The sequence below is a fragment of the Netta rufina genome, assembly GCF_964035555.1.
Source record: "Netta rufina genome assembly, chromosome: 18".
NCBI lineage: Eukaryota > Metazoa > Chordata > Aves > Anseriformes > Anatidae > Netta > Netta rufina.
Genome location: NC_140142.1, coordinates 9,621,990 through 9,693,213, shown reverse-complemented (window position 1 = coordinate 9,693,213; position 71,224 = coordinate 9,621,990). Strand labels below are relative to the sequence as shown.

The 71,224-nt window shown below is 49.3% G+C and overlaps 2 protein-coding genes across 2 annotated transcripts; both read left to right on the top strand.

The window, feature by feature from the left end:
• Positions 1 to 26,173: 26,173 nt before the first annotated feature.
• On the top strand, positions 26,174 to 27,106 carry LOC311216426 (olfactory receptor 14C36-like; the record flags this gene model as incomplete). Its single annotated transcript, XM_084297962.1, has 1 exon — positions 26,174 to 27,106. The coding sequence occupies one exon, from the start codon at positions 26,174 to 26,176 to the stop codon at positions 27,104 to 27,106; it is 933 nt and encodes a 310-aa protein (XP_084154088.1).
• A 1,792-nt stretch (positions 27,107 to 28,898) lies between these two features.
• On the top strand, positions 28,899 to 57,564 carry LOC311216425 (uncharacterized protein; the record flags this gene model as incomplete). Its single annotated transcript, XM_084297961.1, has 5 exons — positions 28,899 to 29,811; positions 41,486 to 41,953; positions 46,794 to 47,257; positions 47,484 to 47,539; positions 56,628 to 57,564. The coding sequence occupies 5 exons, from the start codon at positions 28,899 to 28,901 to the stop codon at positions 57,562 to 57,564; spliced, it is 2,838 nt and encodes a 945-aa protein (XP_084154087.1).
• Between the last annotated feature and the right edge of the window lie 13,660 nt (positions 57,565 to 71,224).

The following is a 71,224-nucleotide window of genomic DNA, read 5'->3' as shown; positions in this document are numbered from 1 at the left end:
ACAGCTTCTCCCCATAACACCCTGGGCAGCTCCCTGAGCAGGCTGAGTGCTGAGCCTGGCAGGTGGCAGAGGCCCTGCCCCGGCACACAGCCCCGGGGGCATGGCAGAAACCCTGCTCTGTACCACAGTCCTGGCCATCCCTGCCTGCACCCTGGCTGCACAGCCTGCAGCTGGCCCTTAAAGAAAGAACCCTCATGTCCTGTCCCTCTGACAGTTTGGGCAAGCAATCCCTGCTCTAGAACTTGTCATACTCCTCTGCAGTATAGAAACTCTGAGAGTGCTCCTGAAAAAATCCATAGGCTGTGGGATTTGCCAGCAAATCTGGACATGGAATCAGGAACAAGAGCTGCATGGCCCTGTAGCCACACACTTACCCTGTTCAGGGCTGTGAAGATTTCTCCTGCAGTGAGCTCTCAGCATCCCCCCTCCACACTGCCTTTAACATCTCCCTCCCTTCTCTCACTGCCCTTGTCCCCTGCAGGCAGTGCCCCCAGCCCTGCTGTGCTGTGCAGAGGAACTGCTCCTGGGCAGAGCTGTCTCTCTGCAGCGCTGCCCGCTTTCCAGGAACTCCCCTTGGGCCCATGAGCCCGGCCCAGCTCATCAGCATAGGGAGTGCTTGATAAGTTCCTGGGCCTCCAGGGGAATCAACTTTGAAAAACACTAAAGTAATCATTTATGTTCCTTCCTTCCATTATAGAGGGAGCACTCTCCTTTTTCATTTCAGAATAGGTATGATGTCCAAGGATCACCTTTCCATGTCCTGGTTTTGGGCAAAACACCCACCCAAGGGTCTCCCTCCCCCTGCTCAGGGAAGGGTTTCAACTGAGTCAAACCAACCATCTCATACTTTTTTTTATCTCTTTTAGCAGTTCAGAGGCTAGAAGGCGGCTTATCTTCCTCTCCCATGCCTCACAGAATCCCACTGTAGTCGGGATTCCTCTTGCCTTGGTTCAGGTGGGCACAAACCAGGCAGCATGTAAGCTGCTTGTCTCAGCTCCCAGCACTTTGAATAGAGAAAGAGACCAAGAGGAAGCTCTTCAGAGGCAGACACCAGGTGATATTGGAGATGGCAGAGTGACATCTGAGTGACATTTGAAGTGCCTAATTCCTCTGGGCCATAAACAGAAATTTTATTATTGCATGTACAATATAATATAACTGTAGCCATTGCTCAATAGCAAAGAAATAAAAGAAATACAAGAATTAAAAGGCATGCTGTGACCTGGTTGCCATCACTGGAACATGGTGGGACCAATCCTATGACTGGAGTGCTGCAATGACTGGTTATGGGCTCTTCAGAAGAGACAGACAGAACAGAAGGGGGGGTGGTGTGGCTCTCTATATTAGGGAGTGTTTTGATGTTGCAGAAATTCAATCTGAGAATGATATTGTTGAATCCCTGTGGGTCACGGTCAGAGGGAAAGCCAACAAGGCAGGCATCCTGGTGGGGATATCTTATTGACCACCAAACCAGGATGAGGAGACAGATGAGGCATTCTACAAGCAGATTTCGAGCTATTCAGGACACTGGTTGGCAGAGTCTCTTGGGAGGAAGTTCTGAAGGGCAGAGGAGTCCAGAAAGACTGGACTCTCTTCAAGAAGGAAATCTTCAAGGCTCAGGAGCAGACTGTCCATCCCCACGTGCCCAAAGTCCAGCCAGTATGGAAGAACAGAGAGCAGAACAGAGAGTTGTGGCTAGAGCTTAGGAAGAAAAAGAGGATTTATGACCTTTGGAAAAGAGGGCAGGCCACTCAGGAGGACTATAAGGATCTTAAGAGGATGTGCAGAAACAAAATTAGAAAGGCCAAAGCTCATCTGGAGCTCACTCTGGCTACTGCTGTTAAAGATAACAGAAAATGTTTTTATAAATACATAAACAGAAAAAAGAGGACTAAGGAGAATCTCCATCCTTTACTGGATGTGGGGGGAAACTTAGTGACAAGAGATGAGGAAAAGACTGAGGTGCTTAATGCCTTCTTTGCCTCAGTCTTTAGCAGCAAGACCAGTTGTTCTCTGGGTACCCATCCCCCTGATCTGGTGGAAGGGGGATGATCTGGTGGAACTAGCTGCTGTGCATCAGAGAGGCTGGGAGTCCAGCAGCAGTGCCATGGGCTGGAAGGATCACAACGAGCTCACTTCCACCTGGGCAGATTCTGGCCCAAGAAGGGAGTGTTTTATAAGTATGGTATTACGAGGGCAGTGGTGCCTCAGAAATTTCAGTAAGTTCACAGTGTCCAGTAGGAAGCAAATGGCTGTTAAACAGCCTGGGAGTTGACTTCTTTCTGAAGTAGCTGACAGGTCATCCCTTGACTCCTGGCTGGGATCTGTGCCTTTAGGCTCATATTTGCTGGTCTCCATGATAGGCCAGCAGATGCACCTGCTTTACAAATAGTCTGTGAGATCCTCTCTTCCTAAGTACCTAATAGGCCCCATAGAGGAAGAGGTCTTGAAGAGGTGTTGTCATGTCAGAGGTTTTGGCTTTTGACTCATTCATCCTTCAGGGCTGATTTCAAATTTCTACACAGAGGAGACCACTGCCTCTCAGATGTCTGGGGGAACACAAAGCCTTCATGAGGGCAGGGAAAAAGTTACCCTGGGTCCATAGGAACCATTCTGGAACCAAAACATGTAGGAAGGAAGCGCACTTTTGTGGTGTTGCAGAGCTGCTGGACACATTGCACGGGGTGCTCCGACAGCCTTTGTGTCCTTCTCCATGCTTTCTTAGGAGCTGCTTCTTTCTCAGGAACAGAGTAGCCAAGAGAGGTAAGACAGATACTCTGAGTTCATGAAAGCCATCAGAAAGCTGCCCCTAAGAAGATGACTGATATGGGGAAGGCAGGAGGAGCCTGGCCAGGAGAGATGTGGGATTTGGGAGAGGAAAGAAGAGCTTGGATAGCAGAAGATAACGATTTTGGAGAGGTAAGACTATTCAGGTAATGTTGATCCCACCATAAAGCTGACTTAAAGCAGTCATGTGAGGCCCTTACCCTTTTTTAACCTTTTACATTAATACCTAAATCTAAATGCCACTCTACACGCTGACAGGAATCCACTGCTCTAATTTTGACCACAATATCCCTTGAATCCAAAATTAGTCCATAACCCCTTTCCATTACCTTTCCTCTCTTGCTCACCCTGATTCCTTCCCTTAACACAAACCATGTTCCACACTAGCACTGTGTTGAACTTCAAGTTGGTGATGGCAAAGTTGAGAGCCTTTGAGTAAGGATTAAGGGATGAACAAATAAAGGGATGTCGTTGTGGGAGTCCAGCTGGAGGAATGTGACTGTGGAAGTGACTGTGAGGTCACTTCTGTCTCTGCAGTTGATAGGAGAGCAGCAGAAACATGTCACGGAAAGGGACTGTGAGGTCACTTCTGTCTGAAGCAGCTGACAGGTCACACTTCTACCTGGGATCTGTACTTTTCAGCTGACATCTGCCAGTGGTCCTGGAAGGCCAACAGAAGGCACTTGGTTGGCATGCTGACTGTGGGATCCCCTCTGCCCACAAACCCAGAAGGATCCAGGCAGAAAGAAGGCCCACATATGGGTTGTCCTGTCCCTTCTACTTGAGTCCATGACTGGACAGCAGCAGGCACAAGGCTTGGCTGTGTCTACAGAAAAAGCTGTAAGGTCAGCAGCTGGACCATGGCTTAGAAGATGCTGGTGAGGTGACTGCTGTCTGGTTAGTTGACAGGCCACAAGAAGGCCGATGGGTTGGGATGCCAACTTTAGGAGTGGTTTCCACCCTGCTGGAGCTTTCTTTGGTAGTAGGAAAGAGCAGGAGAGAAAAACCTGCCAGAAAATGCACCTTGGAAGGTTAGCACTGGCCATGAAGAGGAAGAAATGTCCCTCAAAGAGTTGTGCTGTGGTGCTAGAGGTCACCCAAAGAGTATCTTTGATCAGCCCATGGCTTTGTGTTTGAAGGAACAGCTGGTGAGGATTGACGAGACATCGGTGAAACCAGAGAAATGCCAGGATGTGAGCAAGGTGGTGAACAGAGATGGGTCTGCAGCCATCAGGGAAATAGGACAAATTGTGGGGCAGCACAGGGAAGTCTGGAGGCAACAAGGAGGTGGGTGCTGGCAAGAAGAGAAGGCCCCAGCAGCCCTGACATTTTTGTCCCCTTGGATAGAGCTTCTGAGGTGATGAGATATAGTCATTGCAAGGGGGCTCATTGCTTTCTGAGACCCTGTGCAGAGGCAGGGAGGTGTCATACCATTGTTCTTCTTGAGGCATCACACTGCCCACCACACCCCACAGACCCCAAGCAGGAGCCCAGAGCCAGACATGGGAGTGCAGGACATTCCCTTCCAGTGGCTGGAGTCAGGACCTGGCCCTTTTACTGCAGCACAATAAACCCAGACTTTTCTCAGCACAGTGCTTTGCCTATCTGTAATCACGGCCTCCAATTATCTGCCCTAACAAGTCCCTGAGGAGAATCTCCTGGTAACGGCCCTCAGTGGGGCCCATTAATACTCCAAGTCACTTCAACTTTTCCTTCTGACTTTACTTGCCCAAGCAATTGCATCATTCTCCTCTCATTACCTCAGGTTCATAGACTAAGCACCAAAATCCACCATGGAACTCATTACAATGCAGAAACAACTAAAGAACTATGTCTTCCATTGTTTTATTCAAGTCTTCAAGATTAGGACAACTAATTGGAGAGCTTTCATAGTGTAGTTAAGGAGAAAGATTTCAAAAAGCACCTAATACAAGTCTTTTCTCATTTTAAAGGATGATTTTTGTTGCATTTCAGTTTTGAGCATCTTTCTTCAATTGATATTAATCCAAGGCTTCTCCTATGGAGACGTCCATAGGGAGGAAAAACAGACTCTTGAGGTCTGACAGTGCATGGGCAACCTTGCTCCTCACCACCCCAACCCTGACACTTCTCTCATTGGCCACCTGGTGCTTGCATCACTTTTCCTTACTCCACACTTCTGCACTGAAGTCTGCAGCTGGATGTTACAGCCCCTTTGCACCAGCTCCCACCTCCTTTCCTTAGAGACCTGGCTGAACACAGAAGGGTTTTTCCTTATTATAAAACAGGCAGGAATAAACATGCAGCAATTTCCCAAACAGCAAAACAAGTTCTTCATCTTGTCTTCAGTCAGGTTTACCTTCCCAAAAGCATGACTGTAAATTAAGTATTTTCTACTGACTGATAGGAAATTCTAGGTTTTAAGATTACTATTATTCCGTATGATCTTAATTCAATGATAAATGATGAGGAGCTTGCTACAGAAACAATTAAGCAGACTGCTAATTGATGGTCAAGGTTGAACTCAATGAAGCTCAAAGCAGAACCTGGGTCAGTGAAAGTGGTCTGATTGATCAAAGAGTAAGGGGAGGACGAAGCAGGAGAACCATGGGAAGTGCATAGGTCCAGACAGGCAGCTAGAAAGGGGACATTCAATATGGATAGTTTATTCAAGAGGGGTGAAAGTGCCTGGAAGATGAGGGAGTACACCATGATGGAGAAAGCAATGAAATGCAAGTGCTGGTGACCATCAGTATTTCTTCTCCTGTAATGAATAGAGATCCTGAAAATTCACCTGTAGAAGGATGTAGATCACTGGTGAAGGAAGTGTCTTTTTATGCCATCACCAATGCAGATTACAAAATACTTCCACACGCCATGGTAATATGTCCCACCCAATTCTTGTCATCCTGTGGGGCAGGGCAGAGGGAGCTGACAGTCAAGGGAAACATTTGGGTGACAAAGAGGGTCCCAGCAGAGACAAGGAGTCCAGGCAGTGGAGTGGGGGAGGCCAGCAGAAGCAGCCCAAGGGGTGGTGCTGCTTGTGAGGACACGTTTGTGGCAGCAGCCTGAGTGGGCAGCAGCTCTGTGGAGGTGAGGGGAGTCCAGGGAGCACATGCCAAGAGCCCTCCTGCCAGCAGAGACAAGGCCGGGGCTGAGGCCAAGGGGAGAGGCAGGCCCAGGGCAGGGGGCTGCAAGGGCCATGCTGAGCTCCCTGCCCCTACAGCAGCCACACTGGCCCTCAGCAAATGTGCTGGCTGGCACGCACAGGGAGGTCCTGGCATGCATCAGAGAGCATCAAGGAAGGTGCTGAAGAGGGCTGGGGTGAGGCAGGTGGCAGAGTCCCATGCAGGGACTGTCTTGGGGTCCCCTCTGCTGCAGCCACCACATGGAGCATGGCAGGAGGAGGGCACGCAGGGCTTGTGGCCACAGAGCAGAGCCTGGCCCTGGACACTCCATGACCACCTTGCAGGTCCTGGCAGGCTGCAGTGAGGGGACGAATGCCCTGGGCCCCCTTCCTGCTCTGCCCAGGCCAGCAAGGGCCCAGAGCGGCCTCCTCTCCCCTGCCCCTGCAGCTCTGGGCTCCCTTTGCGCAGCCCTGGCTCTGCAGCACCGAGCCCTGCTGGGAGCCCTCCCCTAAATGCTGCCACCACTCCCTGATGCTGCTGTTGCCCTGTACCAGGCACTGCCCAGCCCCTGCACACCTCTCCCCACTTCTATGCCCTCTCCCCAGTCCAGTCCAGCTTAGCCCAACAGCCCAGGCTGGGCTGGCCCCAGGGCAGTGCCCACCACAGGCTGCTGCAGGGCTCTGGGCATGGCCACCACAGCTGCAGCCTCTCGCAAGGCACCACAGCTGCTGGGACAAAGGTGGCTCTGGGCCTCCCCAGCAACCCCAGGGCTGGGGGCAGCCATGGCTCGCGAAATGGAGGTCCGTGAAGCTGTAGGAGTCCTGGTCTCTTGCCTGGGAGATCCCCAGCACAGACTGCCTGTGTCCTGCAGAGCCAGCCCAACTCCGCAGGCCAGCACAAGGCACAGGGCAGCTCCAGATTCCCCTCCAGGATGACATTTGCCATCAGTCCCAGCACCTTTGGGACATTCCCAGGCCAGTACAAGGACAGCTACTATTTGCTGGCACCGCAGCTGCTGGGACAAATGCAACTCTGGGCTTCCTCAGCAGCCCCCACGCTGGGGCCAGCCATGGCTCAGGAAATGGACGGACATTAGGCTGCATTCTTCTTCACCAATGTTTTAAGTTGCCCCCTTAATTAATTTTCAGAAAGCATTGTATTAATCCTAGAAAGGAATTTATTGAGTAATCAAACAGCAAGCAAAACAGCGCTGGGCGGCCAGGGAGTCTCCGCTCCTCCAACGGCATGCACATCACCCCCGCCAGGGTCCCTTTTTATATCTTGGTAATTCTGGGATTACACAGCACATCCTGGTATGTTCTGCGACTGCGTGCACTGTTGCTAGGGGGTCATCTCTGTCCCTCTGGTGGTCGTGAAGATGAAGGCCGTAGTCTTCCTCAGCATTGTGGTTCAACTTGTTTTTTTTTTTTTTTTTAATTTGGTCATGTTGGCCCAGCCTGAGACAGGAAGGCAGGATGTTGATACACTAGTTTAACAACTTATCAGGAGGTGGTTACATGAGCTTTGCAACAGTGTCTTTGAACAAAAGAGGCAACTGAGATGCAGAACCAGAGAAGGGAAGGGGGTTCTCTTTTTTTGTTACATTAAGCAAAGGAATTTTCATAGTGTCTAGCCAAGCATTATACTGCTCCTTACTTCAGCAGGGAGCTTTCGCAACTCCCGCTCCTCAAACAGAACTCCTCGTTTTTTGTAATACAAAAGACAGTGAACAAACATTTATGGCTTGTTCATAAACCCTCTTCCTCTCTGCTCAAGTGTATCTCGTGACTCACTTAGGCTGTCCGTGTCCCGTCGTCCTCATGGAACGGTCACTCCCGTCTTAGCCTGATTATGTCACCTTCCTGCTTACTGTGGACAGTGGTGGGGGTGGGTTGGGGCAATCTTACCTGTCATAGAGAGCATTGGCAGCTCTTATTCCAGCTGACTTCTCAACAGGAGATCGGCCAGGATTGTACCGTGGTCTGGTCCAATTGCCGTGTGATTCTGGCTGAAAGAGAAGAAGCACCAAAAGGAGCAGCATCCCTCTGTCAACACGGGCAGCCCCTGCCTCTGTGCCCGAGGGTCTCCAGTGACTCACCAAGGCCGTCCTTGTCCCATCGTCCTCGTGGAGCGGTCACTGCCCTCCTGGCCCGATCTAGTCACCATCCTGCTTGCTGTTAGAGCCTGGTGGGTGTGGGTTGGGGCGATCTTACATGTACATGCCCTGGAGAGCATTGGCAGCTCTACTGTTGAGCTAAGTGCAAGAGGGCAGTGAGGCCAGAATTGTGCTGTTTCTGGCTGAAAGAGGAAAAGCAACAAATGGAGCAGCACCTCCCTGCGACCATGGGCAGCCCCTGCCTCTCTGCTCAAGAGTATCTAGCGACTCACTGAGTCTGTCCGTGTGCTGTTTTCTTGATGCAGCATTCACTGCCTTCCTGCCCCCATTCTGTCAGCTTCCTGCTTGCTGTGGACCATCGGCGGTGTAGGTTGGAGGGATCTTACCTGTCCTGGACTGCGTTGGGAGCTCTTCCTTCGAGATGATTTCTCAAGGGGAGAGTGGCCAAGAGTGTGCTGTAATTTGGTCCCATCGCTGTGTAAATCTGGCTGCAAACGGAAAAGCACGAAACAGAGCAACATCCCCCTGAGACCACAGGCTGCCCCTGCTTCTGTGCCTGAGGGTCTCTAGCGAATCACTGAGGTTCTCCCAGCCTCACACCAAGGCTGTCCATCTCGCATTTTCCTGATGCCCAGGAGATGTTTCTTGTAGCTTAAATGTGTCATATTCCCACTTAGCGTGGTGACACCGTGGCGGGGAATGGCTTGGGGCTGTCTTATCTGTCCTGGAGAGCGTTGGCATCTTTTCTGGCTGAGTTCTCAAAGCGAGAGAGGCCAGCGGTGTGCCATGGTCCAGTCTCATCACTAGCTATGTTTTTGTCTGAAAGAGGAAAAGCACCAAATGGAGCAGCATCTCCCTGTAACCATGGGCAGTGCTTCCCTGAGTGCCCAAGGGTCTTCTCACCGAGGCTGTCCGTGTCCCGTCATCCTCATGCAGTGGTCACTGCCATCCTGACCTGATCCTGTTACCATCCTGCTTGCAGTTAGAGCCTGCTGGGTGTGGGCTGGGGTGATCTTACCTGTCCTGGAGAGCATTGGGAGCTCTTCCTTACACCTGACTTCTCAAGGGGAGAGTATCCAGGATTATACCGTTGTCGCCTTCCATGCTGTGCATTTCTGGCTGAAAGAGAAGCACCATGAGACAGAGCAGCATCCCTCTGTGAACATAGGCAGCCCCTACTTCTGTGCCCGATGGTCTCTAGCGACTCACTGTGGCCATTCCTGTTCCATCATCCTCATGGAGCGGTCACTGCCCTCCTGGCCCGATCATGTCACCGTCCTGCTTGCTGTTAGTGGCTGGTGGCTGTGGGCTGGGGCGATCTTACCTTTCCTGGAGAGAGTTGGCAGCTCTTCCTTCCAGCTGAGTGCTCGAGGACAGAGTGGCCAGGATTGTGCTGTTTCTGGCTGAAAGTAGGAAAGCACCAAACGGAGCAGCAGCCCCCTGCACCCATGGCAGCCCCTGCCTCTGTGCTCAAGGGTATCTAGAGACTCACCGAGGCTATCCGTGTCCCGTTGTCCTCATGGAGCGGTCACTGCCCTCCTGGCCTGAGCGTGTCACCATACTGCTTGCTTTTACAGCCTGCTGGGCGTAGGTTGATGAGGTCTTACCTGTGCTGGAGAGTGCTGGAAGTTCCTTCAAGCTGACTTCTCAAGGGGAGAGAGGCCAGGACTGTGCCATGGTCTCGTTCCATCGCTGTATGTGTCTGACTTTAATAAAAGACAAAACAAACGGAGGAGCACCCCCATGTGATCACAGGCAGCCCCTGCCTCTCTGCCCGAGTCTCTACCACGACTCACCAAGGCTGTCCGTGTTCCGTCAGCCTGATCCAGCAGTCACTCCCATTCTACCCCAAACATGTCACCGTCCTGCTTGCAGTTAGAGCCTGGTGGGTGTGGGTTCGGCGATCCTACGTGTTCTGGAGAGTGTTGGCAGCTCTTCCTTCCAGCTGATTTCTCAAGGGGAGAGCGGCCAGGATTGTGCCATTCTCTGGTTCCATTGCTGTACATTACTGGCTAAAAGAGAAGCACCACAAGACAGAGCAGCATCCCTCTGTGAACACAAGCAGCTCCTGCCTCTGTGCTCAAGGGTCTCTAGTAACTAACCGAGGCCTTCCGTGTTCCGTCGTTTCCATGGAGCGGTCACTGCCATCCTAGCCTGATGGTGTCACATTCCAGCTTTCTGTGAGCAGTGGTGGATGCGAGTTGGGGAGATGTGTGTGTGTCTGGCTTTAAAAGAGAAGGAAAAAGAGGAGCAACATCCCTCCATGACTACGGGCAGCCCCTGTCTGTCTGCCCGAGGCTCTACCGCGACTCACCGAGGCTGTCCGTGTTCCATCATCCTGATCCAGGGGTCACTGCCCATCCTACCCCGATCGTTTCACTGTCCTGCTTACTGTTAGAGCCTGGTGGGTGTGGGTTGGGGAAATCTTACCTGTCCTGGAGAGCGTTGGCAGATTTTCCTTCCAGTTGAGCGGTCGAGGGCAGAGAGGCCAGAAGTTTGCCGTGGCCTGGTCTTGTCGCTGTGTGTGTCTGGATGAAAGAGATGAAACACAAAACAAAGCAGCACCTCCCTGTGACCATGGGCAGCCCCTGCCTCTCTGCCCGAGGGTCTCCAGCGAGTCACCAAGGCCATCTGTGTCTCGTTGTCCTGATGGAGCAGTGTCGTGGTTCCGCTCGAGTGGGCAGCCGAGCTCCACCACAGCCGCTCTCTCACTCCCCCTCCTCAAAGAGGAATGGGGAGAAAATATGTGAAAAGGGCTCAAGGATTGAGATAAGGACGAGAAAATCACGCAATAATTATTGTAACGGGCAAAACAGACTCGGCATAAGGAGATAGTAAGATTTATTGCCTACAACTAACAAGCGAGAGAAGTGAGAAAACAAAGAAAAAAAAACCAAAAGCACCTTCCCCCCCCATCCACCCTCTTCCACCTCCTCCCCCCGAGCGGCGCAGGGGAACGGGGAATGGGGGTTATGGTCAGTCTACAGCACTTCTTCTCTGCCGCTCCTTCTCGGTCACTCTCATCCCCTGTGCTGTGGGGTCCCACCCACGGGATGCAGTCCTTGATGAACTGATCCGGCGTGGGCTTCCCACAGGCAGCAGCTCTTCCAGAACTGCTCCAGATATGGGTCCGTACCATGGGGTCCATCCCTCAGGAGAAAACTGCTCCAACCTGGCTCCCCTACGGGCAGCAGCTCCTGCCGGGTCACCTGCTCCTGCGTGGGCTCCTCTCCACGGGCTACAGGTCCGGCCCGGAATCTGCTCCGGCAGGGGTCTTCCACAGGCGGCAGCCTCCGTCGGTGCAGGGCCACCTGCTCCACCGTGGTCTCCTCCACAGGCTGCAGCGTGGAACCCTGCTCCACCGTGGTACTCCATGGGCTGCAGGGGGACATCCTGCTTCACCATGGTCCTCACCACAGGCCGCAGGGGACTTCTGCTCCGGCGCCTGGAGCACCTCTCCCCCTCCCTCTACACTGACCTTGGTGCAAGGCTGTTCTCTCACTCCCTTGAGTCTCCCGGCTGCTGTGTGGCGCAGCGTTTTTCCCTGTCTTAAATCTGCTCTCACAGAGGCGCAAAACAACATCGCTTATTGGCTCGGATCTGGAAAACAATGGGGCCCTTCCCAAACATGGGGCAGCTTCTAGATCTTTCTCACAGAAACCACCCCTATGGCTCCCTGCTACCAAAACCTTGCCACGTAAACCCACTACAAGCAGTCACTCCCGTACTAGCCTGATCGTGTCACCGTCCTGCTTGCTAATAGAACCCGGCGGGTGTGGGTTGGGGCAATCTTACCTGTCATAGAGAGCATTGTCAGCTCTTATTCCAGCTGACTGCTCAACGGGAGATCGGCCAGGATTGTACCGTGGTCTGGTCCAATCGCCGTGTGATTCTGGCTGAAAGAGAAGAAGCACCAAACAGAGCAGCATCCCTCTGTGACCCCTGCCACCCCTGCCTCTGTGCCCGAGGGTCTCAAGTGACCCACTGAGGCCGTCCCTGTCCCATCATCCTCATGGAGCGGTCACTGCACTCCTGGCTCGAGCATGTCACCTTCCTGCTTACTGTTATGGGTGGTGGGTGTGGGTTAGGGCGATCTTACCTGTCCTGGAGAGTGCTGGATGTTCCTTCCAGATGTCTTCTCAAAGGGACAGTCGCCACGATTGTGCCGTCGTCTGCTTCCCATCGCTGTGTGTGTCTGGCTTTAATAAGTGAAAGAAAAAATGCAGCAGCATCCCTGTGTGACCAGGGGCTGACCCTGCCTCTGTGCCCGACGGACTCGAGCGTCTCACCACGTCAATCAGTCTCACGTCATCCTGATGCAGTGGTCACTCTCGTCCTGGCCCAAGCGTGTCACTGTCCTGCTTGCTATGAGACCATGCTGCGGTGTAGGTTGGGGAAATCTTACCTGTCCTGGAGAGCGTTGGCAGCTCTTATTCCAGCAGACTTCTTAACGGGAGAGCAGCCAGGATTGTGCCTTGGTCTGGTCCACACTCCGTGTGATTTTGGCTGAAAGAGAAGAAGCACCAAACAGAGCAGCATCCCTCTGTGAACACAGGCAGCCCCTGCCTCTGTGCCCGAGGGTCTCCAGCAACTCACCGAGGCTGTCATTGTTCTGTCATCCTGATACAGCGGCCACTCCCGTCCTACCCTGATAATGTCACCATCCTCCTTGGTGTTAGAACATGGTGGGTGTGGGTTGGGGCAATCTTACCTGTCCTAGAGAGCATTGGCAGCTCTTCCTCAAAGATGACTTCTCAAGGGGAGAGTAGTCAAGATTGTACCGTGGTCTGGTCCAACTGCCATGTGATTCTGGCTGAAAGAGAAGAAGCACCAAACGGAGCAGCATCCCTCTGTGAACACGGGCAGCCCCTGCCTCTGTGCCTGAGGGTCTCCAGTTACTCACCGACGCTGTCCGTGTCCCGTTATCCTCGTGCAGCAGTCACTGCCCTCCTGACCCAAGCGTGTAACTGTCCTGCTTGATATTAGATGCTGGTGGATGTGGGTTGGGGCGATCTTACCTGTCCTGGAGAGCGTTGGCAGCTCTTCCTCCCAGATGAGTGGTCAAGGGCAGAGAGGCCAGAAGTTTGCCGTGCTCGTCTTGTCACTGTGTGTGTCTGGCTGAAAGAGAAGAAGCACCAAACGGAGCAGCAACCCCCTGTGGCCATGGGCAGCCCCTGCCTCTCTGCTCAAGTGTATCTAGTGACTCACCAATGCTGTGTTCCGTCATCCTCATGGAGCGGTCACTCCTGTCCTGACCCGATCGTGTCACCGTCCTGCTTTCAGTTAGAGCCTGGTGCGTGTGGGTTTGGGCGATCTTACCTGTCCTGGAGAGCGCTGGAAGATCCTTCCAGCTGACTTCTCAAGGGGAGAGTGGCCAGGATTGTGCCTTGGTCTGGTCCAATTGCCGTGTGTGTCTGGCTTTAATAACAGACAGAACAAACGGAGCAGCATCCCCTTGTGACCGGGCGCTGACCCTGCCTTTGTGCCCCACAACCTCGAGTGTCTCACCACGTCAATCTGTCTCCCGTCATCCTCATGGAGCAGTCACTCCCGTCCTGGCCCAAGCGTGTCACTGTCCTGCTTCCAAAGAGACCATGCTGGGGTATGGGTTGGGGAAATCTTACCTTTCCTGGAGATTGTTGACACCTTTTCCAGCTGACTTCTCAATGCGAGAGAGTCCAGGAGTGTGCTATGGCTTCATTCCAGCACTGTCAGTGTCTCCAGCTCTAATAGAGGAGGTGACAAACCGAGCAGCCACCCCCTCTCAGCACTGGAAGCCATTCCTTCCTCCTTGCAGGAGGTTCTCCCAGCCTCACACCAAGGCTGTCCATCTCCCATCTTCCTGATGTCCAGGAGATGTTCCTTGTAGCTTAAATGTGCCATATTCCCACTTAGCATGGTGACACCGTGGCGGGGAATGGCTTGGGGCTGTCTTATCTGTCCTGGAGAGCGTTGGCATCTTTTCTGGCTAAGTTCCCAAAGCGAGAGAGGCCAGCAGTGTGCCATGGTCCGGTCTCATCGCTAGGGATGTTTCTGTCTGAAAGAGGAAAAGCACCAAACGGAGCAGCATTTCCCTCTAACCATGGGCATCCCCTGCCTGAGTGTCCAAGGGTCTCCAGCGACTCACCGAGGCCGTCCCTGTCCCCTCATCCTCATGCAGCGGTCACTCCCATCCTGACCCGATCGTGTCACCGTCCTGCTTGAAGAGAGAGGAGAAAGAAGCTGACTCCCTCTGGTTGAGGTTGTGTCTGGAGCGGACACTTGAGCAGGAGGAGCAGGCAGCCGAGCAGCCTCCCCGTCAGCACGGGCAGCCGGTACAGGCCTGCCCAACCGCCCAACCGCCCTTGGGGCCAGCATTCCGCAGCCATGGCCGTCCCCAACGCTTTGTGTTGTGCCAGCCTGGGCTTTGCTCTGCCCTTGCCCCTCAGGGTGCAGCAGCCTGTGGGTTGCCATGTTCTTCAGCTTTTGGAAATAAAAGCATTTTTTCTGGAAATTTCTGGAAATTTCTGCAATTTCTCTCTGGAAAAAGACATGTGTGGCTAGAAGCATGCCTGCTGTTGTATTCCAGTTACATCTAACTGGAGCTAAAGCCAGTTGGAGGCCGGTCACTAGTGGAGTCCCCCAGGGCTCAGGACTAGGGCCAGTCCTCTTTAATATCTTTATCGATGATCTGAATGAGGGGATCGAGTGTACCCTCAGTAAGTTTGCAGATGACACCAAGTTAGGTGCGTGTGTCGATCTGCTCGAGGGTAGGAAGGCTCTGCAGAAGGATCTGGATAGGCTGCACCAATGGGCTGAGGACAACTGCATGAAGTTCAACAAGGCCAAGTGCCGGGTCCTGCACCTGGGGCACAACAACCCCAAGCAGAGCTACAGGCTGGGAGATGAGTGGTTGGAAAGCTGCCAGGCGGAGAAGGACCTGGGAGTATTGGTTGATAGTCGGCTGAATATGAGCCAGCAGTGTGCTCAGGTGGCCAAGAAGGCCAACAGCATCCTGGCTGGTATCAGAAGCAGTGTGGCCAGCAGGGCTAGGGAAGTGACTGTCCCCCTGTACTCGGCTCTCGAGATTCTTTTCTGAAGGGGAAGCCACAGTATCTCTTTTCAAGTGTTCAGAAATTGCACTGATACAGAACGGATCATTTCCATATCACAGAATCACAGAATTACAGAATCACAGAATTTCTAGGTTGGAAGAGACCTCAAGGTCATCGAGTCCAACCTCCAACCTAATGCTAACAGCCCTCCACTAAACCATATCCCTAAGCTCTACATCTAAACGTCTTTTGAAGACTTCCAGGGATGGTGACTCCACCACTTCCCTGGGCAGCCTGTTCCAATGTCTAACAACCCTTTCTGTGAAGAAGTTCTTCCTAACATCTAACCTAAAACTCCCCTGGCTCAACTTAAGCCCATTCCCCCTCGTCCTGTCACCAGGCACGTGGGAGAACAGGCCAACCCCCACCTCGCTACAGCCTCCCTTGAGGTACCTAAAAAGAGCGATAAGGTCACCCCTGAGCCTCCTCTTCTCCAGGCTGAACAAGCCCAGCTCCCTCAGCCGCTCCTCGTAGGACTTATTCTCCAGGCCCCTCACCAGCTTCGTCGCCCTTCTCTGCACCCGCTCAAGCACCTCGATGTCCTTCTTGTAGCGAGGGGCCCAAAACTGAACACAGTAGTCGAGGTGCGGCCTCACCAGAGCTGAGTACAGGGGGACGATCACCTCCCTAGCCCTGCTGGTCACGCTGTTCCTTATACAAGCCAGGATGCCGTTGGCCTTCTTGGCTACCTGAGCACACTGCTGGCTCATATTCAGCCGACTATCCACCATCACTCCCAGGTCCTTCTCTGCCTGGCAGCTCTCCAACCATTCCTCTCCCAGCCTGTAAAAAAAAATATTTAAATGCCGACTATATTTCAAGTCGTCATGGCGGGGTATTGGGAAAAGTTTTCAATTAGCAATAATCGCGCCTCGGATTAACCTCATTGGCTACGATACTGCCACTGCGCAAATATCAACTCTTAGAAATACGAAAAATCATGCAAATAAGCAATTGACATGATTATGCTTTCAGTGCTGCACAAGCTAACAGTAGTCAAGTAATCTTTGGCACTGATGCCATGGTATTTTGCAAGTGAAAGTCCTAAGTTAGGTAAATGTATGTTTTCAAACACAGTTTTCTTGGTCTAATCATGTTTTCACTCTCTACTACTTATCTTTTATGTCTATATTCTTAATCTATTTCTACAATCGTGGTGTGTAATTTTGTTTAGTTTCTTCTCCTACATGCATTCACTTGCATTCTGAATTACCTTTTTCCTCTCTTATGCTGTCATACACTTTTTCCTCTCTTGGACTTTTTCTTCATTGCTCTGCTGATCTAGACATAGTTCTTTCTATATCTCCATTTGTTCTTATCTCAGCCCACAAATAATTAGATTCCATTTAGTTGTGAGCAAGATATATCTCACTGCAGAAAGAAAGGAGTTCTCCAAGTAGCAAACAGATTGCACAAGAGCTAGCAAGGTCCACCCTATCTATCAGTCACTTCTGAACTAACTAGTGATGCACTGCTTCCCATGCTCTCTATCCCATGATACAGCAAAATAGAACCACTTCCACTCATCAAAGGCTCATCTCCTACTAACAGGGATCAGTGTTATTTATGGTTCATGTGTTCAGTCATGTGTCGAACACAAACACCTAGATTCCAAGATCTGTGTCCACGCTGATGGGTTCACACGGCACTCTCAGTCTTACCATCTGTTCCATAAATCCTTAGAGCTCTTTGAAGTATGAGGCCCTCACCCTCAGACTTCGAAGTATATTCCAATCTGGATAAACACATATTGCCTAAATCAATCTCCCTGCACTGTGTAGTTTTACTGTAATATAATATGGTGGATTTATTTTATTATTTTTTTTTTCTTAATGGAAGGCTTAGAAGCAGGTGTTTTACTGACAGGAAGAATTAAAAGACATTCCAGTTTTTCATTCCCTCTACAGCAGGTCAATCTTCATCAGCTGGCAGAATCATAAGAGCTCATGCAGCTCACAGAACTGCAGTGAAATATGTCTCCGGTTAGCTAGACAAGAGAAGGTTGGTGTGCAGATGTAGACATGGGTTGTAGGTAAATATATCAGAAGAAGTGGGAAGCAATAGCTCTACAATAAGGCAACAGAAGAGGAACAGCTGACAATAGGACATGGTGAAAGTGAGAAAGGAGGAAAGGAAGCTATAAATCTGAGTTATGGAAGAATCACTTTTTCTTCAGGCTTTATTCAACTAAGAAACACATAGTTTTGAACTGCGCTTTTCACAGATTAGGAAAAGTGGTAAATCTACAATTTAATCTGCCATTTGGATAGTTAAGGTGCTGCCCTGTGTTTAGGAAGAAGCAGCTGGAGTGAAGATTAGACTGGTTTAAAACAGAACAGGGTGGAGTTATTTCTGCCCTCTGAGCCCAGATTTCTACTTTCCATGGGCAGCTGCAAGATAGCTAGAGAGCAGCTCTCTGCCATTTACAGATAGATAAGTGATTGTTTCCCATTCCAAAATTAGATTTATTTTTGATTAATAAGCATCCAAATTCTTCTGTATCACCCTATCTCTGTCAGAAAAGGAGAACAATGAAGAAAATAAAGGGGGGGAACGACGACATGTGGTATAAGCAACCCAGACAAGTAAATCAATATTCTAATTCTCAACCAGAAAAAAGTTCAAAATACTGAAAGGGTGTCAGAAAGCTTCCAGGAAGTTTAGTCCACACTGAAGGTATTGGCACCCAGAGAGGACTGACAGCATGAGTGTCTGCTTGACAAAGAAAGAACTAATCACGTGGGTCTACCATTTAAGTAACTTTCAAAGGGCAATCTGAATAAAGGAGGCAAAGGATTGATCTTATAGGCTAACTACAGATATACTGGTTCAAAATCCTATGTGAAGAGAAGTTTGAGGTCTCTTACCTAAAGAGAAGGCTTAACAACCCTTCAAAATCATAAGAGATTGACTTTGCAGAAACACTTTCAGACTGAGATGAGAAAAGTAATTTAAAGAGTCTTAATTTTCTTGTATTACTCAGAAGCCAGAGTTCACATAGACAAAAAAGATAAGGACTTTAACGCATGCTTCAGTCCTCCAGCTCAAGCTTAGCCACCATGCCAATAATGTCAGGGACATGGAGGCTCCACAGAAAGCTGCAAAGGGAAGCTCTGTTCCAGCTTAATAAAATAGCGGGATTGTCCTGGAAAATAGACAGGCTGAGTGGCTCCCTGGGAGTGAGTGGGGATTAGGTGTTTATAACTAAACATAAGTAAATTGAGGGAGGTTGAAACCCACCCCAGAGGCTGTACATCCTCCTTCAAGTCTTGAAGAGCTTTCCAGTTAGAGAAACAGACAGCATCTCCCCTGTGAGAAAGACAATTTCAGAGAATTTTGCCTAACCCCCTTTAGAATCTGAAAACACTTATCACTGTGCCCTACCAATTCCATGTAAGCCCAATACAACCTCCCACCTGCAAGGTAAAAGCAGAGCCCGGACAAGCACCAGCAGACCCATGAGCCGGCAATGGCAAGACACTGCTGCTGCTTTGGGGCTGCTAGCAGATGAAAACCCTGGGAAAATTGCTCAGAGCTTTTTTTTTTTTTGCTCTTCCCTCCATGGATGAGATAAAACAAGGAGGGTTTTGGCAGGGGGTGAGCTATTCCACACTTGTGCTTAGGTGGGAGATTAGAAACAAGCCTAGGTGTTTGCACCTAACCCAACACACACACACATCGCAGAGCAACAGGAAACACACTATCATGGCCCAGCTCTGCACAGCCATGGACCTCCTGCTGCCTCCTGAGAGCCTGAGGCAGAGCTGACCTCAGCAGAACATCCCCACCCATCTCCTCTTTGAGTCCTGTGACCTGACCATATCCATGTCACCTCACCTGCCTCCTCCAAGGCCAAGTGATTGCTGCAGGACCTTTCATGCCCTGCTCAGCTTCATGAGGCCAAACTGCTTCAGTTAGGTGACTAGACCACAGGAACGCAGGATTTGGGGCTTAGGTGTTCAGGTTAGGGTTTAGGGATTAGATCTTGCCTTCCAGGGTTAGTAGTTGGGCAGAGTATTAGAGGGAGGCCTGTGTTTCCTGCGTTGGCTTCTAGTCTGTGTCTAGTGTGGAGATGATGTTATCTGTTGGGATTTTCTTCAGGGCTCTGTTGAGGAATCATGTTAAGGCTGGAATTCAATGCTAGGGATGAAAGGCTGAGGAATAGGGTGAGAATTGAGCTAAGAGTGTATGGTAATGCCTTATGGATTTGGGACTTGGCTAACCCACGCCAGGTGAGATTTGGGGTTAGGAGTAAGAGTAGTGGATTCCTTGCAGAGAGAGGGATAGCATTTAGATGTAGGGGTAGGGCTTACAGTTACTGCTTAGAAATATTGCCAGGGCTTGACATGGATGTTTTCCTAGTAAGTGTTGCAGCAGCACAGCCTTGCCTGAACCCCTCTCACCTCTTCCAGATCTTTCCTTTCTGTTAGCCAAGTCCCTCTTCTCTCCCCCAAATTTCCCACCTTTATTCACCCAGATTTCCCCTGGCCTTCCCAAAGGAGTCACCCTGTTGGGGGCAGCTTCCTGAAAGCCTTTGTGATCTCAGAGGCTCTGCCTCCCTGCTGTTGTCCAGACAGGTGCTGAGACAGAAGTGACCTCACAGCCAGCATCCACAAGGGTCACAAGGAGGTGTTGTGCTCAGGAAGCCTCTTTCTAGCCCCCCCAGGAGTACCAGATGCATGCCCTTCACAGTCCCTCGGGTACTCTGCCTGCCAACCAGCTCATGCTTCAGAAGGTCTTCTACATTTCCAGGCTCACGTTTCCTCATGCAGCCTTTAGCAACTCCATTGCATCCTAAAGGAAATGCCCACCCATGTGTGGAAAAGTGATTCAAGAACTTTATATATACTTTGGGAAAACATATATTTTAGGCAAATTCTGCAGAGAAGGAGTTGATGTGACAGTTATGATGGCTAGGATTGCTTTATTCAGATGGTATTTAATATCTTCATCGATGATCTGGACGAGGGCATTGAGTGCACCCTCAGTAAGTTTGCAGATGACACCAAGTTAGGTGCGTGTGTTGATCTGCTTGAGGGTAGGAAAGCTCTGCAGGAGGATCTGGATAGGCTGCACCGATGGGCTGAGGTCAACTGTGTTATAAATGGCTCAGGATTCAAATTAGGATTAAATAAAAAAATAGGATTTATTGAAAGAATATAAAGGAATAGAGGTAAGCAAACAGCACTGGGTGCACCAGCAGTCTCCGCTCCACCAGGACACACATCAGTTACATCAAGCAGCTGATTTTTATGCTCCTAGACTAATACATATTCATTACTACTTCTAAAAAAATAGATTATTAAAATTAGCTTCCGGGGTGCAGTCCCTCCTACTGGAGCATGCACAGTCTCCTCTGGGGTCTCTTCTGGGGGTCTCTAGGGGTCTTTCATGCTGAAGGCTCGTAGTCTTCCTCTCCCCCTTTGTACTTACTGGGCACCATACCAAGTTTATAGAACATCCTCTTCAAGTCTTGTCTCCCAGCTGTCCTTCAGCTTCTTTCTCCTTCCTCTTTATCTCTCGGCCCCCCCTAACCAGATACCAAAGATCCACATAGTATCCCATAACAGTCACTAGTTGTTATCAGTTGTTCTGAAACTCCCGGACACACAAGTGATTAAAACATTCTTCCCCAGCCATTCACAGACACATCTATAGCAGTGTTAGAAATAGAAGTCCGGAATAACAAAAGCAAACAGGTTCATAAATTTAAGAAGTGATAAATTGACTAGAATGAGGGGGAGACTGGGACACACTGCATCTGTGGTTCAAGAATTAAATTGCCAGTGCAGGGCCCAGAGGCAGACAGGATTTAAACAGGATTGTTCTTTATGGACACGAATTATTAAAACATTCCTCACAATCCCTTATCTTATTTTTAATATCATCAATTCGTGTCACTTCTGTTGTTAATAACTGGATTTCATCAGTCCGTTCTTGGAGGGTCCTATTCTTAAACATCATAATTGACATATCCCCTTCCCTTTTTAATGAAGTTATTACCAATGTACTATTTATCACCCGGTGTATTTATAACGTAAGGCAAGGTATCATACAAGGTATATACAATAACATAATTACACCACATGACAATAAAAATAACACTCTTTTAACCCATGGTCCACCAGGCAGCCATGAAAATAAATCCCATTCCATATCCTTCCAGGTTTGTGTTTGCTCGCTCACCTCCCCCCTCCTTCTCTGGGATGGGAGAGAGAAATGGGAAAGTGAAGCCTCTGAGTTGAGATAAAAACAAGAAAATAATAACAATAATAATAACAATAATGATGATAATAGTACTACTAGTAATAATGTGTACGAAACAAGTGATGCACAATGCAATTGCTCACCACCTGCTGTCCGATGCCCAACCTAACCCCGAGCAGTCCGGCCCTCCTCCCAGCCTGCCTGCTGACAGGACAGTGAGAAGCTGAATTTGGCTTGGTCCTTGGCTTGGTGTAAGCACTGCTCTGTAACAATTAAAAACAATTAAAACATCAGCATATTATTAACATTCTTCTCATCCTAAACCAGAACATAGCATTCTATCAGCTACTAGGAAGAAACACCCTTTTTATCAATCTTTAAACAGCAATTACTAAAGCTAATTTTTCCACAGACTTCTCCTTCTTGTGCTAGTAAATAATCCAAAGCTAGGCAATTTTGATACAAAGCAGTTCTCATCTTTATAACTCATTTAGATCAGTTCTCATCATTTATAACTATTTCTATTACAGCTAATAACCTAATTATTCTATTAAGTATATATACTGGGGTCCTATAGTCCCAGGATCTGTCTTCTGCCCACGTAGCTGGATTATAATAGGCAAACGCCTTCAGTCAAGGAGTTAAGCCTGCTTTCAGGGTCAATTCAGGCTTGTGTTACCGTTCAGCCTGTCAGGGTGATCCAGCTCCTGGAAAACGAATCACAATTTTATTTACGTTTAAAAAAGAGGTTTTTTTATGTTATTTTCTTGGGACAACCTGATCTTAGTGTGGGAGAAGTCCGGTCGAGGCCCTCTCACTCGGCAGTCAATACCCATAGGGGTTGCCTCCCTCGGTAGACTATACACACTGCAGTGGAGGGTCCTGCCCCGGTCTTGCCTTCTCCCTTTTCTCCCTTTAGGCTTGTTCCCTTTATTTGGCATCCTTAATTCATGCAGAGCCTTGTTGCCAGAATATTAGTTCTTCCTTAGCTTGAGTTTCAGTTTCCCAGGAGCGGACTCAACCCTCCAAGTTTCAGTAGTTACTGGTCCTTTTATTCTGGATGCGTGGGTCCCTTTCTGCAGTTCTCACAGCTGTTTCAGTAGTCAGTAAAACAAGGTACAGTCCCTCACATTGGGGGTTCAGTGATTCTTCCCTCCCATGGCTGCTTGTTGAAACACTTTCTTTTTTATCTTCTGACAAGTTAAGCGACGGTTATGTAATTTGCTTTGCTGTAGCAGGATTCATCTGATAGCCGTGGCTACATTCACATTTGTAGCCACCTTTCAGGTTGATACAGATTTGACTACAGATACCAGGGTTTTGGCATTCATCACTATCTCCACAGTTTCCCAGCTGGACAGTCACATTCATTTATGTTGTATTCCTTCAGGGGCTCATTACCCCAGTCCTTGCAGTCTCTCTGCTGGTTACACACCTTATTGATATCTATGCATTCTCCACTTCTGCACTTGAATTTGCCAGGTCCAGAGCACTGAATAACATTGTTACAGTTTGCTTCATCAGTGCCATCCAGACAGTCTCTCACACCACTGCACTGCCTACTCCTATGGACACCGTTCCCATCTTCACATCTGAACTAGTCTGGTCCACAGGTCCAAGAAGGGCAGTTAATTTCATCACTTCCATCCTTGCAATAAGGATCTCTGTCACATCACCACTTCTTGTAGATACATTCACCTGAGCTGCACTGCACCTCACTCACAGAACACTTCACCGGAGGTGCAGGCTGGGGTCCACACTGCTCCAAAGATTCATCCGAGTGGTTGGAGCAGTCACCTTGACCATTGCAGACAAAGCTTTTGGAAATACATTGTCCACTGCTGCATGTGAACTCTGCTGCACTACAAGTCACATTGCCACAATTCTCTTCATCTTCTCCACTGTCACAGTCTTTTTCACCATCACATTTCCATGACACTGTTCTCATATGACACAGCCCAGCACTCTCATCAGACCCATTTTCACAGTCTGGATCCCCATCACACTGCCATCTGTTTGGCACACACCGACCACTGTTGCACACAAAGTCAGATTCAGCACACGTCTTCTTCACACAAGCACTCTCATCACTGCCATCTGAGCAGTCTTCACATTTTGCTCTAGCACCGTTGGCAGCAGTGCACAGGCAGGCGAAGGCGAGCAGCAGGCAGAGCGCCCCGCACCATCACCTGTGTCACTTATACTACTCCTATTACCCGTGCTGTTAGTGTCAGTGGCATCCTCCTGGTACCGTTTCTGTCTTTGTCGCCCCTTACTCTCCCCCTTTTCTTTTTGCCACTGACCATTCACCACAAATGGATGAGACACATGATTACTAGTTAGGAAAGAGAGTGTTAACATCTGCTATACGGCTGCAGGCAGTGCCAGCTGCAACCTTAAATGCGGTTTGTGAAAATCATTAGTAATGTGGTTCGTCATTAGTAATAGTTATAACACCGATCTGAGGACAAATAGTCTTTTTTCATTGCAAGATAAACCTCTTATGAAAAGAATGCTAGAGTGAAGCAGCACAGCTCAGCACAGCTGCCACTGCCTCCATGGTTATGTCAGACAGGCTGCAGGGTCCTGATATCCGCCCCTCTGCTCTGTGCCGACTGGCCACACGGTGAGGGTCGGCTGCCGGTGTCCACTGACGCCTCTGGTCTCCCGTAGCAACTCGATCTCTCGGCGCCGCTCCGGGCTCCCGGCCTGTTGGGGTCTCAGCCTGTTCGGATCCTGGATGGGACCTTGAGCACTTCTGGTCTAGTGGGAGGTGACTCTGCCAATTTCACGGGAACTGGAACTAGAGCTTAAGGTCTTTTCTAACCAAAAACATTCTATGACTCTATGAGCTTGCTGGGTTGTGTAGTCTGTGTAGACAGAGGGATTTCATTTGCAGTGAAAAAGATTAGTTCTCTGGAATATCAACAGGTGCTTGAAAGAAATGCAATAAAATTTGTGGGTGTCCGAACTAATAAAAGGACAAGAAAAGATGATTCCCATATCAAACACGTATTTTGATTTAAGAGAAAAGGTAGCACTGGAAATAGGTGTCTCTCCCTAGCTGACAGCAGGAAGAACAGTGATTGCATTGGTTTGATTCCAAGTTGATTCCCCTGGAGGCCCAGGGGCTTGTCAAGAGCTCCCAGTGCTGTCCACAGTAGAGGCAGTGAATGGTCACTGTGTAACATAGCCAGGGCAGTTTCCAAATGTGAGGCATGGGAGAGAGCAGAGACCCCTTCTAGCCTCTGGACAGCAAACAAAGAAGGAGGTGCCTTGGTTGGCTCAGTTGTAACCTTTCCATCAGCAGGGAGAAGGAAGATCCATCCCTGTCCTTGCAGGAGTGTCCTGCCTAAAAACAGGGCATGGAAAGGTGATCCTTGGACCTCATCCATTTTCTGAATAAGGAAGGATGGAGCTGGAAATGAGATTCCTTCAGCAGCTGAAGGAAGGAACATCAGTAATTACTTCAGTGTGTTTCAAAGGTGGTTCCCCTGGAGGCCCAGGGACATCTCAAAAGACATAAGAGAGGGGAGAGACAGAGAGGTGTTGGGCTGGAGCTGTGCTGTTGAGCTGGGCTGGGCTCCTGGGCACAAGGGGAGCTCCTGGCAAGCAGGCAGCACTGCAGAGAGACAGCTCTGCCCAGGAGCAGCTCCTCTGCACAGCGCAGCAGGGCTGGGGGCACTGCCTGCAGGGGACAAGGGTGGCTGAGAGAAGGGAGGGAGATGTTAAAGGCAGTGTGGAGGGGGGATGCTGAGAGCTCACTGCAGGAGAAATCTTCAGAGCCCTGAACAGGGTAAGTCTCTCTCTGCAGGGCAATGCAGCTGTTGTTCCTGGTGCCATCTTCAGATTTGATGGCAGATCCAACAGCCTATGGGATCTTTCAGGAGAACTCTCAGAGTTTCTTTGGATAACAGAAGAATGTCAAGCTCCAGAGCAGGGATTACCTACCAAAGCTGTCAGAGGGACAGGACTTGAGGGTTCCTTCTCTTGGGGCTGGCTTCAGGCTGTGCAAGCAGGGTGCAGGCAGGGGTGCCCAGGGCTGTGGTGCAGATCAGGGTCCCTGCTGTGCCTCAGCGGCTGTGTGCTGGGGCAGGGCCTCTGCTGCCTGAGAGGCTCAGCACTCAGCCTGCCCGGGGAGCTACCCAGGACACTGCGGGGAGAAGCTGTGGCTGGAAGGACCAAAAAGCCAGGGCAGAGCAGGGTCCTGCTGCCGGCAGGGGGCTGCTACATGGGCCAGGCTCCTCATACCTCCCCAGCACCCCCAGGGCATTTCTGGGGGAGATTCTTGAAAGGGAAGAACAACACCTGCCATAACTGACAAGATGGCACTCTCTGAGGTCTCATTTTTTAATTTCCTGCTTTGGATGACAGTCAGGGAGATGATAATTGTGTTGTAAGCATTGTAGAAGGGAACTAAACTCATAGAGTATTACAGTTAAAAGAGATGTGTAGGTCTTTGAGGAACCTCACAACTTCACTCCGCACCCTTTAGCCTACAGACAGCACCAGCACAACCTTCATTGTTTCTTGTGGGATTGGTGGATGTCCTTCTCAGCACTTGTAAATAGGGAGATACCTCTGGCCATTGGATGCCTGAGATGCACCCCTGGTGTTCTTTACCAGCAGCACTGATTACTGCTGAGATTACAGAGGATCTTCATGGTCTCTGTGGCATCTTTAGGCAGACAGATGCAGAGCTCCAGGCAGGAGCAAGTCTTCTTCAGATGAAGATGCAGTGAGGATACAGCCTTGTTAAGGATATTTTCTTTGAAATAAGGTTTGTTTTTGCTCAGAAAGGTCTCTCTAACATGTCACTGTCTATTACTCCATGGACAGGCAACCATGCCCTGAGGCAGCAAATGTCCAACAGCACCTCCCCAACAGAGTTCCTTCTCCTGCCATTCGCAGACACACGCAAGCTGCAGCTCCTGCACTTCGCGCTCTTCCTGGGCATCTACCTGGCTGCCCTCCTGGGCAACGGCCTCATCCTCACTGCTGTAGCCTGCAACCACCGCCTCCACACCCCCATGTACTTCTTCCTCCTCAACCTCGCCATCCTCGACCTGGGCTGCATCTCCACCACTGTTCCCAAAGCCATGGACAATTCCCTGTGGGATACCAGGGCCATTTCCTCCTATGGATGTGCTGCTCAGATTTTATTCTTTGTCTTTTTCATTTCAGCAGAGTTTTATCTTCTCACCATCATGGCTTATGACCACTATGTTGCCATCTGCAAACCCCTGCACTACGGGACCATAATGGACAGCAGAACTTGTGTCAACATGGCAGAAGCTGCCTGGGGCATTACTTTTGTCTATGCTGTGCTGCACACTGTCAATACCTTTTCCCTTCCCCTCTGCCAAGGCAATGCCGTGGACCAGTTCTTCTGTGAAATTCCCCAGATCCTCAAGCTGTCTTGCTCTGATGCCTACCTCAGAGAAGTTGGGCTTCTTGTGGTTAGTGCCTGCTTAGCATTTGGATGTTTTCTTTATGTTGTGCTCTCCTATGTGCAGATCTTCAGGGCCGTGCTGAGGATGCCCTCACAGCAGGGACGGCACAAAGCCTTTTCCACATGCCTCCCTCATCTGGCCGTGGTCTCCCTGTTCATCAGCACTGGATTATTTGACTATCTGAAGCCCCCTTCTGTATCCTCCTCCTCCCTGAATCTTTTGCTGGCAGTTTTGTATTCAGTGGTGCCTCCAGCAGTGAACCCCCTCATCTACAGCATGAGGAACAAGGAGCTCAAGGATGCAGTGTGCAAATTGGTAACTGGATATTTTCAGAACCAATAAACTGCCATTCTTCCTCTGCATATCATTTATAATGTAGCTCATTACAAGCCTAGAAGTTGGAAATTTGTGTGTGGTTGTGTTGCATTATCTTATCTTTGATTTATATGTGATGGTGTTGCACACAAAGGTATCATTGTTCATCCTCTTCCATTTCAGTATCTACCTGTCTGTGTGACTCTGAGACATGGAATAAATGAGAAGCCAAGCTCTGTGTATTTAAATAAAAGAAAGAACCCTGCTGTGATTTGCTTGCCTGAGATTCTTCCTCAGAGACCTGTGGTGGAGCTGCAGGGGCACTTGGATGTGTGCAAAGGTGGAGGGAAAGAGTCCTGGCACAGCAGCACTGCCAGGGAGTCCCAGGATTTATTTTATTTTATTTTATTTTATTTTATTTTATTTTATTTTATTTTATTTTATTTTATTTTATTTTATTTTATTTTATTTTATTTTATTTTATTTTGTTTTGTTTTGTTTTATTTCATTTTTATTTATTTTATTACTTTATTTTATTTTTTTTCCCAAGCTTCCCTCTTTCACCTCCCACATTCTTCTTCAGAGCCCTTGTGTTACTGTGAGGACTGATTCTTCTTGTTGCTCAGGAGAGGCAGGAGAGCATGGAACATACAGAACATGAGTCTGTCCAACGTGGAGGCAACTAGGTGCTAAAGCATTCAAGGTGCTAAATCAGCGCAAGGAGAGCTCTGCAACTCCAGGAAACATGGCAGGCATAGGGAAAACAATCTCCTGGATTTATTGTTATTCCTCTGGTTGAATTTCATGTACTGAATACAGTGAAAAACAGCTCCCAACATTGGAAATGAGTTGGACTTGATGCTTCTTGTGGGTCCTGTCCAGCTCAGACTATTCCATAAGTCTCTGACTCTGAAGAAGGGCAGCTATCTGTGCGCAGCCCCCATGGCCAAGGAACCACTTGTGTGGGAGGCACTCAGTGGCAGTGCCCCCCACCAGCTGGCTCTGCCTTCCCAGCCTGACCAGCATGGCCCTGCAGAGTGCCCCCACGGCCCTGTGCACCACAGCCCTCGCTCTGCAAAGCAGCACCACCAGCTGGGGGGCTGTGGGCAGCATGGGAAGGGGCTGCAGGAATGGCTGCTCAGGCCAGCCCAGACGTGCTGGGCTGGGGCAAGGCTGTGTGGGACATGGGGTGTCCCAGGAGCAGAGCAGGGCGCTGAGTGTGTGCAGTGTTGCTGCCTGAGGAGCCCCAGGGCCAGCAGTGTCATGCTGTGCTGTGCTGGGGAGTGGGTCTGGACTGGGGGGCTGCAGGATGTCTGAGAAGGTGGAGTGGCGGGGTTTACATCCTGCAGATGGCAGCAGCAGGGACACTGCTACTGACCTCCCCTTCTCCATTTCCTGTTTGTGTGGCATCCCAGCATGGGCTGTTCTGCTAGGCTGGGCTGGGCTGTGCTGGGGAGAGGAAAGGAGGTGTGGAGAGCTGGGGAGGGTTTGGGCTGGGGTGGCCTCCTGAGAGGACAGCAAATGTCCAACAGCAGCTTCCCCAACTTGTTCCTCCTCTTGCCATTCGCAGACACACGCGAGCTGCAGATCCTGCAGGAAGGACTCCTCTAGAGCCTGAAGCAGCCCCTGCTCCCAGTGCCTCCCTCAGCCAACACCAGCTGCAGCTTGAGCAGGAGAGCTGCAGAACAGTTCTCGTGCTAAGAGAGAGGCTCAGTTTGGGGGTGCAATATGACTTGCATTAGGTTTTCCTCAGAGAAGTCTGTTCTAACTTTGTTTTGCCTTCTTCTCTTCAACAGAAAGCCTTGTACAAAGTCAGAGAATGCCCAACAGCCGCTTCCCCAATGAGTTCCTCCTGCTGCCATTCACAGACACACACGAGCTGCAGCTCCTGCACTTCGGGCTCTTCCTGGGCATCTACCTGGCTGCCCTCCTGGGCAATGGCCTCATCCTCACTGCTGTAGCCTGTGACCACCGCCTCCACACCCCCATGTACTTCTTCCTCCTCAACCTCGCCCTCCTTGACCTGGGCACTATTACTACCACCATTCCCAAAGCCAAGGCCAACTCCCTATGGGATACCACAGCCATTTCCTACACAGGTTGTGCTGCTCAGTTTTTTTTATTTTTCTTTTTTTTTTCAGCAGAGTTTTATCTTCTCACCATCATGGCCTACGACCGCTACGTTGCCATCTGCAAACCCCTGCACTATGGGAACCTCCTGGGCAGCAGAGCTTGTGCCCAGATGGCAGCAGCTGCCTGGGGCAGTGGCTTTCTCTATGCTATCTGGCACAAGGCCACTACATTTTCCCTGCCCCTCTTCCAAGGCAATGCTGTGGACCAGTTCTTCTGTGAAATCCCCCAGATCTTCAAGCTCTCCTGCTCTCACGCCTATCTCAGGCAAGGTCAGCTTCTCATCTTTAGTGCCTGTTTAACCATTGTATGTTTTGTCTTCATTGTGGTGTCCTATGTGCAGATCTTCAGGGCCGTGCTAAGGATGCCCTCTGAGCAGGGCCGGCACAAAGCCTTTTCCACATGCCTCCCTCACCTGGCCGTGGTCTCCCTGTTTCTCAGCACTGTCATGTTTGCCCACCTGAAGCCCTCCTCGATCTCTTCCGCATACCTGGACTTGTTGGTGTCATTTCTGTACTCGGTGGTGCCTCCAGTAGTGAACCCCCTCATCTACAGCATGAGGAACCAGGAGCTCAAGGATGCCTTGAGGAAACTGGTGCATTGTTGTGTTTCAGAAACAAGAAATTTCCCTTAATCTTCTGCATAAGAGTGATAATGTAAAGCATTTCAGGCACAAGATGAATTCTGGTGTCTTTTTGGACATTTTTAATAATCTGCAGAGCAGCACCGTCTCAGGGCTGTATGGAATGGGAGTTGCATGGTGAAGGGGTGCAGCTCTGTCTGTCCAGGCCAGCACAGATGCACTCAGCTGCAAATTGTCCCCTGGGAGATTGTATGTCTCAGGAGAAGAGCAACTCCCTGTTTGTGTGCAGTGGAGATATGGGGAGAGAAACCCTTTGCTACTGGTGCCAGCAGCCACATTGTATGCACACAGGAAAGATGAACACAAAGGAGCACAAAGGCCATCAGTTATTCCCATATATTTCATGAAGGCCAGTGGGGCAAGATAGTGTCATGAGGCCGAGTAACATCTCCTGGGAAGCCACGTGAGTGCAGTCCTGGGATGTGATTCCTTGAACCGAGGTCCATGTGCCCATTCCTCATGCCTTGGGGCATCTCAGAAGAGGGCAGAGCAGGAGAAAGCAATGCAGGGCTGAGGTGCCTTCCAGCCTCTGGCAGTGGCTACAGGACCAAGAGGGACATTGCAAGCGCTGCAGTGCACTGCACGTGGTGTGCAAGTCAGGGACTGTATGACATTTGGAAAAGAGGGTGGGCCACTCAGGAAGACTATAAGGATGTTGTGAGGCTGTGCAAGGACAAAATTAGAAAGGTCAAAGCTCACCTGGAGCTTAATCTGGCTACTGCTGTTAAGAATAACAGAAAATGTTTTTATAAATACATAAACATGAAAAGAAGGACTAAGGAGAATCTCCATCCTTTGCTGGATGTGGGGGGAAACTTAGTGACAAGAGATGAGGAAAAGATGAGGTGCTTAATGCCTTCTTTGCCTCAATATTTAGTGGCAAGACCAGTTGTTCTCTGGATACCAAGTACCCTGAGCTGGTGGGAGGGGATAGGCAGCAGAATGTGGCCCTCATAATCCACAAGGAAATGTTTGGCGAACTGCTACAGCACTTACATGTACGCAAATTGATGGGGCCGAATGGGATCCACCCAAGGGTACTGAGAGAACTGGCAGAAGAGCTGGCCAAGCCACTTTCCATCATTTATCAGCAGTCCTGGCTATGAGGGGAGGTCCCAGTCAACTGGCGACTAGCAAATGAGATGCCCACCTACAAAATGGCTGGAAGGAGGATCTTGGAACGACAAGCCTGTCAGTCTGAACTCAGTACTGGGGAAGCTCAAGGAAGCTCGTGCCATCACACAGCACTTGCAGGGCATCCAGGCAATCATGCCCTGCCAGCATGGGTTTATGAAAGGCAGGTCCTGCTTAACACACCTGTTCTCATTCTATGACAGTGACACACTTAGTGGATGAGGGAAAGGCTGTGGCTGTGGTCTATCTTGACTTCAGTAAGGCTTTCGACACTGTTTCCCACAGCATTCTCCTCGAGAAACTCACTGCTCATGGCTTAGTCTCATGTACGCTTTGTTGGGTTAGAAACTGGCTGGATAGCTGGGCCCAAAGAGTTGTGGTGAATTGAGTTAAATCCAGTTGGAGGCCAGTCACTAGAGGAGTCCCCCAGGGACTGGGGCCAATTCTCTTTAATATCTTTATCGATGATCTGGATGAGGGGATTGAGTGAACCCTCAGTAAATTTGCAGACCACACCAAGTTAGGTGCATATGTCTATCTGCTCGAGGGTAGGAGGGCTCTGCAGGAGGATCTGGATAGGCTGGACCGATGGGCTGAGGTCAGCTGAATGAAGTTCAACAAGACCAAGTGCTGCGTCCTGCACCTGGGGCACAACAACCCCAAGCAACGCTACAGGCTGGGAGATGAATGGTTGGAAAGATGCCAGGTGGAGAAGGACCTGGGAGTATTGGTGGATAGTTGGCTGAATATGAGCCAGCAGTGTGCTCAAGTGGCCAGGAAGGCCAACAGCATCCTGGCTGGTATCAGAAGCAGTGTGGCCAGCAGGTCTAGGGAAGTGATCGTCCCCCTGTACTCGGCTCTGGTGAGGCCGCACCTCGAGTACTGTGTTCAGTTTTGGGCCCCTCACTAGAAGAAGGACATTGATGTGCTCAAGCAAGTCCAGAAAAGGGCGATGAAGCTGGTGAGGGGTCTGGAGAACAAGTCTTATGAGGAGTGGCCGAGGGAGCTTGGGTTGTTTAGCGTGGGGAAAAGGAGGCTCAGGGGTGACCTTATCACTCTCTACAGATACCTTAAAGGAGACTGTAGCGAGGTGGGGGTTGGTCTATTCTCCCATGTGCCTGGTGACAGGACGAGAGGGAATGGGCTAAAGTTGCACCAGGGGAGGTTTAGTTTGGATATTAGGAAGAACTTCTTTACTGAAAGGTTTGTTAGGCATTGGAATGGGCTGCCAAGGAAGTGGTTGAGTCACTATCCCTTGAGGTCTTTGAAAGATGTTTAGATGTAGAGCTTAGGGATATGGTTTAGTGGAGGACTTGTCAGTGCTAGGTCAGAGGTTGGACTAGGTGATCTTGGAGGTCCCTCCCAAACTAGATGACTCTGTGATTCTGTGACTCATGTCTCTCAACAGCCCCATGTGTATGAGGAACCGGTTCAGACATAGGCACCTCGCACAGCCCTGGCATTGCTCTTTGTGCCTCCAGAAACAACCCCCAGTGTCCCTGTGAGTTTTTTTTCTCACCCCTTTACAGGTTCATTGCAGATGCCACTCTCTGCTATGTCACACTACCCTGCCTTTCTGGACTGGGCTGTCAAGCATTTGGATCAGCAAGATTTCTGGGGACTTGAAAATGAATTTAATTTAATTTAATTTAATTCTTTAATTCAATAACTCTTTCCCTTGGAGTGCTCTTCAAAGACAGAATAAGGGGAGGGGAAAAAAAAAAAAAAAGAAAAAGAAAAAAAAGCATTAGCAATGTTGGGAAATGTATTTTGGTAAGTGTGTGCATAAAACTATTCATCAAGAAAGCATGATTTTTTTATTGCACTTGTCCATGGTGCTGTCAATAGAAAACTGGGAAAATAAATAATGAACATTCATAGAAAAAAGCTGGTGGTGCTGGCAAGCTCTTTCAGCTGTTACATCGAGTCCTTTTCTGTACAGGTTTCAACTGTTTCCTCAATCTACTTTCATGGCTGGTTTCAGTTTTCCAGTCAGAGGTGGCCACTACCTCCAGGATGTCCTGGGGTAGCCAAGGCACCCAGGTGGGACAAGTGACACAGGACCTAGGGGAGTCCTTCTGGAGCAAAAACTGGGGGGCAGGAACTGGGGCTGGGCCTCTCAGGGGCTGTGCAGGGGCTGCTTGGGTCCCTCATGGGGAGCAGCTCCTGCCAGGTCACCTGTTCCTGCGTGGGCTCCTCTCCAAGGCCTACAGGTCTGGCCTGGAATCTGCTCTGGAGAGGGTCCTCCACAGGCCACAGCCTCCATCAGTGCAGGTCCACCTGCTCCACCGTGGTACTCCATGGATTGTAGGGGGACAGCCTGCTTCACGATGGTCCTCACCACAGGCCACAGGGGACTTTTGCTCCAGGACATGGAGCACCTCTCCCCCTCCTTCTTCACTGATCTTGGTGCCTGTAGGGCAGTTTCGCACTCCTCTCTCTCTCCCAGCTGCTGTTCTGTATTTTTTTTTTTCCCTGTCTTAAATATGCTCTCACAGAGGCACAAACAATGTCACTTATCAGCCCAGACCTGGCCAGCAGCAAGGCCCTTATCTAACATGGGACAGCTTCTGGATTCTTCTCACAGAAGCCACCCCAATGGCCCCCCACTACCAAAACCTTGCCACATAAATCCACCACATGCAGTCACATGGCATTCAAAGATGAATGCGAGGGACCATGGACCTTATCAGCTTGTGGGCCACAAGGAGGAGATGGGTGGGAATGCTCTGATGAGCTCAGCTCTGCCTCAGGATCTCCTGCCCCAGCAGGAGGAATGTGACTGTGGCAGTGACTGTGAGGTCACTTCTGTCTCTGCAGTTGATAGGGCAGCAACAAGAACATGTCACAGAAAGGGACTGTGAGGTCACTTCTGTCTGAAGTAGTTGACAGGCCACACTTCTACCTGGGATCTGTACTTTTCAGCTGACATCTGCCAGTGGTCCTGGTAGGCCAGCAGAAGGCACCTGGTTGGCACGCTGACTGTGGGATCCCCTCTGCCTACATAACAAGAAGGAACCAGACAGAAGAAGGCCCAGATATGGGTTGTCCTGTCCCTTCTACTTGAGTCTATGACTGGACAGCAGCAGGCACAAGGCTTGGTTGGCATGCTGACTTTGGGATCCCCTCTGCCTACATACCCAGGAGGACCCAGACAGAAAGAAGGCCCACATATGGGTTGTCCTGTCCCTTCTGTTTGAGTCCAGGACTGGACAGCAGGAGACTCAAGGCTTGGGTGTGTCTAAACAAGAAGCTGCAAGGCCAGCAGAAGGACCTTGGTTTGGAAGATGCTGGTGAGGTGACTTCTATCTGGTTGGCTGACAGGCCACAAGAAGGCCAGTGGATTGGGATGCCTACTTTAGGACTGCTTTCCACCCAGGTGGAAACTACTTTGGTGGTAGGAAAGAGCAGGAGAGGAAAACTGCCAGAAATTGCACCTTGGAAGGTTGGCACGGGCCACAAAGAGGAAAAAATGTCTCTCAAAGTATACTGCTGTGGTGCCAGAGGTCACCCAAAGAGTGTCCGTAATCAAACCCTGGCTTTGTTTTTCAAGGAACAGCTGGTGAAGGTTGATGAGACATTGGTGAAATGATGGAAATGCCAGGGTGAGAGCAAGGTGAAGAACAGAGATGGGTGTCTGTAGGCTTCCAGGAAATAGGACAAAGTGTGGGACAGCATAGGAAAGCTTGCAGAGGAGAAGGTGGAGGTTGCTGGCAAGAATGGAAGGCCCCAAAAGCCCTGACGTTTTTGTCCCTTATCTAGAGCTTATGAGGTGATGAGATGTAGTCATTGCAGTGAGGCCTCCTTGCTTCTTTGCAACCCTTGCAGAGGCAGGGAGGTGTCATACCACTGTTCTTCTCATGGCATCACACTGCTTAGAACATCCCACAGACCCCAGGAAGAGCCTTGAGATGGATGTGGGGGTGCAGGATCTCCCCTCCCAGTGGCTGGAATCAGGCCTTGGCTCTTCTGCTTCACCAAAACCAACCAAGACTTTTCTCAGCACAGTGCTTTGCCTGTCTGCAATCATGGTCTCCAATTATCTGCCCTAACAAGTCCCTGAGGAGAATCTCTTGGCAACAGCCCTCAGTGGGGCCCATTAATACTCCAAGTCACTTCAACTTTTCCTTCTGACTTTACTTGCTCAAGCGGTTACATCACTCTTCTCTCAGTACCTGAGCTTCATAGACTCAGCACCATAATACACCATGGAACTCATTAAGATGAAGAAACTTCTAACAGCTCTTCCATAGTTTTCTTCAAGCCTTCACACCTTGTGCAGCTAATTGCAGAGCTTGCATGATGTAATTAAGGAAGAAGATTTCAAAAAGCACCTAATACAAATCTTTTATTGCTTTAAAGGCTGAATTTTGCTGCATTTCAGTTTTGAGCATCATTCTCCTATTGGTATTCATCCAGGGTGATTTCTTTAGAGACCTGCATTGGGAGGATAAGCAGAGTCTGAAGGTCCAATACCTCCACTGCCAGCAGTGGTCTTTGTCCCTGTAGCTGCAGCCCAGCCCAGCACGTGAAAAGCTTTCTAAGACAAGTCAGGGATTCCTTGGGAAAATAAATAAATAAATGAAATGAAATGAAATGAAATGAAATGAAATGAAATGAAATGAAATGAAATAAATGAAATTGAAATGACCATTGGAATCTGAGAAATTCAGCCTGAATCTTTGTAGATACCTGGACATCCATGGTCTCTCTTGGGTCTTCTGTGGAAAACTCAGGATGAGTTTTCCACAGAAAATATATCTTCAAGTGGCTGTTGCTGTACCCATGAGCTTGGCTGCTCTTGGGAAATTGTCCCCTTCCAGCCACAGAAAACTAAATTGAGTAAGGTGAAAAGACCTGCCCAGTCAATAGAGTAGAGCAAAGTCATGCTTCCTGTGCTATAGATGCAGAAGGCAAAAGAACTGCATTGTGCCTCAATGGACGTGTAACCCAGGTCATGCAACTTTACCTTAGTATTGACAAGTCCATCACTAAACCACGCTACTAAGTTCTACATCTACACATTGGCTCTCCAGCCGATGAACCAGCTCATGGATGGCAATCAGGGAGTCTCTGATGGCGTGACGCTGCCTCAGGTGCACCACCATGGTAGCCATTGGCACCTGCTGTTCTTCAACCCTCAGCAAACCCACAACAGAAGGATTCTGTGGAAGGTCAAGCAAGGTAGACAACTCTTTAATGTCCTCTGTCTCCAAGGCTGCTATGCCAAAGCCCCACCCGTGCTCTTTTGGAACTTTGAAGTACCCATTCCTGAAGAAGACTATGTCTTGGATACACAGCCTCTGGGCCAGTCCCAATGGGGAGCTTTTGCCATTCCTTCCCAGTTTGACTCACTTCAGCCTCCAAGACAGTTAACTCTTGGGACCCACCTGTCACTTCAGAAATACAGGTGGGTTCTACCTCTTTATAGCTTGATGGCATTAAGGTACACTGTGCACCGGCGTCCAGTAGAGCCTGATACATCTGTGGGTCTGATGTGCCAGGCCATTAAATATACACAGTCCTGTAAACCCGATTGTCCCTTTCCTCCCTGCCTCCCCCTGGCTGGAAGCAGGACCCCTCTAGTCCTGCTCATAGTATTCATTACTGTGTCTGGTAGACGGCCCACCGGAAACACGTCCCACCATGGCACTGTCATACTACAGGGCAGGGGAGAGGGAGCTGACAGCCAAGGGATGCAGGAGATGGTGCCCAATTCAGTGCAGGAGATGGGGCCCAGCAGAGACAAGGAGTCAAGGCAGTGGGGTGGGGGAGGCCAGGAGAAGCAGCCCATGGGGTGGTGCTGCTTGTGAAAACACATTTGTGCCAGCATCTTGAGTGGGCAGCAGCTGTCTGGAGGTAAGGGGAGGCTACGGAGCACATGCCAAGAGCGCTCCTGCCAGCAGAGACAAGGCCAGGGCTGAAGCCAAGGGGAGAGGCAGGCCCAGGGCAGGGGGGCTGTAAGGGCCATGCTGAGTTCCCTGCCCCTGTAGCAGCCACACTGGCCCTCAGCAGATGTGCTGGCTGGCACACACTGGGAGATACTGGTGTGCATCAGAGAGCATCAAGGAAGGCGCTGGAGAGAGCTGGGGTGAGGCAGGTGGCAAAGCCCCATGCAGGGTTGGCTGGGGTCCAGAATCACACCACCTGGAATCTCTGGCAGAAAGTACCAAGGGAGGTGGGAGGTTGACCCCTAGGATTGAGGAGTCAGGGTTAGTAAGTACCTAAGACCTACTTCAACTGGGAAAGTGATATTGGTAGCATACAAAGGGGTTTGAGCTGCTTTGGAAGTGGTTTGTGTTGACACACAGCTCCTCTGGGCACCGATTTGCCTCTTTTGGGCTGGATGTTTCAAGGGAATGTCTCCTCTACGCATCATGTGCCTTATGCTCCATGGAGCAAGTGGGTCACACTGATTTCACAGCAGGCTCCAATAGGAAACCCCAGTCTTGGAATTTTGGAAGTGATCAAGGACTGACCAAAGAACAGCGACTTGGAAATATTGCTACAGGAGGAGGTGACACATATTGAAGAGATGTCATTGTCTAATAAACTCCCAGAAAATGGGAAGCAGCATGCACTGGTCACTGATGGGTCTGGTTATATTATGGGAAAGCCATCCCTATAAAACATCTATTGGGTTCAGTCAGTCCATGACTTTGGTCTCCAACTGTCATCACATTACTTCAGGGCAGCACACGTGGTGTATGATGTTGGATTGCTTTATGCTGAAGCCAGCTCTTGTTTCATCACTGCTGAGCTTGTCCAGTGTTGTCAACACTGCCCCTTACTTGATTCCATCAAAATTCATTCATTAATACATGAGCCCTTCTGCTTGGTGAACCACATCCAGTTTTCCTACACGAGTGTCACCTTCACTTTTCCTCTGTCTTCTTGTCCTCACTGCCTTCAATATTCTGCTCTAACGAGCTCCAAGGAAGCCTGTGTCAGTGCTGGCCCTCGACGGACACTGCAGGAAACTTGGACTGACTTGGAATTCTTGAGAGATTTCTTCGATTGTCTCTGAGTGCCTGAGGTTCATGGACTCATCACCAAAGCCCCCGGAGGGGTGATTACAATGCCTTGGTCTGGGCCTGTGCTGCTGAGCTGGGCCAGGCTCCTGGAACAGAGAAAGCTCCTGGCAAGAGGGCCCTGGTGCAGAGAGAGCTCTGCCCAGAAGCAGCTCCTCTGCACAACACAGCAGGGCTCGGAGCTCTGACCGCAGGTGGCACAGGGAGAGGAGAGAGGGAGAGAGGGCTTGGAAGCAGTTGGGAGTGGATTGGGAGGATGCTGAGAGCTGACTGCAGGAGAAATCTGCACAGCCCTTGACAAGGTAAGCCTCTGGCTGCAGGGCCATGAGGCTGCAGGTCCTGGAAGGGTCTCACAGAATCACAGAATTTCTAGGTTGGAAGACACCTCAAGATCATCGAGTCCAACCTCTGACCTAACTCTAACAATCCCCACTAAACCATATCCCTAAGCTCTACATCTAAACGTCTTTTAAAGACGTCCAGGAATCGTGACTCCACCACTTCCCTGGGCAGCCTGTTCCAATGTCTAACAACACTTTCGGTAAAGAAATTCTTCCTAACATCTAATATAAAACTCCCCTGGCGCAACTTTAGCCCATTCCCCCTCGTCCTGTCACCAGGTGCGTGGGAGAACAGACCAACCTCCACCTATCTACAGCCTCCCTTGAGGTACCTGTAGAGAGCGATAAGGTCGCCCCTGAGCCTCCTTTTCTCCAGGCTGAACAAGCCCAGCTCCCTCAGCCGCTCCTCGTAGGACTTGTTCTCCAGACCCCTCACCAGCTTCGTCACCCTTCTCTGGACCCGCTCAAGCACCTCAATATCCTTTTGTAGCGAGGGGCCCAAAACTGAACACAGTACTCGAGGTGCGGCCTCACCAGAGCTGAGTACAGGGGGATGATCACTTCCCTAGCCCTGCTGGCCACACTGCTTCTTTTGCAAGCCAGGATGCTGTTGGCCTTCTTGGCCACCTGAGCACACTGCTGGCTCATATTCAGCCGACTATCAACCATCACTCCCAGGTCCTTCTCTGCCTGGCAGCTCTCCAACCACTCATCTCCCAGCCTGTAGCTCTGCTTGGGGTTATTGCGCCCCAGGTGCAGGACCCGGCACTTGGCCTTGTTGAACTTCATGCAGTTGACCTCAGCCCATCGGTGCAGCCTATCCAGATCCTCCTGCAGAGCCTTCCTACCCTCGAGCAGATCAACACACGCGCCTAGCTTGGTGTCATCTGCAAACTTACTGAGGGTGCACTCAATGCCCTCATCCAGATCATCGATGAAGATATTAAAGAGGACCGGCCCCAGCACCGAGCCCTGGGGGATGCCACAAGTGACTGGCCTCCAACTGGACTTGACTTCATTTACCACGACTCTTTGGGCCCAGCTATCCAGCCAGTTTCTAACCCAACGAAGCGTGCGCCAGTCCAAGTCAAGAGCAGCCAGTTTCTTGAGGAGAATGCTGTGGGAGACAGTGTCAAAAGCCTTGCTGAAGTCAAGGTAGACCACATCCGCAGCCTTTCCCTCATCCACACAGCGTGTCACTTTGTCATAGAAGGAGATCAGGTTCGTCAAGCAGGATCTGCCTTTCATAAACCCATGCTGACTGGGCCTGATCGCCTGCTTGCCCTGCAAGTGCTGCGTGATGACTCTCAGGAGGATCTGCTCCATGAGCTTCCCTGGCACTGAGGTCAAACTGACAGGTCTGTAGTTTCCCGGGTCTGCCCTCCGGCCCTTCTTGTAGATAGGCATCACGTTTGCTAGCCGCCAGTCAACTGGGACCTCCCCCGATTGCCAAGACTGCTGATAAATGATGGATAGTGGCTTGGCCAGCTCCTCTGCCAGTTCACTCAGTACCCTTGGGTGGATCCCATCCGGCCCCATCGACTTGTGCACATCCAAGTGCCGTACCAGGTCACCAACCAGTTCTTCGTGGATAGTGAGGGCCACATCCTGCTCCCCATCCCCTTCCACCAGCTCAGGGTACTGGGTATCCAGAGAACAACTGGTATTGCCGCTAAAGACTGAGGCGAAGAAGGCATTGAGCACCTCCGCCTTTTCCTCATCTCTTGTAATTAAGTTTCCCCCGCATCCAGTAAAGGATGGAGATTCTCCTTAGTCCTCCTTTTTGTGTTGATGTATTTATAGAAACGTTTTTTGTTATCTTTAACGGCAGTAGCCAGATTGAGCTCCAGATGAGCTTTGGCCTTCCTAATTTTGTCCCTGCACAGCCTCGCTACATCCTTATTGTCCTCCCTAGTGGCCTGCCCACTTTTCCAAAGCTTATAAACCCTCTTTTTTCTCCTAAGCTCAAGCCACAATTCTCTGTTGAGCCAGGCTGGTCTTCTTCCCCACCAGCTCGTCTGTGGGCACGTGGGGACAGACTGTTCCTGCGCCATTAAGATTTCCCTCTTGAAGAGCGCCCAGCCTTCCTGGACCCCTCTGGCCTTCAGAACCACCTCCCAAGGGACTCCACCAACTAGTGTTCTGAGCAGCTCAAAGTCAGCCCTCCGAAAGTCCAATACAGTGGTTTTACTGGTCCCCTTCCTGGCCTCGCCAAGAATAGTGAACTCCACCATTGTGTGGTCACTCTGCCCAAGACAGCTCCCGACAATCACATCCTCCACCAGTCCTCCTCTGTTTGTGAAGAGAAGGTCTAGCGGGGCACCACCCCTGGTAGGTTCGCTAACCAGCTGCGTCAGGAAGCTATCTTCCACGCTCTCCAGAAACCTCCTAGACTGCTTTCTCAGGGCTGTGTTGTGCTTCCAGGATATGTCAGGGAAGTTGAAGTCCCCCACGAGAACAAGCGCTGAAGATTTCGCAACTTCTGTCAGTTGCCTGTAGAACTCCTCATCCGTCTCCTCATCCTGGTTTGGCGGTCTATAGCAGACCACGACCAGGACGCTCCGTGCTGCTGGATGGCTGTCTGTGGGAAGCTGGAGTGAGGCCTCTGCACCCTCACCTGGGAGGGAAGAGCTGAGATCCATCTCAGGCCCCCGGGGACAAGGTGAGGATTCTGTCCAGCTGCACATGGACTGGGTCTTCTTTGCTCTCAGCTGTCTCCCTTTTCTTGTACATTAATCACATTCAAGTACATGAATGTGATTGTTGTCCTAAGCATTACAGGGGTAACTGCAAAAAAATGAAGCAAGGAAAATATGCTTTCCACAACTCTGTGGTCAGATGAGTTGTTCACAAGGCTAATTCATCTGACAAGTGGACTGAACTTGAGGTTGCTCCATGTTCCTTTTTCCCTCCTGCTTCATAACAGGAACACCTCCTCTGGAGCCCACAGCAGCCCCTGCTCCCAGTGCCACTCTCATCCAGCACCAGCCACAGCTCAAGCAAGAGAGCTGAAGACAGGTTCTCCTGCAAAGAGAAAGGCTGGTCTGGGGAGCTATTCTAAGACTTGCAATAGGTGTTCCTTGGAGAAGTCTGTTCCAACTTTGTCCTGCCTTCTTCTCTTCAACAGACAGCTGTGTCCAATGTCAGCAAATGTCCAACAGCAGCTTCCCCAATGAGTTCCTCCTCCTGCCATTTGCAGACACACGTGAGCTGCAGCTCCTGCACTTCGGGCTCTTCCTGGGCATCTACCTGGCTGCCCTCCTGGGCAACGGCCTCATCCTCACCACAGTAGCCTGCGACCACCACCTCCACACCCCCATGTACTTCTTCCTCTTCAACCTTGCCCTCCTTGAGCTGGGCTTCATCTCCACCACTGTCCCCAAAGCAATGGCTAATTCCCTGTGGGACACCAGGGCCATTTCCTTCTTTGGCTGTGTTACCCAGGTCTTTATGTTTGTTGCATTTGTCACAGCAGAGTTTTCTCTTCTCATCATCTTGGCCTATGACCGCTACACTGCCATCTGCAAACCCCTACACTATGGGAGAATAATGGTCAGCAAAACTTGTGTCAACATGGCAGCAGCTGCCTGGCGCAGTGGCTTTCTCTATGCTGTGCTGCACACTGCCAGTACCTTTTCCCTCCCCCTCTGCCAAGGCAATGTCTTGGACCAGTTCTTCTGTGAAATTCCCCAGATCCTCAAGCTCTCCTGCTCAGATGCCTACCTCAGAGAAGTTGCATTCCTCATCTTTAGCTTTTGTTAAGGTAGTGTATTTTTTGCTTTTCTGTTGCTGTCCTATGTGCAGATCTTCAAAGCTGTGCTGAGGATCCCCTCACAGCAGGGACAGAACAAAGCCTTTTGCACGTGCCTCCCTCACCTGGCCATTGTCTCCCTGTTCATCAGCAATATCATGTTTGCTTATCTGAAGCCCCCCTCTATTTCCTCCTCATCCCTTGATCTTTTGCTGGCAGTTCTGTACTCGGTGGTACCTCCAGCAGTGAACCCCCTCATCTAGAGCATGAGGAACAAGGAGCTCAAGGATGCTGTTAGGAAACTGATTTGGGGAATGTTTTTCAGTACTCATAAAGTTTTTTTCACTCTCCAGAAGTGAAAATTGTGCATCCCATTCCAACACTTTTTTTTTTTTTCTTCTTTGTTTGTTTTTATCATTATTAATAAAATTGCTTTTTCCTTTTTGTCATTTTGACTGTTTTTGCTCCTTGCATTCTGATATAAATGTTTGGATTCTTCCCACTACAATGAATGACTGAGACTGCTCTGTATCATATAAATGCTTTATACATGTACAAGTAACTGTGAGTCAGTGAAGGCTCTCGTAACACTTTTGGTAATAAACAGGATAACTCACGTACACTGCCTGAAGGTTGGAATTTCCTAGCCAAGCCAGTGTCAAGAATAGGCCCAAAGAATTGCTCCCTACAAGAGTCTGTTCCTGCTTCGGTTCAGGATGGAATGGCTCATTGTTGCATTGTCACCTGTCAGAGACCAAGGGCTAGATTTAAGACTCACCTGTGGGTGTCTGCTCACAGCAGAGGCAACGTATGGTCACTGCATTATGTAGCCAGGGCTATTCCCACATGTGGCCTGTAGGTGGTGTCCTTCAAGAGGGGAATCTGGAGCTGCCTCCAGAACCCAGGGTACCTCCAGGGACAGCGGAGCATGGCATGAGCACTGACTGCAGCCCCTCTGAAAGTGAGAGATCTCCCACTGTGTGCTCAGTCACAAGGAAAGAAGTAAACCCAGATATTCACAGGGAAACTGCTACTCTGCACTCTCAGAGAAGAAAGTCTCTGAGCCCAGCCCTGAGCTCTACAATATTGAAACACTCTCTAATATCAGGCACTACACCACTGAGCCTCCTTCATTGCCTGTCCCTTCTGAAGAACTTATGGCCATTCTTAGCAGCACTCCAGGGAGGCTGACGAGGCATAGGCAAGCTTGAGAGGTCAGCCTGTGCAAAACTCATGAAGTTCAACAAGGCAAAGTTCAAGGTCCCACATGTCCTTGGGGTAATCCCAAGGACAAATACAGGCTGGGCAGAGAATAGATTGAAAGCAGCCCTGAGGAGAAGAATGTGGGGGTGTTGGTGGAGCTCACCATGAGCCGGCAGTGTGTGCTTGCAGCCCAGAAAGCCAACCGTATCCTGGGCTACATCAACAGAAGCATAGCCAGCAGGGCAGGGGAGGGGATTCTCCCCCTCTACTCTGCTCTCACGAGACCCCACACAGAATACTTTGTTAGCTCTGGGGCTCCCAGGACAAGAAGGAAGTGGGAATATTAGAATAAGTCCAGAGGAGGGCCACAAAGATGATCACAGGGCTCAAGGTCCTCTCCTATGAAGGCAGGCTGAGAGTTGTGTTTTTTCAGCTTGCAGAAGAGAAGGCCCTGAGGAGACCTTCTAGCAGCCTTCCAATACCTAAAGGGTGTTGTCCTGGTTTCAGTTAGGACAGAGTTGGTTTTCTTCCTAGTAGCTGGTGGAATGCTGTCTTTTGGCTTGGGATGAAAGGAGTGCTGATAACATGTTGATGTTATAATTGTTGCAGAGCAGTGCTTACACCAAGCCAAGGACGTTTCAGCTTCTCACCTTCCAAGAGGCCAAAGACTGCTCTCCTGAAGACCAGAGTTGTGAGCTTGCTATTTGCCAGCTGTGCTGCCCTCCTGCAGGATCAACTCCACCATGGTCCCTGCAGGGAACATTGTGGAACATCAGCCCCGAGATCCCTTTCTGCAGAGTTATGCTCCATCCACTTGTCCCTCAGTCTATATCTATATTCAGGAATACACGGCCTGATGTACAGAATCTGGCACTAGTTCTTGTTGAATTTTATATTGTAGGTGACTGACCAATGTTCCAATCTATCAAGATGTCTCTGTAAGGCCCCTCTACACTCAACTCAATTGACTAAGCCTACTCATATAGTAAATGTAGGGCAGTCCACTCATGTGCCTAAGCTTTCAAACACCTTTTAGAAAGTACTGTCTCTAAATTACCGCTTCTCCATTAATCTACTCCCACTTTTGGGGATGAGAGAGATATGTTAAAGGGGAGGTTTATATTATTTAGCTAAATGACAAGGGACAGCTTCCAGGTTAGTGACAAGGCACAAAGGGAGGCCACATTTTTAGGCAGTCTACACTGAAAAAAACTCTAATACCTACATTCCCAGTCTCTGAAGTCCTAACTTAAAGGATTACTGCTAAGTCGGACATCCTCGGGCACCTCAAATGTCAAATGGCGTTTGCATTTGAACAACTCACTGTTCTTCTCTATCTCCTTTAATTACCGTGGGAGCTTAGCCTAGAGTATTTTGTACATATCTGAACAGAGGTGAGAGAAATCCCAAATCATGTGGGTTTGTGGCTGATATGGAAGGTTCTTGGCCCCATTACAGGCCTAGGACATCAAACTCAGAATGAGATGCATCAGTTGACTCCCTGTGATCACTTCCCTCAGCTTGGGAAAATGTGATCCCTGCCAGTCACATTCTGGGTGTCCTGCCTAAAAGTGGAAGATGACAAGGGAATTCTTTGATGAAACTTCTCCTGCTACAAGAAATGACACTGCTGGAAGTAAGTATCTCTCCTCAGCTGTGGGAGGGAACATCAGGGATTGCTTCAGCCTGTTTCAATGTTGATAAACCTAGAGACCCAGGGATATCTCAAGGGACACAAGACAGGGCAGAGACAGTGAGGCCCTGGGCTGGAGCTGTGCTGCTGAGCTGGGTTGGGCTCTTGGGCCCAAGGGGAGCTCCTGGCAAGCGGGCAGCACTGCAGAGAGACAGCTCTGCCCAGGAGCAGCTCCTCTGCACAGCGCAGCAGGGCTCGGGGCACTGCCTGCAGGGGACAAGGGCGGCTGAGAGAAGGGAGGGAGATGTTAAAGGCAGCGTGGAGGGGGGATGCTGAGAGCTCACTGCGGGAGAAATCTTCAGAGCACTGAACCGGGTAAGTCTCTGGCTGCAGGGCAGCACAGCTGTTGTTCCTGATGCCATCTCCAGATTTGCTGGCAAATCCCACAGTCTACGGGAGCTTTCAGGAGCACTCTGCTTTCTCTATGGTAGAGAAGAATGACAAGGTCCAGAGCAGGGATTCTCTGCCATAAATAACAGAGGGACAGGACATGAGGATTCCTTCTAGAAGGGCTGGCTGTCGGCTGTGCAGCCGTTGTGCAGGCAGGGGTGGCCAGGGCTGTGGTGCAGAGCAGGGTCCCTGCTGTGCCCCAGGGGCTGTGTGCTGGGGCAGGGCCTCTGCTGCCTGCCAGGCTCAGCACTCAGCCTGCCTGGGGTGCTGCCCAGGGTGCTGTGGGGAGAAGCTGAGGGTAGAAGGGAAGGAAGGAGCTGTGACAGGGCAGGGCAGGGTCCTGCTGCTGCCCAGAGGCTGCTCCCTAGATCAGGCTGCTCACATTTCCACAGCACCCCCACTGCATGTCTGGGGGAGATTCTTCACAGGGAAGACCAATGTCTGCTGTATCTGAAGGGAAGGCACTCTGTGAAGTTTCTGCTTCCACTTTTCTGTTTTGAAGGGCAGCTAGGGGGATGGTAATAGAGTTGTCAGGTTTGAATGAATGACTGAAGATAAGAGAACATTACACTGAAAGGTCTGTCGGTCTTTGAGGAAATTCACAATTTTGTTCCACACCCTTTCACCTAGAGAGCACCAAAACCACTGTCACTGTTTCTTGAAAGATTGTTGGATATCCTGCTCAGGATCTGCAAATAGGGAAATACCTCTGGCCAGTGTGCACCTGAGATCCATACCTGGTGCTCTTTACCAGATGCTGTAAAGTAGTACTGACTTCTGATCTCACAGAGGATCTGCCTGATCCCTGACACCCTTAGACAGAAAAAAACATGGCTCACAGGGAAGAAGCAGTGTGTCTTGCTGTGGAGGGTTCTGTGAAATATGTTAGAGGTTTTGGTCACAGAAGTCTACCTAACTTGTGTCTGTCTTTTCCACCATGGACAGCCAGCCATGCCCTGAGACTGCAAATGTCCAACAGGAGCTTCCCCAATGAGTTTCTCCTCCTGCCATTTGCAGACACACGTGAGCTGCAGCTCCTGCACTTCGGGCTCTTCCTGGGCATCTACCTGGCTGCCCTCCTGGGCAATGGCCTCATCCTCACTGCTGTAGCCTGCAACCACCGCCTCCACACCCCCATGTACTTCTTCCTCTTCAACCTTGCCCTCCTTGACCTGGGCACTATTACCACCACTGTCCCCAAAGCCATGGCTAATTCCCTGTGGGACACCAGGGCCATTTCGTACTTGGGTTGTGCTACCCAGATTTTTATGTTTGCTCTCTTCGTCGCAGCAGAGTTTTCTTTCCTCACCATCATGTCCTATGACCGCTATGTTGCCATCTGCAAACCTCTGCACTATGAGACAATAATGGACAGTAGAACTCGTGCCAACATGGCAGAAGCTGCCTGGGGAAGTACTTTTCTCTATGCTGTGCTGCACACTGCCAATACCTTTTCCCTTCCCCTCTGCCAAGGCAATGCCCTGGACCAATTCTTCTGTGAAATTCCCCAGATCCTCAAGCTCTCCTGCTCACATGCCTACCTCAGAGAACTTGGTCTTGTTGTGGTTACTTTATGTTTACTCTTTTTGTGTTTTGTTTTCATTGTGCTGTCGTATGTGCAGATCTTCAAGACTGTGCTGAGGATCCCCTCACAGCAGGGACGGCACAAAGCCTTTTCCACATGCCTCCCTCACCTGGCCGTGGTCTCCCTCTTCATCAGCACTGGCACATTTGCCTACCTGAAGCCCTCCTCCATGTCCTCCTCCTCCTTGAATCTGATGCTGGCAGTTCTTTATGCCGTGGTGCCTCCAGCAGTGAACCCCCTCATCTACAGCATGAGAAACCAGGAACTCAAGGATGCAGTTAGGAAAATGATGACAGAATGTTTCTCAGAGGCATTAATCTTCCTGTTTTCGTCTACATATCACTCATAACATAACTTGTAACAAGCCCTGATTTTCTACTTTTAATTTTATTTTTATTTATTTTGTTTTTATTATTTTTATTTTGTTTTTATTTGTTATTTCTTTGCTTCAGTTGTCATAGTGTTTTCCACAAAGATATGACATTATTCATTCCCTTCTACAGGCAAAGAAGAGCTCTGCTACACTAGGTAACACAGCAGCCATAGAGAAAGGAGCCTGGTGAATTATTTGCCATTCCTCTATTGAAATCAGTGGATCTAGTGAATCACCCCAAAAGACTCTGGAAATGGTGTGAACTCTATGATCCATGTGATCCGTGGATTCTGTGATTCTTGTGAATCCCTTCCAACTCAGGATATTCCACGTGTGGAGAGTAGTTAGACTTGTTTGTGTCACTGATAGGCACCAACACAGGACAAAAGGGGAGTTGAACAGCTTGTTCCTGCTTTCTCTTGTATAAACTTAAAGATGGTGATCCACAATCTTGGTGTGAGAGACAGCTGAAGGAGGGAGTGTTCTAGTGGTAGGACAACCCTGTTTGGTGACAGAACAAAATATTGGCAGCTATAATGTCTAGAGTGAAAGCTTTTGCATGATTATTTGTAAAATGAATATTGATGTTAAGATCTCTGAATATGATAATGAGCTCAATGAAGTACATGATAATCATATGTGACTATAGTAGTCAACTCTGCACCCAAATCATGCTAAATGTCACTTCTCAGGTGGTGAGGGGATGGCAGGGTGGGGGGGTGATGGTAACAGATAACAGTAGGGTATGAAAGAGTGTTGGTGATAGGAGCATAATTTAGAGATAGGGAAAAAAAGGAGTAAGAGTGAGGAAAAAGAAGGGGGGGGGGGGGGGGGGGGAGGAAGAAGAACCTGGGGACCTTGTCCTGGTTTCAGTTAGGACAGAGTCAATTTTCTTCCTAGTAGCTGGTAGAATGCTATGTTTTGGCTTAGGATGAGAAGAGTGCTGATAACACCCCGATGTTTTAATTGTTGCAGAGCAGTGCTTACACCAAGCCAAGGCCATCTCAGCTTCTTGCTTTGTCCTGCCATCGGGCAAGCTGGGGGTGCAGCAAGAGCTGGGAGGGGACAGACCCAGGACAGGTGACCCAAACTAGCCAAAGGGGTATTCCGTACCATCTGACATCATGCTAAACAATATATAGGGGTGGCTAGCCGGGAGAGGGTGGCCAGACTGCTTGGGGTTAGGCTGGGCATCGGTCAGCGGGTGGTGAGCACTTGCATTGTGCATCACTTGTTTGTACACATTATTATTAGTAGTAGTACTATTATCATCATTATTACTTTATTATTGTTATTATAGTTATTATTATTATTGTTATTATTATTTTCCTGTCTTAATAAACTGTCTTTATCTCAACTCATGGGCTTCACTTTCCTGTGTCTCTCCCCCATCCCAGAGAGGGAGGGGGAGCGAACAGCTGTGTGGTGTTTAGCTGCTGGCCGGGTTAAACCACAACAGTCCTTTTGGCGCCCAACGTGGGGCACGAAGGGTTGAGGTAACGACAGATCTGACCAGAGTGTGTTAAACTAAAATTGGTATAAGTATTAGACCTGTTTAATAGTCACTTGTCATAATGCTGATTGCTTTAATCTCAACTCTGCTGCACTTGCTTTCCAAATTGAGTATTATAGCACATTATTTTCCGTATGTGCTCTCTGTCATGTTGTTTATCCTCTCCGGGCCCTGGTTTAAGATCATTATGGTACTGTGCGTTGTAACAGTGGCTTATGAGACGATGAAATATCTGGTCATGACTCTAACTTGGTATTTGTACTCAGCAAAGTCGTCGACTCTATACTTTGGAAATCATATCTCAGAAACTATTAGCAATCATATCTATTGCCTTTTTTCAGCAGGGAGTCAATCTGTGGAGGGGAAAGGGGAAGATATTTTTTCTCACTCGTTCACTCTCCCTTTCTCCTTCACCACCCTCTTATCCTCCGAGCTTGTTACAGTAGCTCTCCAAGATATTGAATATCCTTGGGATACTTAGACCAGCATGGTCTTGTTGTTCTGCCTCCTGAATGTGCTTCAGGTTTTGCTTAAATTTAAACAACTACTTAGGAATCTCATCCAGAGATCTGCCTGGAGGCAGTATAGTTGTGGGTGGCAGGGAGTATGGGAGGATATGGGCAGGCATTTAGAGCAGTGGGCACCTCCAGTGTTTTGGAAATTCACCCCTGAACAACTGCAAAATCCTAAAAAACTGGTAGAATGCTTGAAAAAAAGGTGTCATGACTATGGCAGTTCCAAAGTGACATAAATCATTGTAAAGTGCTGGGGCCTGACTCATGCCTATTGAGCTGCAAATGATATTACTATCAACTCAGTGACAGACCCTGTCGCCACTCCAAGTCCTGTGAAAGATCCAATGGCCACTGCGACCCCTACGGTGGACTCTGCAGCCACTCCAGCTCCAGTTCCTGCAGCCGCTCCAGTTCCTGCAGCTACTCCAGTTCCAGTTCCTGCAGCTGCTCCAGCTCCTGTGGCTGGGTCAGAGAAACGAGCTGTAGCAGTGCAAGTTGCCCCTGTAGAGGAGGTGAAAAAATGGTATAGGAATTCAGGTCGTTTAGAACGCAGAGAGTCTTCTGCCAAATCTAGGTATAGAGACGACGATTCTGGGCCATCAGGGATTCAGGAGGAGGAAGATGAGGATGACGAAAAATCAACAGTAACTACCCAAAAGCTACACCAGCGTGAGCTATGAGATGTACGAAAAGATTTTGGTTGTTGCATAGGTGAGCATCTTGTCACCTGGCTGCTCCGGTGCTGGGACACTGGAGCCAATTTTGTGGAATCAGAAGGCAGGGAAGCCAGGCGGCTGGGATCCCTTGCTAGAGATGCAGGCATTGACAAAGCAATTGCAGATGGAGCACAATCTCACAACCTCTGGAGGCATCTCCTCTCAGCTGTGAGGGAAAGGTATCCCTTCCAAGAAGAACCTGTACGTTTACCAGGCAAGTGGACCACTATGGAGAAGGGAATCCAGTACCTGAGGGAATGAGCCGTACGGGAGGTGATTTATGAGGACCCAGACCTCAGAAAAACATCCACAGATCCAGATGAAGTCAGGTGTACACAACCCATATGGCGGAAGTTTGTATGGAGTGCACCATCATCATATGCCAGCTCATTGGTGTCGTGGTTCCGCTCGAGTGGGCAGCCGAGCTCCACCACAGCCGCTCTCTCACTCCCCCTCCTCAAAGAGGAATGGGGAGAAAATATGTGAAAAGGGCTCAAGGGTTGAGATTAGGACGAGAAAATCACACAATAATTATTGTAACGGGCAAAACAGACTCAGCATAAGAAGATAGTAAGATTTATTGCTCATTACGAACGAGCTAGAGAAGTGAGAAACAAAGGAAAGAAACCAAAAGCACCTTCCCCCCCCATCCACCCTCTTCCACCTCCTCCCCCCGAGCGGCGCAGGGGAACGGGGGAATGGGGGTTATGGTCAGTCTACAGCACTTCTTCTCTGCCGCTCCTTCTCGGTCACTCTCGTCCCCTGTGCTGTGGGGTCCCACCCACGGGATGCAGTCCTTGATGAACTGATCCAGCGTGGGCTTCCCATAGGCAGCAGCTCTTCCAGAACTGCTCCAGATATGGGTCCGTACCATGGGGTCCATCCCTCAGGAGAAAACTGCTCCAACCTGGCCCCCCTACGGGCAGCAGCTCCTGTCAGGTCACCTGCTCCTGCGTGGTCTCCTCTCCACGGGCTACAGGTCCGGCCCGGAACCTGCTCCGGCAGGGGTCTTCCACAGGCAGCAGCCTCCGTTGGTGCAGGGCCACCTGCTCCACCGTGGTCTCCTCCACGGGCTGCAGCGTGGAATCCTGCTCCACCGTGGTACTCCATGGGCTGCAGGGGGACAGCCTGCTTCACCATGGTCCTCACCACAGGCCACAGGGGACTTCTGCTCCGGTGCCTGGAGCACCTCTCTCCCTCCTTCTTCACTGACCTTGGCACCTGCAAGGCTGTTCCTCAATCCCTTCACTCTCCTGGCTGCTGTGTGGCGCAGCGTTTTTTTCCCTGTCTTAAATATGCTCTCACAGAGGCACAAAACAACATCACTTATTGGCTCAGATCTGGAAAACAATGGGGCCCTTCCCAAACATGGGGCAGCTTCTAGATCTTTCTCACAGAAACCACCCCTATGGTCTCCTGCTACCAAAACCTTGCCACGTAAACCCACTACAATTGGCAATAATGGCCTGGAAAGACGATGAGGAACCTACAGTGGATAAAGTGGCTAAACAATTCTGGCAGTACGAAGAAAGTCTCTCCTCTTCCTTACAGGCCTGTGTCTCAGCTGTGGAGAAACTTTCAGAAGAATTCCACCAACTTAAAGAGAATTTATCTTTCTCCCCACCTCAACGAACCAGTGTCCACCAACTAAAAGAGAATACGTTGGAGAAACTTTCTGAAAAGGTCCACCAACTTGAAGAGAGTTTATTTTCTTCCCCACCTGTACAAAGCAGTGTCTCAGCTATCAGGAGTAAGCATTCATCCACACAAGGAAGACAATATGGTGGGTACACACCCCATGCCACACTGTGGTTTTACCTACGTGACCATGGAGAGGACATGAGAAAATGGGATGGAAAATCTTCCTTGACCCTGGAGGCACGGGTATGGGAGTTGCAAAAGAAAACAATTGGGAAAAAGAGGTTCTCTGAAAAATTTGCTGCTCCAATTTCCAGCAGGCAGTCCTTTAGACACAGAAACAGAGATTCTGACTAGGATTAGAGGGGCACTGCCTCCAGCCAGGGGGAGAAGAGGGACAACTGAGTTTATTGGACTGTGTGGATTTGGTGGCCTGGCATGTCAGATGCACAGAAGTAGAAGGCTTTAGTAGATAACAGTGCACAGTGTACTATAATACCATCAAGCTATAAAGGGCCAGAACCCATCTGCATTTATGGGGTGATGGGGGGATCCCAGCAGTTAACTATATTGGAGGCTGAAGTGAGTCTGACTGGGAATGAGTGGCAAAAACATCATATTGTGACTGGCTCAGCTGCTCCGTGCATCCTTGGCATAGACTATCTCAGGAGAGGATATTTCAAGGACCCAAAAGGGCTTTTGGCATAGCTGTCTTAGAGACAGAGGACATTAAACAGTTGTCTACCTTGCCTGGTCTCTCAGAGGACCCTTCTGTTGTGGGGATGCTGAGGGTCGAAGAACAGCAAGTGCTAATTGCTACCACAACTGTGCACTGGCAGCAATATCGCACCAACCAAGACTCCCTGATTCCCATCCATAAGCTAATTCATCAATTGGAGAGCCAAGGAGTGATCAGCAAGACTCATTCACCTTTTAATAGTCCCATATAGCCAGTGCGAAAGTCTAATAGTGAGTGGAGACTAACGGTGGACTATCGTGGCCTGAACAAACTCACGCCACCACTGAGTGCTGCAGTGCCAGACATGCTGGAACTCCAGTACAAACTAGAATCAAAAGCAGCCAAGGGGTATGCCACAATTGATATCGCTAATGCATTTTATTCCATCCCTTTAGCAGCAGAGTGCAGGCCAGTTTCCTTTCACTTGGAGGGGTGTCCAATACACCTGGAGTTGGCTACCCCAGGGGTGGAAACACAGCCCTACCATTTGCCATGGACTGATCCAGTCTACGCTAGAGCAGGGGGAAGCTCCTAAACATCCGCAGTACATCAGTGACATCATTGTGTGGGGTGGAACAGCAGAGGAAGTTTTCGAGAAAAGGAAGAAAATAGTCCAAATCCTTCTGAAGGCTGGTTTTGCCATAAAACAAAATAAAGTCAAAGGACCTGCACGAGAGATCCAGATTTTAGGAATAAAATGGCAAGATGGATGCTGTCAAATCCCAATGGATGTGATCAACAAAATAACAGCTATGTCTCCACCAACTAGCAAAAAAGAAACACAGACTTTCCTAGGTGTTGTGGGGTTTTGGAGAATGCACATCCCAAATTACAGTCTGATTGTAAACCCGCTCTACCAAGTAACCCGTAAGAAGAATGAGTTTGAATGGGGCCCTGAACAACGACAAGCCTTTGAACAAATCAAGCAGGAAATAGTTCATGCAGTAGCCCTTGGGCCAGTTCGAACAGGACCAGATGTAAAGAATGTGCTCTACACTGCAGCCGGGGAGAACGGCCCCACCTGGAGCCTCTGGCAGAAAGAACCTGGGGAAACTCGATGTCAACCCCTAGGGTTTTGGAGTCGGGGATACAGAAGATGTGAGGCCTGCTACACTCCAATAAAAAAGGAGATGTTGGCAGCATATGAAGGAGTTCGATCTGCTTTGGAGGTGGTCGGGACAGCACAGCTCCTTCTGGCATCCCGACTGCTGGTACTAGGCTGGATGTTCAAAGGAAGGGTCTCCTCTACACATCATGCAACTGATGCTACATGGAGCAAGTGGGTTGCACTGATTACTCAGCGGGCTCGAATAGGAAACCCCAGTCACCCAGAAATATTGGAAGTGATTATGGACTGGCCAGAAGGCAAATACTTTGGGATATCATCAGAGGAGGAGGTGGGTCATGCTTAAGAAGCCCCACTGTACAACCAGTTACCGGAAAATGAGAAGAAATATGCCCTGTTCACTGATAGGTCCTGTCGTATTGTGGAGAAGCATCAGAGATGGAAGGCTGCTGTATGGAGTCCTTCAAGACGAGTTGCAGAAGCTGCTGAGGGAGAAGGTGAATCGAGTCAGTTTGCAGAAGTGAAGGCCATTCAGCTGGCTTTAGATATTGCTGAATGAGAAAAGTGGCCAGTTCTCTATCTCTACACTGATTCATGGATGGTAGCAAATGCCCTGTGAGGGTGGTTACAGCAATGGAAGCAAAACAACTGGCAGCACAGGGGCAAACCCATGTGGGCTGCTGCACTGCAGCAAGATATTGCGGCCTGTGTAGAGAATCAGGTTGTAAAGGTACGCCACGTAGATGCTCGTGTGCCCAAGAATCAGGCTACTGAAGAACATCAAAACAACCAGCAGGTGGATCAGGCTGCTAAGATTGAAGTGGTTCAGGTGGACCTGGACTGGCAACATAAAGGTGAATTATTTATAGCCCGATGGGCCCATGACACGTCAGGCCATCAGGGTAGAGATGCAACATACATGTGGGCTTGTGATCGAGGGGTGGACCTGACCATATAGCTATACGGACAATATAGCACAGGTTATTTAGGACTTTGAAACATGCGCTTCAATCAAGCAAGCCAAATGGTCAAAGCCTCTTTGGTATGGAGGACAATGGCTGAAATACAAATATGGAGAGGCCTGGCAGATTGATTACATCACACTCCCTCAAACACACAAGGGCAAGCACCATGCACCTACAATGGTGGAAGCAACCACCAGATGGCTGGAAACATGTCCTGTGCCCCATGCCACCACCCAGAACACTATCCTAGGCCTTGAGAAGCAAGTCCTATGGCAACATGGCACCTCAGAAAGAATTGAGTCAGACAATGAGACACATTTCCGAAACAACCTTATAGACACTTGGGCCAAAGAACATGGTATCGAGTGGGTGTAACACATCCCTTATCATGTACCAGCCTCCGGGAAAATGGAGCTATACAATGGAGTGTTAAGGACAACACTGAAGGCAATGGGTGCTGGGACATTCAAACATTGGGAAATATATTTACCAAAAGCCACCTGGTTAGTCAACACTAGGTGATCTGTAAAAAAGCTGGACATGCCCAATCAAACATGTTATGTTCTGCAGAAGGAGATAAAGTCCCTGTAGTACACATAAAAAACGTCCTGGGGAAGACAGTCTGGGCTATTCCTGCCACAGGCAGAGGAATGATATGCTGAACAATTAATATGGGGAGGCTGGCTGGGGTGGGAAGACCAGCTGCTTGGGGATAGGTTGAGCATCGGTCAGTGGGTGGTGAGCAATTGCATTGTGCATCACTTGTTTTGTACACATGATTATGAGTAGTACTATTAGCATTATTATTATTTTCCTTTGCTTTCTGTGCTAATAAACTGTCTTTATCTCAACTCAAAGGCTTTAATTTTTTCTGCATTCTCTCCTCCATCCCAGAGAGGGAGTGGGGAGCATGAACAAATGGCTGTGTGGTGCTTAGCTGCTGGTTGGGTTAAACCACAACATCATGGTAGAAACCCTCACCCTAATAGCAGAAAGCATACTTTCAAAATCCATCTACCCTTTGTTCAGAGAGGAGCAGTTAGTGATGACATCAGTCTGCTTCAAGCACCACACCCCAGCAGAGACCCTGCTGCCTCCAGGAGCTGTCAGCCCTGAAGCCTTGGGGACACTTCAAGGGAGCCCAATGGCACAGAGCAAGCGATGCCATGGTCAGGTTCTGTGCTGCTGAGCTGGGCTGGGCTCCTGGGCACAAGGGGAGCTCCTGGCAAGAGGGCAGCGCTGCAGAGATACAGCTCTGCCCAGAAGCAGCTCCTCTGCACAGCGCAGCAGGGCTGGGGGCTCTCACCACAGGTGGCACAGGGAGAGGAGAGAAGGAGAGAGGGCTTGGAGGCAGTGAGGAGTGCAGCAACAGTGGGCAGCGTGTGGCAGGACAGATTTGCAGCCTCTTGACACCATGAGGCTCTGGCAGCAGGGCAAAGCAGGTGGGGTTGCCAGAGGGGTCTTCTACAGCTGGCACATCCGATGCCTGATACAGCATCTGTCCAGACTGTTCTCTCTGTTTCTGAAGTGCTTTAGAGAATGGCATTTATGAGAGGGCATTTCAAGAGGAAGATTGAGGCTTGATTTATCTGAAGGGTAAGTCTTTTTCTGCAGTCTGTGCTTTCAGATTCCTGCAGTGGAGGGGAGGCAGGTTTCATGGTAATGGACTCTCAGTATTTTGCAGGAGACTCAGATGCCCAGGATTTCTGTTTTAGAAAAACTCATCAGGTGTGGTGGGGTAGCAACAACAAACAATCTGACCCTATAAAAGGAAAATTAAAACAAAAAATCCATATATATATATATCTGATCTGAAGTTAGGTGACCTGGGAGCAACACTGGGGCAAAGTTCTTTGATATCGGGGGTGAAGTGAGTCTGAGATTACTCTGTGTTCCTCTTTACTTCTGCCAGGGCATAACTGACTCTTCCATTTCCCACAGAGGAGTCCCCTGCTCACAGGGATACCCTCAGGCAGCATCAGGAAGAACTTATGAAAAGGACCTGCCAAATGACTTCCTGGAAGTGGATAATGTTTTTGGCAATTTTAAATAAGAGATGGGATGAGTTTTCTTCTAATAAGTCGGATGTACGTTACTACTGTTCTTTCTCTTCTTTGTGCAGGACCACATCCCCAGAAAAGCAGATGTCCAATAGAAGCTCCATAACTGAGTTCCTCCTCCTGCCATTCGCAGACACACGCGAGCTGCAGCTCCTGTATTTCGGGATCTTCCTGGGCATCTACCTGGCTGCCCTCCTGGGCAACGGCCTCATCCTCACAGCTGTAGCCTGTGACCACCACCTCCACACCCCCACGTACTTCTTCCTCCTCAACCTTGCCCTCCTTGACCTTGGATCCATCTCCACCACTGTTCCCAAAGCCATGGCCAATTCCCTCTGGGACACCAGGGCCATCTCCTATCAAGCATGTGCTGCACAGGTCTTCTTTTTCGTCTTCTTGGTTGGAGCAGAATATTGTTTTCTCACCATCATGGCCTACGACCGCTACATTGCCATCTGCAAACCCCTGCACTACGGGAGCCTTCTGGGCAGCAGAGTTTGTGTCCAGATGGCAGCAGCTGCCTGGGGCAGTGGCTGTCTCAATGCTGTCCTGCACACGGCCATTACATTTTTACTGCCCCTCTGCCAAGGCAATGCTGTGGACCAGTTCTTCTGTGAAATTTCCCAGATCCTCAAGCTCTCCTGCTCTCATGCCTACCTCACAGAAGTTGGGGCACTTGTATTTAGTTTTTCTTTAGCATTTGGCTGTTTTTTCTTCCTTGTGTTGTCCTATTTGCAGATCTTCAAGGCTGTGCTGAGGATTCCCTCTGAGCAGGGTCAGCACAAAGTCTTTTCCACGTGCATCCCTCACCTGGCCGTGGTCTCCCTGTTTGTCAGCACCATCATGTTTGCCTACCTGAAGCCCCTCTCCATCTCTTCTCCATCCCTGGACCTGATGGTGGCAGTTCTCTACTCGGTGCTGCCTCCAGTAGGGAACCCTTTCATCTACAGCATGCGGAACAAGGAACTCAAGCAAGCTCTATGGAAACTGATGACTTGATGTGTTTCAGAAGAAATTAATTTTCAATCTACTTCTGCAAATGATTTAAAATGTCACTTATTAAAAGAACAGACTATATTCTCTTTCTTTTTTCTTTGTGTGTGTCTGTGTGTATACGAGCATGTGTTTTTAGTAGTGGTATTTTTTAGTTTCAATTCATCAATGGATTTCCAATAAGCTGTCATTATTTGTCCCACTTCCATTTCAGTATGTATGTGTTGAATGTATATACTGAAACTCTATACATGAGGAGCCTATCTCCCTGTGAACTTAAACAAAAGAAAGGATCCTGCAGTGCCTTCTTTGTCTGACGTCCTTCCTCTGAGACTTGGTCTGGATCTGCAGGGCCAGTGCCCGTGTGCAGAGGAAAAGAGTCCCATCCCATCAACACGGCCAGGGAGCACCAGCACTTGGTGCATGCAGAGTTGCTCTCTTGCCACTGCCATTCTCTCCTACTGAGCCCTCCTGGTGGAGGCAGGCCCGGCTGCTCCTGTAGCTTGGTGCCAGTGCTGCTGTGGGGCTGTGCTGGGACTGCAGGTAGGGACAGGAAGTGGGCACGACAGTGGCACAGCTGGTCTCCAGAGAAGTGTTTCAGTACTCAGAAAAGATCTTCTCAGGGCACTGCTTGAAGGCTGGTCTTCTTAAAAAACTGTGGTCAAGAACATTTTCAAGGAATAGACAGCAAAGATCATTGCCTTTCGTGTTTCTCCATTAGCTCAGTGTGTTGAAGTCAGGATCACAGCATGGTCGTGTAGTGACTGAGGGCTCAGCAAGGACTCATTTGCTGTTGGTTGCACCTGGCAGGCAGGGAAAAACCATAGAGCCATTAGCTCACTGCCACCATATGAATCAAAAACAGAAAAAGTGCAAGAACTCTTCACTTGAGGTAAAGTCAATCTAATAAGAAAACAAATAACAACAACAAAAGAATAAAAATAAAACATAAAAATATAAATATAAAAAAATAAATTAAAAAGAATAATAAAATAATGAAAAATAAAAAGAAATCCACCTGTAGCCCATGGAGAGGAGCCCACGCAGGAGAAGCTGACCTGGCAGGAGCTGCTGCCCATGGGGGCCCCAGGTTGGAGCAGTTTGCTCCTGACTGATGGACCCTGTGGTATGGACCCATGTCTGGAGCAGTTCTTGAAGAGCTGCTGCCTGTGGGAAGCCCATGCAGGATCAGTTTGGGAAGGACAGTATCCCATGGGAGGGACCTCACAGCACAGGGGAAGAGAGCAACCGAGAAGGAGTGGTGAAGACAAAGTGCTATAGACTGACCACAGCCCCCATTCCCCCATTCCCCTGCACCGCTTGGGGGGACAAGGTGGAAGAGGGTGGATGGGGGTAAGGCGTTTTTGGTTTCTTTCCTTTGTTTCTCACTTCTCTAGCTTGTTAGTAATAGGCAATAAATTTTACTGTCTCCCTACTCTGAATCTATTTTGCCCGTCATGATAATTGATGAGTCATCTCCCCATCCTCATCTAAACCCTTGAGCCTTTTGTGTCATATTTTCTCCTCCTTTCCCTTCGAGGAGGGGGAGTAAGAGAGTGGTCATGGTGGAACTTGGCTGCCCACCAGAGTAAAACCACGGCTGTGGCAAACTCATAAAGCTCAACAAGGCCAAGTAGAAGGTCCTGCACCTGGTCAGGGCACTCCAAGCACAAATACAGTCTGGGTGGAGAATGGATGAGGTGATTCTCCCCCTTTATTCTGCTCTCATGAGACCCTACCTAGAGGAGTGTGTTAAGTTCTGGGGTTCTCAGTATGAGAAGGATATAAAGCTATTAGAGTGAGTCCAGACAAGGATGCAAGGAAGATCAAGAGGTTGTAACACCTCTCATGCATGGCATCGCTAGTCAGTTGAAGGGAGTGATTGTCCTGCTCTACTATGCGCTGGTGCAGCCTCACCCTGAGTACTGTATGCAGTTCTGGGCACCACAGTACAAAAAGGATGTAAAACTGTTGGAGGGTGTCCAGAGGAGGGTTACGAAAACGGTGAAGGGTCTAGAGGGGAAGACGTATGAGGAATGGCAGAAGGCACTGAGCCTGTTAAGCCTGCAAAATAGGAGGCTGAGAGGAGACCTCATCACGGTCTACAGATTCCTTGCAAGGGGGAGTGGAGGGGCAAGCACTGATCTATTCTCCTTAATCACCAGTAATAGGACCTGAGGGAATGGTGTCAAGCTGAGAAGAGGGGGTTTAGGCTAGACATCAGGAAGAGGTTCTTCTCTGAGAGGGTGGTTGCACACTGGAACAGGCTCCCAAGGGAAATAGTCACTGCACCAAGCCTGGTGGAGTTTAAGAAGTGTTTGGACTGTGCACTTAGTCACATGGTCTAAAATTTTGGGTAAACGTGTGTGGTGCCAGGAGTTGGACTCGATGATCCTTATGTGTCCCTTCCAACTTGAGATATTCTATGATTCTATGATTCCTATTAAAACTTGCTGAGGGAGCTGAGGTTGTTCAGCCTGGAGAAGAAAAAGCTCTGAGGAGGCCTTATTGCATCCATCCAATATTTAAATGGGGCTACAGAAAAGCTGGGGAGAGACTTTCTTTCAGGGTGTTCAGTGAAAGGACAAGGGGAATGGTTTTAAACTGAAAGAGGGTAGATTTAGAGTAGATACTCAGATGAAATTCTTGACTTGAAGGTGAGGCTCTGGCACTGGTGCTGTGGGTCCAGAGGTCACCCAGAGAGAGTTTGGATCAGGTCATGCCCTTGTGTTTGAAGGAACAGCTGGCAAGAATGGAGAGGCATCAGTGAAATCATGGGAATAGCAGAGTGACAGCCAGGTGGGGAAGAGAAGTGGCTGTCTGCAGCCTTCAGAGAGAAGTGGGACAGCATAGGAAAGCCTGTGGAGGAGAAGGCAGAGGGCTCTGACAAGAACAGAAGGCTTCAGCAGCACTGACATCTTTGTCCCTTTGGCCATGGCTTATGAGGAGACATGTTATGACATTGGGACCATGTATTCTCCTTTCAGCCACGTGAGAATGCTGGAAGGTATCATAACATTGTCCTTCACATGATATTATGGGCATTAAACCCTACCCCACAGACTCCAGGAAGAGCCCTGAGTGAGACATGCTGGTGCTGGGGGTACAGGATCTCCCCTCCCAGTGGCTGGGGTCAGGCTTTGGCCTTCTGCTTCACCAAAACAAACCAAGACTTTTCTCAGCACAGTGCCTTTGGCTATCTGTAATCATGGCTTCCAATTATCTGCCTTAACAGTTCCCATGGGAGGCTTTCATAGTAACAGACTTGAATAGCCAACAGAGTATAGAGTACTCTAATACTACGGAATAGAGTAGTCAACAGAGGTGAGACAGGTGCTCTGATGTTATGAAAGCCATCAGAAGGCTGATCACAGTTAGATGACTGATATGGGAAGGTCAGAAGTAGCCTGACCAGGACAAATTTGGGGGAGGGAAGAGGAAAGGAAAAGGAGCTTGGAAGCTTACCTTTGTAGAGGTAAGACAGTTCATGTAATGTTGATGCTGCTGTAACACTGGCTTAAAACTTGTCACATATGGCCCTTACACTATTTTCAACAGTAACAATAATCCCTCAACCTATACATCAGCCCAACACCCTGACAGGAATCCACTACTATAAGGCAGACCTCAAAGTATCACTTGAAGCAAAACTCAGCCCATAGTCCCTTTCCCTTACCTTTACTCTCTTGCAGTGTCACTGCCCTTAACACTAACATTAAAATGTTCTGTTTAACCCTAGACTTCTTGACAGACCTAAACAAAACCCTTAACCATAATGAATGCCCATACCCTAACCAGAGACCTGACACCACAAGCAGAACACCAAACACTCCATCTAAAACTTTGTTTAATCTCTAACCCAGAAAGGTAAAATCTAGTCCCTAGGAGACTAGAGAGAAGTCAGCTCTGCCTCAGGATATCCTGCCCCAGCAGGAGGAATGTGACTGTGGAAGGGACTGTGAGGTCACTTCTGTCTGTAGGTGGCAGGTCACCCTTGACTTCTCCCTGGGATTGGTACGTTTTGGCTGACATCTGCCAGTGGTCCTGGTAGGCCAGCAGAAGGCACCTGCTTGGCATGCTTACTGTGGGATACCCTCTGCCTACAGACCCAGGAGGACCCAGACAGAAAGAAGGCCCCAAGATGGGTTGTCCTGTCCCTTCTACTTGAGTCCATGACTGGACAGCAGGAGGCACAAGGCTTGGCTGTGTCTAGCCAAGAAGCTGCAAGGCCAGCAGCAGGCCCATGGCTTGGAAGATGCTGGTGAGGTGACTTGTGTCTGGTTGGCTGACAGGCTGCAAGGAGCCTGATGAGTTGGGATGCCTACTTTAGGAGTGGTTTCCGCCGAGATGGAGCTTTCTTTGGAAAGAGCAGGAGAAAAAACTTCGACAGAGTGCACCTTGGAAGGTTGGCTCTGGCCATGAAGAGGAAGAAATGTCCCTCAAATGGTCATGTTGTGGTGCCAGAGGTCACCCAAAGAGTGTATTTGATCAGACCCTAGCTTTGTGTTTCAAGGACCAAGTGGTGAGGGTTGATGAGACATCGGTGAAATGATGGAAATGCTGGGAGGAGAGCAGGGTGGTGAACAGAGATAGGTGTCTGAAGACTTCAAGGAAATAAGACAAAGTGTTGGACAGAATGGGAAAGCCTGCAGAGGAGAAGCAGAGGGTGCTTTTAAAAATGAAAGACCCCAACAAGGGTCCCCTTTGCTAGAACTTATGAGGAGATATTTTATATTCACTGTGATGAGGCTTCATTGATTCCTTTCAACCCCGTGCAGCACCTCAGAGCTGTCATACCACTGTTCTTGTGGCATCACACTGCCCACCACATCCCCCAGACCCCAGGAAGAGCCTTGAGACGGATGTGGGGGTGCAGGATCTCCCCTCCCAGTGGCTGGGGTCAGGCCTTGGCTCTTCTGCTTCACCAAAACCAACCAAGACTTTTCTCAGCACACTGCTTTGCCTGTCTGCAATCATGGCCTCCAATTGTCTGCCCTAACAAGTCCCTGAGGAGAATCTCTTGGTAACAGCCCTCAGTGGGGCCCATTAACACTCCAAGTCACTTCAACTTTTCCTTCTGACTTTACTTGCTCAAGCGGTTACGCATTGGGTGCTGCCATGTTCTGCCTGCTGCTGCGCCCGGGCCCGCTGTCCCGCGGGCCTCCGCTCACCCACCGCCGCCGCTGCTTTCCCCCCCGCCAACCTCCACCCCTGGGTGGCCCCCCCTCAGCCCGCCGGCCCCTCTGCTGGTGCTGCGGGCCACTGCCAGCAGCTCGGCCAAGGATGTGGGTGGATCCCCTGAAAAGGCGGACAAAGATCTCAGCAGTGAAAACAAGAAACTCAATAAATCCCAGCAGCTGAAAAAAGTTTTCAAAGAGTGTGGTGTTGTAGGGGTCTCATTCCATGTTGGAATTTCATTAGTATTTCTAGGAATCTTTTACCTGACTGTATCAAGTGGTGTGACGTAATTACTTGCCATTATATCACAGAATAAAAACAAAATGGATGACATTCTGTTTTGTAGGCCAGAATGCTTCCAGGATTCAGATCTAAAGTTTATTCAGAATACGCTAGAAGCAAAGCGGTTGAAGTTAGCCCCAGAGAAGGTTCAACGGAAACAGCCATGGCTATACTTAGGATGGAAAATTTCAGACTCTACCATTCGTCCACAGAAAGTTGATATATCTACAGTGTTACTTAATTTGACACATGCACAAACGGTCCTGGGTAACATTCAGTGGGGTTGCCACATTGTATGGATTACTAATGACGACTTAGCTATATTATTATGTCTATTGTGAGGAAGCACTGCAGAGCAGGAGGTTAAACTAACAAATGAGCAAGGGCAGGATCTTTCACAGATAGTTGCTAAGGTTGCAGCTGGCGCTGCTTGCAGATGTATAGCATAAGTTGCACTCTCCTTACTAGTTAGCAATCATGTGTCTTGGTCAGTGGCAAAAAGAAAAGGGGGAGAGTAAGTTGCGACACAGACAGAAACAGTATCAGGAGGTTGCCACTGACACTAACAGCACTGGTAATAGGAATAGCATAAGTGAAACAGGAGATAGCAAGAGCAGAATGATAGGACAGGATTTTTGAGTCCTGGAGTGGATTTTCTGGCTGATTCAGCCAAAAATGAGTGCTCAAACATGGGCAGAAGCTATCGCAGAGTTAGTACGTAAGGGTCGTTCTCGGAGTATTGAGATCAGCAGGCAGGAATCAGGAGACATTAGTCTGCCAATGACTCGGGATCTTTTGGAATGGTGTTTACAGTAGTCCATACCGCTACAAGAAGCTGTGTTAGGTTATCTGGGATTGGTGCATTCCTGAACTTCAAAGGGGCCTCTCTGGCAAGTTATAAGATCATATAAATGGCAGGTAGTACCACGACTCTCATCCCGACCAGTGGTGGGCCGCACTGTATACACCGACACAGGTGCAGAAAGTAGGAAGGCTGCGTGTGTGTGGTACAAGAATGGGAGTTGGGAAAAATACTTAATTCAGGGCAGACAGGGGATTCATTACAAACACTGGAATTGTCAGTAGTTGTTTGGGCTTGTGAATCAATATCGTCTCAAACTCTCTGTATGTTGTCAACATGGTAAACCGGACAGAGGATGTCTTGATATGGCAAACTAAGAGGGACATATTGTTGTCATTATTTCTGCAGCTGTGAGATGCCATTCAGGGGAGAACTTCACCTTATTGTGTTATCCATGTACATAGTCATCAGTTCTCAATTGGGTTAGCGGAAGGTAATGCACAAGCAGGTAAGTTGGTGAGTCTGGTCACAGTGGGGCCAGAGAGTGATTTTGCACGTGCATGAGTGTTGCACGAAATGTTCCATCAGAATGCAAAGGGTCTTCGGAGGTTGTTTGGACTTACCTGGACAGAGGTGAAAGGCATAGTAAGAGCGTGCCCTTCTTGTAGTCACCATGGACCAGGGTTAGGTTTGGGTATTAATCCATGGGGTGTTAAGGCACCAATGTATGGCAAATGGATGTAACACATGTAATGGAATTTGGTACTAAAAGGTATGTGCATGTGAGTATTGATACTTTTTCAAGATTCATGCAGGGCAACTGTGCAGGGGGGAGAAAGAGCACTCCATGTGTGTACACATCTGACGGTACGTTTTGCCATTATGGGAGTGCCACAGCAGGTCAAAACGGACAATGGTCCAGTGTATGTTAGTGAAGAAGTTAGAAAATTTATGAAAATGTGGGGAGCAAAGCATATCACATGTATTCCATATTCTCCCATGGGCCAAGCAATTATCAAACAATCACATCAGGTTTTAAAGGAACAATTAGTGAAATTAAAAGAAATCAAGGACATGGGTGTGAGGACTTTGAGGGAATGTGCTGTTTGAACCTTTCTGATCATAGTGAGTCAATTCACAAATCCATTACTTTCCTGAAGGAGCACATGGGAAAGATTCAACACGATATTAGTCCTTTCGATCAATGGCTCACTGATTTGTTTGGGATGATACCTAGATAGTTACAGGGATTAATCACAGGGATTAAGGCTTCTGTTTATTGTGGTGTTAATCATCATTGCGTGTTGTATTGTAGTAAATGTGGTTAAAAGGTTACTTGCAAAAATGTTACATCAGGCTTGGATTGCTCAAAAAGAAAAAGGGGGAATTGTTGAGGGATTTTTGAAACAGCAAGGAGGCCGTGACTTGCTGCAGCTGAGCAAACCAAGGTACCAGGACAACTACGAGAAGTTGCCATAACGATGTTCTTCTATCGCCCGATTGAGGAATTAAAAAAATTGTTGCAAGCAGCTGGCACTGCTTCAAGGACAAGATCTACGTGACTGCTAATCACAAAGGGGGTTGTTTTCTTGCAGGTGGGGTTGTTTTCTTGTAGTTGTATGTTTGAGTGATTTAACCATATGATTTCACCACATTGGTGTATGTCATGTCTTCGGCCATCCTTCCTGCAACACTTCTGTTGGAGTCTGACAGCAGCAGCGGTGGGTATGCCTGTGGGAGGTGTGCACAGGCTGAAGAATTGCTCAGCCCAGTGGCGAAGCTTTGGGAGGAGGTGAACAGGCTGAGGAGCATCAGGGAGGCAGAGAGGGAAGTTGACTGGTGGAAGCATACTCTACCTTCCTTGAGACAGACTGATGAGCCAACCACAACACAAGTAACAAAGGTTCCTCTATCCCACCAGGCAGCCACCACACAAAAGACAAAAGTTCCCCCATCTTGCCAGGCAAGGAGGGGACCTAGGCCAAGGGGGGGAATGGAAGCAGGTTCCTGCTTGGGGTGGTAGGCGAGCCTTCTCCCTGCCCACCTTTCCTTCCTGACTACCCCTTTGTAACAGCTATGAAGCTCTAGAACATGGCAGTCAAAACAACGATGTAGACAAAAGCCCATCCCAGTTGGAAGGGGTGCCTAAGGGAAGGCAACCTACCCCTTGCAGGACTACATCTTCTGTCAAGAAAGAAAGAAGGCTTATCATCATGGGGACTCCCTTCTGAAAGGGACAGAGGGCCTGATATGCCATCCAGACCCAACCCACAGGGAAGTCTGCTGCCTCCCTGTGGCTTAGGTAAAAGGTATTGCCAGGAAAGTCACTCACCTGGTACAGCTGTCTGACTACTACCCACTACTGCTTTTTTTTCAGGCTGGTAATAACGATGTAGCAAGGAGAAGTATGAGATCAATCCAAAGGGACTTTAGGGCTTAGGAGAGACTGGTTAAAGGATATGGGGCACAGGTCATATTTGCCTCTTCCTTCCAATAGGAGGAAAATATGTTGACAGGCAGACTCGGCTCATCAATACGTGGCTCTGAGACTGGTGCCACCAGCAGAACTTTGGGTTTGTTCATCACGGGAAGGTCTAGGCAACACCAAGCCTCCTGGCATGAGATGGGATGCACCTTTCTCAGAGGGGGAAAAGGATTTTTGCCCAGGAATTATTAGGGCTGATAGACAGGGCTTTAAACTAGAGTCAAAAGGGGAAAGGGATAAAACCAGGCATGTCAGTGATAAAATAAGGGATGGAGTGCCAGAATTAGAAGGAATGTGTGCTAGTGAGGTCCTTCGGGCTTCTCCACCAGGTTCTGCATGCTATGAGGTGCATTTGAAGTGTTTCTACACAAATTCACACAATATGAGGAATAAACTGGATGATCTAGAATTCTTGGCCCAATTCTGGAGCAATGATATCATCAGCATAAGCGAAACCTGGTGGGATGAATCCTGTGAATGGTGTGTTGCAATAGATGGTTACAGGCTCCTCAGTAGGGACAGGCAGGGCAGGCAAGGCGGTGGGGTGGTGCTGTATGTAAAGGAAAGGCTGGACTGCATGGAGCTTGCAGTTGATGATGGCAATGTTGAGATCCTCTGGGTTAGGATTAAGGGAAAAACAAAGAGGATGTCATTGTGGGAGTCTATTACAGATAACCCAGCCAGGATGGCAACACTAATTATTCTTTGAGGAACTAAGAAATACATTGAGATTGACTGCCCTTGTCCTTATAAAGGACTTCAACTTGCTTTGTTTTCTCCCTTTCTTCATAGGGAAGATGCTTCAGGCCCCATATCATCTTTGTGGCCCTCCGCTGGATTCTTTCCAGGAGATCCCTGTCTTTTTTTTTGTACCGCGGAACCCAGAACTGCACACAGGATATCAGAAGTCAATAAGAAGCATAGAATCACAGAATTTCTAGGTTGGAAGAGACCTCAAGATCATCGAGTCCAACCTCTGACCTAACACTAACAGTCCCCACTAAACCATATCCCTAAGCTCTACATCTAAACATCTTTTAAAGACTTCCAGGGATGGTGACTCCACCACTTCCCTTGGCAGCCTGGCTCACTGGCTCGAGGTGCTCGCATAACCCTCACCTGGCGACGTGAAGAGAAATCTGAGGTCACGGGTTCGAGACGCAGCATGGGGGTGCAATGTCCCTCCTTACTAAAAGGACTGTGGTGGTTTTACTCAGGTGGGCAGCCGAGCTCCACCACAACCGCTCTCTCACTCCCCCTCTCCTCAAAGAGGAAGGGGGAGAAAATACAACACAGAGAACTCGAGGTTTGAGATGAGAAAGGTTTAATTAAAGGGAAAGGGAATGGGGAGGAAAAACAGAAACAAAAGAAATAATCAGTCCGCGCGGAAGCACAGAGAGAGAGAAAAAAAATATTCTCTACTTCCCATCAGCGAGCGGTGTTCGGCCACATCCTGGGCAGCAGGGCCTCAAACGCGTAGTGGTTGTTCAGGAGGAACAGCCCCCTCCCCCACGAGAGCCTCCCTTTTTATTGCTGAGTGTGACATCAGGTGTTATGGAATATCCCTTTGGTTGGTTTAGGTCAGCTGCCCCGGCAATGTCCCCTCCCCATCACTTGCCCACCCCCAGATTGCTGGCTCTTGGGGGCTTGGAAGGAGTCCTGATGCTGTGCCAGCACTATGCAGCAATAGACACAACACTGGAGTGATATCAGTGCTGTTCCAGCTACGAGTGCAGAGTACAGCACTGTGCGGGCTGCTGCAGGGAAAAGGTGACTCCAGCTCAGACAGACCCAACACAAGTGTCTAACAACCCTTTCGGTAAAGAAGTTCTTCCTAAGATCCAGCCTAAAACTCCCCTGGCGCAACTTAAGCCCATTCCCCCTCATCCTGTCACCAGGCACGTGGGAGAACAGACCAACCTCCACCTATCTACAGCCTCCCTTGAGGTACCTGTAGAGAGCGATAAGGTCACCCCTGAGCCTCCTCTTCTCCAGGCTGAACAAGCCCAGCTCCCTCAGCCGCTCCTCGTAGGACTTGTTCTCCAGGCCCCTCACCAGCTTCGTCGCCCTTCTCTGCACCCGCTCAAGCACCTCCATGTCCTTCTTGTAGTGAGGGGCCCAAAACTGAACACAGTACTCAAGGTGCGGCCTTACCAGAGCCAAGTACAGGGGGACAATCACCTCCCTAGCCCTGCTGGTCACACTGTTTCTGATACAAGCCAGGATGCCGTTGGCCTTCTTGGCCACCTGAGCACACTGCTGGCTCATATTCAGCCGACTATCAACCATCACTCCCAGGTCCTTCTCCGCCTGGCAGCTCTCCAACCAGCTCTCCCAGTCTGTAGCTCTGCTTGGGGTTGTTGCATCCCAGGTGGAGGACCTGGCACTTGGCCTTGTTGAACTTCATGCAGTTGACCTCAGCTCATCGGTGCAGCCTATCCAGATCTTCCTGCAGAGCCTTCCTACCCTCAAGCAGATCAACACACGTGCCTAGCTTGGTGTCATCTGCAAACTTACTGAGGGTGCACTTGATGCCCTCGTCCAGATCATCGATGAAGATATTAAAGAGGACAGGCCCCAGCACCGAGCCCTGGGGAACACCACTAGTGACTGGCCTCCAACTGGACTTGACTCCATTCACCACGACTCTTTGGGCCCGGCTATCCAGCCAGTTTCTAACCCAACGAAGCGTGCGCCAGTCCAAGCCAAGAGCAGCCAGTTTCTTGAGGAGAATGCTGTGGGAGACGGTGTCAAAAGCCTTGCTGAAGTCAAGGTATTTCCTAACATTCTGCACACCATCAATAAAAGAAAAAACTTTTTTTTTTTTTTCAGTGTTGCTTAATTAACTCAATAAACACATATGTTTTACTTAGTTCTCAGCTCAGCCTCAACTTTGTCTTCCAAACAAAGACTTCTGTAACATCTGCTGTCTTCCAAGACTTGGTCACATGTTAAAGGAAAGATGAAAACAAAACAAACACTCTTCAAGACAGCTGTTGCACAGGGTTCTCCAGGGATGAGGTGTTTTAGTGCAGGGGGTAACTGGCTTTGAGAAGGTTTAGAAACAGTCATGGAGTGTGTCTACACAGCATCAAGGGTTTCTGATTCTAATACTGCCCCTCATGACATGTAGGTTGGAAGTGTGCAGGACATTGCGATGGGACACAGCCAGGAGAGCTAACTCAGAGTGATCAAATTGATGTTCCTCATCATCCAGCACCCCCTGCAACCTACCACCTGACTACCAAAAGCATGCCATGCACACCAAATACATGTCCTGTGAAGAGCAGCTGAGAGAGTTGGGATTAGCCTGAAGAAAAGAAGACTCCAGGAAGCATTATTGTGGTCTTCCAATACACAAATGGGCCTACACACGTGTGTAGTGACTAGACTAGACAAGACTAGACTAGAACAGAATAGTTCAGTTGGAAGAGACCTTCAAAGGTTGTCTGGTCCAACTACCTGATCTCTCCAGGGCTAAACAAAAGTTACAGCATATCAATGAGGACAATGTCCAAATGCTTCTTGAACACTGACAGGCTGGGAAAAAAAAAAAAAGCAGGTCTCAAGGAAGCCTATTCTAGTGTCTGACCACCCTCACAGTACAGACAACTTTCCCACTCTCCAGTCTGGACCTCCCTGGTGCGTCTGTGTGCCATTGCACACTTTCTCTGATCATTTACTAGTGAGAAGAGGTCATCACCTCCCTCTCCACTTGCCCTCCTAAGACAGTGGCTGAGAAAAATGAGGTTGCTCCTCAGCTTTCTTTTCTCCAGGCTAGACAACCCAAGTGTCCTCAGCCTCTCCTTATAGGACATCCCCTTTTACCAGTATTCCCTGTTTTCCCTTGGTTTCTCAACTGACAAGAAACCTGGTCAGATAAACTCGTTGGAAGAAACATCCTCTCATACTCTCACCAGTCAGTGTGACTGACCACGTCTGGCTCCCTCACTGCCTCCTTTATCACTTGTTTGTCAGGTTTGTGTCCCCAGATGTGTTGTGCTTTATCCCCAGGAGGTAGCCAAGCACCGCACAGACACTCTCTCCCTCCCTACTCTTAAGAGAACTGGGGGAGACACATAGGATAAATATCTGGAGAGACTGTATCAGGGAGTGTAGTGATAGGACATGGGGCAGTACTTTTAAGCTAAAAGAGAGCAGATTTAGATTAGATCTAAAGAAGAGATTCTTCACACAGCGGGTGGTGAGGCTCTAGAACAGGTTGCCCAGAGAAGTGGTGCGTGCCTCATCGCTGGTAATGTCTAAGGTCAGGTTGGATGGGACCTTGGGCAAACTGGTCTAGTGGGACGAGACTCTGCCCATTTCACGGGGACTGGAACTAGACCTTAAGGTTCCTTCCAACCCCAAATATTCTATGATTCTATGAGCTTGCTGGGTTGTGTAGTCTGTGTAGACAGAGGGATTTCATTTGCAGTGAAAAAGATTTGTTCTCCGGAATATTAACAGGTGCTTGAAAGAAATGGAATAAAATTTGTGGGTGTCCTAACTAACAAAAGGACAAGAAAAGATGATTCCCATATCAAACACGTATTTTGATTTAAGAGAAAAGATAGCACTTGAAATAGGTGTCTCTCCCTAGCTGACAGCAGGAAGAACAGTGATTGCATTGGTTTGATTCCAAGTTGATTCCCCTGGAGGACCAGGGACTTGCCAAGAGCTCCCAGTGCTGTTCACAGTAGAGGCAGTGAATGGTCACTGTGTAACATAGCCAGGGCAGTTTCCAAATGTGAGGCACGGGAGAGAGCAGGGTAATACATCTGGATTACATTAGGGTATCCTTCTAGCCTCTGGACAGCAAACAAAGAAGGAGGTGCCTTGGTTGGCTCAGTTGAAACCTTTCCCTCAGCAGGGAGAAGGAAGATCCATCCCTGTCCTTGCAGGAGTGTCCTGCCTAAAAA